Source organism: Drosophila montana, unplaced genomic scaffold (genome assembly GCF_035044405.1).
Source record: "Drosophila montana isolate Dmon_TW-CO22-7 unplaced genomic scaffold, ASM3504440v1 contig_1624_1, whole genome shotgun sequence".
NCBI classification, from domain to species: Eukaryota; Metazoa; Arthropoda; class Insecta; order Diptera; family Drosophilidae; genus Drosophila; species Drosophila montana.
This window is the reverse complement of record NW_026996559.1, coordinates 4,561,142-4,615,093: the sequence shown is the minus strand read 5'-3', so window position 1 is coordinate 4,615,093 and position 53,952 is coordinate 4,561,142. Positions and strand designations below refer to the sequence as shown.

The window sequence follows — 53,952 nt, the reverse complement described above, 5'->3', positions numbered from 1 at the left end:
CTCGAAATTGATTAATCGCTAATTGAACGGCCAGCTATACAACCTAAAACCTGCTTTTTATTCATGCTTGGTTGGCAAAAAATGTACCCAATTGAATTACATATATGTATTTGTTATATATTTTTGAATTAATTTTCAAGTGAAACGGAAAAAATGGAAAAAACTACTGTGCAAAATTATACATTTTCTTTGCTGTTGTTGATTAAAAGATTGAATTGTAGGATGCTCGTGCACAAGTGCACAAATGTATATAAGTATATATACTCACTTATGGACACATGTCACACAAGGTGTCACACGGCAAATATAACGCATACGCAATGTTGTTTAACGTAATTGCACAGTGCATCTCGTATTACCATAGTTTATTTGCCATTGAAGATTGGTAATAAGTCATCAATTTTCAGCAAAAATTACAGCACAGTCCCAAGCAGCCAATACACAAGGAGTTGCTCAGTACGAGCGAGATATATGGAGGGGGCATAGCTTTAGCCAACTAGTAGATGTCCACTTGCAAAGCAGCTGGGTGTGTATGTGTGCGTGTGTGCGTGCGTGTGTGCGTGCGTGTGTGTGTGTTTGTGTGCGCACCTTATTGACAGTTGATTTGGACTCTAATTGCACAAAGGGAAATCTGAAATCTGAACACTAATTAAAATAGCTCAATGGGATTATGTCGGTATCTTTGTGTCCTCAGCTTAGAAACCACCAGCTGTACTCAAGCTGATTTGCCTGCATATTTTGTCGTCGTTATCCTTGTCTGTTATCCTTTTTGTTTCGATTTTCCACTTTTTACAAAGCTGCTGCAACTTTTCATTTTCCGATATCTGCATCTGTTTTAATGCCAACTATAAATATCGATTTTGATTCGTTGGTTTATAAGCGTAACTCTAGTTACTCCAAATTCGGTATGTAGGTTCTGATGTGGTATAAGCAGATTAGAAAGATTTTACTTTTTGGATAACTTCCCCAATCCCCTCAAAGTGAAGAAGAACCCTATGTGCTATGGTGCCGTTTATGTCATAAGGATTGGACACAAAAGCACTGAAGCTATTCAAAAATGCATTTTCCAGTGTGGAGTAAAGGGAAGAATAAGCAAGCCGCAGCTAGTCACTTGGTACAAGGTATCTCCTAGTCCCGTTTAGAGTCTGTCTTTGGTACGTGCGCACATTTGGTTGGCATATTTTGGAGCTGTTTATTTCATAAGAATCGGATACAATACGGATAAAGGGGAGAAAAGCACAGCCGCAGCTTCCGTGTGTGTGATTTTTTGTTCGAATGCTTTTAAAGATGGTCAGTCGCTCAGTACAGACTATCTCCTAGTCCTATTTAGAGTCTTTCCCTATGACTGCAAGCAAATATGTGTATAGTGTACATCGTGTAACGGCCATGTCTTCCTTTACCTTATTGTTAATTTAAAACTTATTTAAATATATTCACATTTGGTATAGGTACAGGTTAAATGGCTGTGCCTTTCAAATTGGCCAATTACACACGCCTCTTGGCACAAAGGCTCAATTTTCGAGTATGCGTGTAATGGGTTTCAGGATTTAACCCCAATATTTGCTGCAGACATTTTGCGCCAACATTTTCTCACCCATTTCCATTGGATGCAGGGTATAAATACATTTTCCCGAAAATTGTAATTGAATTTTGGCCCTTATTAATTTGCTGTGTGGCTGAATAAAGACGCAACGTGCAAATTGTGTGAGTCTTTAATTTGTGCCTGGGGCGACGACCTCGGCTTAGCATCTATCAAATGTGGCTGGACGGGTGTCGTTAATTATATATTTCTATATATGCACGGACACGCAAACACACACACACACTCACACACGTTTATATATAATTTAATGTATGTTTATTAGCGGCACTCGGGTCACTCGATTTATGTTTATTATTATAATTTATTGCGCGCATTATAATTCATTTGGACAGGCGTTGCTCGACTTGTTTATCCTTTAGTTTTGGCCATTAATTAAGTGCCGCTCGTTGGTTACTAATTAAAATTAAAAGTGCTGCTTAATTGGCAACAACAGCAGCTGTTGAAGCCAATACCGACTTCTACACGCCGCCCGCCCCTCCCAGGCGACCGCCTCTTGGCCACAGGTTGTGCATAGACTGCTGGCACGCCCCTCGTCTCGTACTAATTTGCTTGGTTGCCCATTAAGTTCTCAAATTGCAGGCAATCCAAAAACGTTTTATGCCGCACAAATTAAGCATTTAACTGCAGCATATTCTCTCTCTATGTCCCTCTAAATGCCCCCGGCTGGTCAGGAGCGGGGCGGAGCGCATCCCTTTTTCAGGGCTAACATTGCATTGTGCGAGTGCAACCAATCAAAATTCCTGTAATAAAATCAAATTTTCATTGCTTTTGTGAGCATTTCCCTCGCCGCCTTTTCTCACCGCCCCTGCATTTGCTTTTGGGTTTTATTTTTGGAAGGGCGGGCGGGTCGGGTCGTTTCGGTTCGTGGTGCAGTTAGCTGTTTGCCTGTGCTCTAGACCCGGTCTGGTGGCTCTGCATTTTGTTGGTGCTAAATATAACACAAAGGCTGCTGTTTCATCTTTCGTTTGCTTTAACACACACACACACAAACACGCCGTTATTTTGTACGCCTCTACTCAAAGAGTTTTTAGCCTTGTGTATAGAGTTTTCGTTTTTCTTTTCTACATTTATACCCTGTACCTATTTAAATTTAGTGAGAGGGGCATATTGAAGTTTTGATGTTAGGCAACTTTTTGTTGCAGGCGGAAAGATTTATTTCCGTGCCCCTATGGTATATTTATTCTTGAATGGCCTTCTTTTTCTCTAGCTATTAAAGTACGTCGATGTCCACTTTGTAGGCTTAGACTTTTTAAACTTGAACAAAGCAAAGCTATTTATTTGTATTTTAAATGTCAGTTATAGTTTGTCCTTTTTATTGAATCCTCATGTTTACACATGTTATACATATGCATAAGATGGCTATGAACAGTTTTTGATCTGAAAACGGACTATTAACCGATCCCAATCTTGAACCAATCCATTTTGTTGTTTCGATAAATAAGAATCTGTAAAAATGTATAGTAAATTTATTTTCTAATTAATGGAATATATATACATTTATGAACTGAAACGTGGTTCTCAAGCTGAACTTCAAGGTAAAACGGAAAATTTCTGCTACTGCGGAATTTGAACCGGTTAGTACGCCAAGGGCTCCTAATTTGTTATTGAACTTAAAGCTTGGTTATGTAAAGCGATTCGGTATTGAGCATGGGGTATATTCCAGTCGGCGACTGTAAAATACTTAAGCTTGTTGTTACTTTTGCAAAACAATCGTTTTATTCCATTTTTTGAGGGGTGGTTTTTTTAACCTTTAAATGAAATTGCTTGTTATCTTTGATTGCCAACGTTTTGACAGCTATTTTGGTAAAGTGGTTCATGTAAAAGTTGTTGATATTCTATTTCAGAGTTGAGTGAAAACAATTTATGTGTATATGAACTTCTTAATAATTAAGTGTTATTTGCTGTATGTATACACATTGGTGGTTCCACTTTTCCTTAAACATTTTTAAGTGAGCGGAATTTAAGGCATTTGCTAAGTCAGCTATGCCCCAATTGCTTAGCTTTTTGTGATTGAAATTCGGGTCGTTTTTTTTAAACTTTTAGAATATATGTATATACACATATGTATACATATAAAGTTATGTCTGCATGTCCATACATGCCTATGTAAAAGGCAGCCTTCGACGTGTGGCTGGCCAACGGCCCGGCAGACTAGACCCAATTCCAATAGAAAGTGCAAAATTTGAAACAATAACTTTTACGCATGTCAGTGTAAGCTCACATAGAAAATTTGCATGCGCTGCACAGCACAAAAGGGAAACACGCACACAGGCTCACGCACATATACAGACACACAACCAACAACAACAACAAGGATATCAAATTGGTTTGAGAAAAAAGTCGAGTTAAGTTTTTCACAGCAAAAAAGCAGCCGCTCAAAGTGGAAATTTGTTTGAGTTTGTTGTAACGAAGCTTTAGCCGAATATATATATATACAAAAATTCATACACACAGTTTTCTTTTTTGTTCCCAGATTATTGTTTTTATTTTTTTTGTTTCGTGGAATTTTTGTTTTTTTTTTGGTCGTTTTTTTGCGCAGCTTTCTGGTTGTAGCAAAATGGCTTTGTGTAATTTGCACTTCATTAGACTACGCGAGCGGAAGAGTTTAAATTGCTGAAATGAAATTAAAGTTTTCAATAATCATAAAAGATGCAAAGCGTCCGGAATACGTTTCGTATAACAATTATTTTGATATTCAATCAACACAGCTGCAAAAGTCAATTACCTACATTTTTTTTGATAATAAATCATTTTGATGCTGGTTTTGGCGACCTTTCATTTTCTGGGACCTCCGGACCTCGAGCCAGCTAACAAATATTTATAATATTTATATATATATATATACATATTTATTAGGTATTTTATTTTGAAAAAAAAATTCAGGAATATATATATTCCTGAATTAAATTTCAATTCAACATTCTATCAACATTTAATTTAAAACGGTTTTTGTAGTTTAAAATAACATTTGGTTGTACGTATACTTAATATGCCTGGCATCACCTACATTTACCGAGGTGAATTTGTAATCATTTTTAAAAAGAAATATGAAAAGACTGTGTTATTCTTGTGTGAAAAAACTCCACATTTGCTATATGTTTGCATTGGTATTTTATTTTCCGATATTCGATAAGTAGCTGTGCTTTCTTGTCTTGATCTAGCTGTAAAATATGTCTTAAAATGCGTTGAATTGTTTTATTTAATATTCCAAGTTGTCTCCTTAATGGAATTTTTTCTTGGAAGGTTTTCTGTAAATATAAAAAAATATGTCTTAAAATGCGAGAAAAATGTTTAGTTTCAATGTAATTTTTGTTCAACTAACTATGCCAACAGTTCCGGGTTCTCTGTGATGATTACAAAGAGCATTACAGGGTATTCTGCACGGAGTCTTCTCTTCTTCGTATAAAGTAATCTATTCTAAACTATTTAGCAAGTAGGTAGACTTAGCCTTTAGGCTAAATTTTAAATATTATTAATTTCTTCAATATGAAACAGAAAAAAGCAAGTGAGGAAAATGTTTCGAGTTGATCTACAAAACTAAGTTGTTGCACGCTGCGTATGGCTAATGAGTTTTTATTCTTGAAATAAATGTGTCCGGAAATACGTAAAAATGTTTTATTTTAATATAATTTAAAAATAATTACTTAAAAATTGTACTAATTGAACAATATATTATTTTAATCTGATCTATCACTGAAGCTGTTGCTCGCTGCGTATGCTTAATAAGTTTTTTTTATTGTTAAGTTATTAAAATGCAATTGTACAATACATAAGCAAGTGGTGTACTAAACGTCGATTTCACCAACAATTTTAACAGTTGCACATTGCGTATGCTTAATGAGGATTTATTCTTGGAAGGGCGCAGCATATTTTTCTCATTACGCGGATCACATGATCGTCCTTGCTGAACTTGTGTGTGTGGCATGCACTTAGCATGACTTTTGCGGTCTCATTTGTGAGCTATTGCGGCCAATACGCACACACACACCCACACACACATACACCCAGTCACCCACAGATTTTGTGCTTGGCATCTACGTTTATGGGGGCACATAACCACATGCAGTGACCATGCAAAGTCAGTTGGCTGCTGCTGGTAACTTATATAGCTTGGCCAAGTGAACTGCAGTCTATTAGAAGCGCGTTAGCTAAACAGGTGAGTTACTTCGGTAGACAAAGGTGGGGTGCGCTGGTTTCAGGGCCGTACTCAATAAAAGTCAGTGGAAGTCAGTGGTCCAAACAAGTTGATGATTAATGCAAGTTGAAATGCAGAGTTACTCGCTACGATACCCAAATGAAACTTGCGCTTCAACCCTGAGTTAACCAAACAAAGTTCGTGTCTTAGTCGAAGCAAAAAGTTTTTGCAATGCTTCACGTTCCATGCCGACCGCAGAGCCCACTACGGCATCCAGCTCGGCCAGCAGGGCCAGCAGGGCCAGAAGGGGCAGCAGAGAACCACTCAACAGTTGCACTTGTCTTTGGACTGTAGCTTTATAATCAAATCCGTTGTCGGTTGCCTGCTACCGGTTGCCGGGCTTGCTCCGACGCCCAACACGACTCCGAACTCTGTGGGAAACGGGAAAGTTGTCTCCAAGTGTCTTGTCTCTGGTCTTTGGGCCTGAGTTTATGTGGCTCTGCTGCCTAGTATGCTTACTTAGCAATCTTCCCACATGCACACACATTAAGCAGACTGCTGAAGTGTACAAGCGGGGCTGACTCGACTTGGGCACCCTTTTCACAGTTTGCGAAAAATGATTAATGCGATTTGAACTTTAAATTTACATTGTGTTCATGATATTCAGTTGAATTTATGAGCGCTGTTTGAGTTTGTAAATGAGTTGCTCATTTAATGCCCTAACAAGCGCTTTTCCCGCACCCCCCCAGACGACATAAGTAACTGGGCCCGGCCGCACAGCGGGCAACTTTGCCACTTCAAGTTCTAAGAAGGGCAGGGCGGGGCTCCCTTTGAATTTCGGCCACCGGCAAAGCGGAATTAATGATTGTATTTCATTTCACTTTGATATTTTGGACCATTCACTGTTTATATCATAGATTAAATGAGTTATCTGTTTTGCTTCCCAACACCCCAACTCACGCGTCTGCCTCTTGGCCAATTCAGCCAAATAAGTGGCTTCTTGGGCAGTATAATCCTGTTACCAAAAAGTGGCAAGCATTTAAGGCTGAACAAAGCAGTGTAATTAAAAGGAATTGTTCTTACGTTCTTCATCATTTATTCTGCTTGGAGATACTCTGTAGTTAGACATTATAATTACTTGAATGAATAGTCCTGAGCAAAACAATTGCCTTTAAAATCAAAATCTTTGATCGTGTCTTGTTATTAAATTGATGTTGCATCTAATATGTATACAAACTTATTTATACCAATTCATTCAAATAATTTTGTTTGGTTTTAATTTAATTTTAAAATGCTTACATTTTTGATCCGCAAAGATCAGTTGTAGGCCACTGTGCAGACGATCAAATATAAAAGCTTTGACTTAATACTTTTAAAATGCTGTTGACATTTTTCTTGTTGAGAATTGTTTATAAATGATGTACGGAGTACCAAATGCGAATCGGCCAACGTTTGGTTAAGATTTGTGCAGTTATGTTTACCCGTCTGACATTAAAAAAAGCTTGAAAACGCTGCTTAATTTTAACAAGTTTTAAAAAAAGGTTACCGTAGGTCCAGCGTCAACGGTTTATTGGCTGTGACAAAGTCTTATAGCTTAGGACAGGCTGCTCGGCTAATCGATAAAGAAATATCGATTTTGCCGATTGTCTCTAAAAGTTTTTTATTCGATATTAAGAGAATATCGCAGGCAGTCTGCATTTCATGACTGGCAGATATATAAGTTCTTGATTTGTTCACTATGGTTGTTAAGTTGTTAAGCTTTTTGGTTTAGCAACATGTCAAGAATTAGATCTGAATTAGAACTTATCGATAGTTAAGCAGATCCGCCAGTTCGCTTGAGACAACTGAAAAGGTCCGCCCGAATTTCTGTGCTGTACTGGTTTTTAGTCTGGCTTCATTTTTGCATAACTTTAACGGCAGGACATCGATAATTATCGCACAAAATGTGTTCCGAGAGTCCTGTGGGGCTTGTCGGTTGCCAGTGTCACATGCTTGCTTAATTTTCTTTTTTTTTTGGCTCTCTGCTACCAATTTGTGACTCTTGTGTGAAAAACAAGAAAATTCACAAAAAGCTCACAAACACATAAATACACACACACACACACACGCATACTTTGCTAGAGACGCATGTGCATAAATTCATTGTCACGACGACAATGACGACGACGTCGACATGAAATGAATGAATGAATGTGGGCAGGCCCAGTGTCCTGTATCCTGCGTCTTGTGTCCTTTGCACTACGTTTTGTGTGTGCGGCTGCCGCGTTCCATGGCCAACATGTGTACTCGTTCCTGCCTTTTAGTCTAAAAGCACACACACACACACCGAGAAAGAGAGGTCGCATAAATCTTTCGACTTTTGTTTGATCGAACGCAAAAATAATGGCGCTTTGTTATACTCCTCCGCCTTGTACGTTGTGTGGTAGCTTTCCTGCTCGCCCCTTCATTTTCCTCCATAAATTCTGCGTGCACTGTAAGAGAAATCAGCAGGAAAATTGACATTTTAGCCGTGCTCTGTGCTGCACCTCTCCCACCCTGGACATCAACCGTTGGCCAGCTGCTAATGATACAAGGCGAGCTCTATTTTTACACTCTTTGGAAGCGGCTAAGAAGGGTAGATTAAGGCAACGCAAATAGATGGAGCTCTGAAAAGACTTATCGGACATTAAGAAGTGTATATTAGAATCAATTTTCAAATTTTCTATGGATAAACTTAACAGATTTTGAAAATACCTTTAATGTAAGTAGACTAGCAAGTTTTTGTAGATTCGATAAGTATCGATTTTAAGGCCTATAAACTTAACAGAGGCAGGAGATTTTAAGAGTTGAGACATTCTTATTATCTGGTATAAGCAGCTACTTAATCTTGCACATTTTCTATAGTAAGGCATATAACACTTTAAACATATAACATTTTAAAACCCACAACCCGAATATAATAGGAATACTATTGGCAGATCAAGATAATATCATATTTTGTATCTTTTCCCTTAACTCTCCCATGAATTGATATATATCGAGTCTCAGCCAAATACTGTTTAAGGCAAAACCTTGTGATACATACTCAGAATTAGCTGCAGGGTATTTGCGGTGTCTGGCACTGCCGAATAAAGTATTTTTGTTTTTTTTGTGTTTTTTTTTTTTTTTTGCTGGTTTGTTTGTGGAGTTCAGTGCAAATTCATCAGCTGCTCAAATAAGTACATGAAATGGCAAATGTGCAAATGGCCTGCCAAGCAGTTGACCAACTGTCCAGAGTTGACCAGTTGACTAAACTGAGCTGACTAAAGTGAGGCGAGTGAGTAAAACTGCTGCCTGATTGCTCAGTGTATGAGAGGCACCTGGTAAGTGCGGTAGATGCTGATGATGATGATGATGATGATGCTGCTGGTGCTGATGATAAAGATGCCTTTGGCAGCCTTCATTTTAATTGCCAAAGTTTCGCCAAAGGTAGGCAGCTGTCTCAGCTGCTAGGCATTCGGCCATTTAAGTTTTTTGATGGGCGACACAGACGCGTTTTAATGGCCGCGCATTAAGTATACCACATGTGGGCGCAGCATTTAAATTATATAAACGCGCATACTGCATAATGCACAACAATTAGGCAGCAAAGTGAATATATCATTTTTAAGCATATATTTACGAGCAACTGTCAGGGTCCAGTGAGACGAAACCCTCCCCCCTCTCCCCATCGGCCGTCTCTATGTCAAGCCATTTGTTGATGGCCGCCTGCAGCTGCAGCCATTTTCATGCCAAACTCAACTCAGCTAAACTGCAAAAATCAAAGAATTTTATGCATGACTGTTTTATGTGTATGTAGTAGTGAGTGAGTGTGTGTGCGTGTGTGTGCGTGTCTAACTGACTGATGGAGCGTGTGCAGCTGTCCCGGTATGCAGTGTCGGGTGTCCATTTTGTGTGCGTGTGCACTTTGTGCAAATTAAAATTGCAAAATCCTCTTGAAATACAATTTGGTTGGCAGCCGGAAAAAGGGGCAGAGGGGGGGGGGAGGGGGGCGAGCGGGCATGCAAAACTGTATAGCAAAGATCTGGCACGTAAAGCATAAGCCGAGTCTCATAACCGTAAACAATCGAGTAGCCTGGCCTGAACTGGCCTGTTCTGGCCCATTCTGGTCTGGCATCAGCATTGTGTTATATCTTATTTGTAGCATTTTTTTGGCTAAGACTTAGCTGCCAAAATGCAGACACTATTAATATCCATATATGTATTTCTGGCCATTTTTATTTGATTTTATTATACTTACGGCTATCATCGTCGTCTGACATGCATGTCTGAATTTTCTGAAATGTCGGGCCAAATTAATTGGCCAAGTTGCTGCAAATTGAAAGGCAAACAAACGTTTAAGTCAACTTTTATTTTATGGCCATAAATTCGAGATTTCTTCATCTCAATATACTAGGAATACATACACACAGAACATTTTTAAATTGGGTATAATGTTTTAGTGCAATTTATTACTCTTGATCAGGACGACGAGCTGTGTCAATCTAACTGCCAGTCTGTCAGTCAGTCCACATACGGTGCGATTTAGAGGACAAAAAAAGCTAGAGTTTTGAGTTTTGAAAAACATGAACTTTTCATATTACCATACGCAGAACGAGCTTATAATCGTTTTCTCTCGATATCGCCTTCTCCTATTTTAATAATAACAATAATTATCGATTTTGAGATATGGGATTATAGGCATAACTCCTCAATTAAAACATTTGGATACATTAAGCTTGATATGTAGGTTCTTGTAAAGGTTGCACAGATTTTAAATTCCCCATTCTCATTCTCTGAAAATTAACAGATATTATCGCTAAGATAGATATTAAAGCCTTACGCTTTGGTATATAAAGACTTTTGTATGCCATATTTAAGCGCATTTAAATCGGACTTTAAACAATGAACTAAATAAAGAATGCAAGAGTGTTGGTTAAAAGGAGGATGATGCACCCCCGCAGCTAGTATTTATAGATGAAAACCTGCTTGGCGCTCGGTATAGGGTATTCACTAGCCAGTCACTCAACTTAAGCACTCATACTTGCTTTTATTCCTATTTATCTATTTGTTTTGCTTCTGTTGTTGGCCATCTAGTTGAGAATCTAGAGCTCGTGACAATTGGTTCCATATAAATGCGTTAAGTGTACATAAATCAGTGAGAGTAGAAAAGATTTAAAAATATAGATTATAAATAAGAGAACAAAAATAAATCAAATTAATATTCTCCAATTTAAATTGATTGAGCAGCACAGATATGTTATTCCAATAAAAGTCAAATTAAAACAATCAAAACTCGGGGCTTGCATCGGATTAGCTTGCAAATATAAGTATTACTTTTCTAAATAACCTGTATACATATATATTTTTGTGTTCAGACTGAGGGACTGATATAAAATGAATGCCAATTTTTTGCAGTTGCAGAATAATCGAACTCCTAGCCGAAAAAGTGAGGGAGAGCTGATTCAATAAATACGCGAGCCCCTAGGTTTTTGATTTAAGACTTTTCTTTTGACTACAGTCGAGTGTTTCAGGAAGGGCTGTCAAAAAAGTGCTGGGGGTTCGGCTTAATGCTTCGAGCCCTGCCTAACACATCTCCTATATATAAAACCCATGTATATCAAACCTTTGTTTGAAATACTTACATTTTAAATTTATAAGTGCCTCCTCTTTACGGATAGAGATGCAGCAAATATGGTCACCTGTTTAATATGGTAAGATAAATGCAAGCTCACTTTTAAAAAGAAGAAAAGGTTCGTTTGTTTACGGTTCGGCTCGTACTAAAAAATAAACTGGAATTCCGGGTTCGATTTCCGGGTTGCAGAGCCTGGATCAGCCGTACGCTTAAGGCGCTCGCTACAAATCTATGTACTATGTATTAACTTAGAGCTAATGACTTACTATAAATAAACTAATATATAATGCTAAATAATTAATTACTTGATTAATTATTGTGCTCGTTGGATTGGCTGACAAATTGATTCGATTTATGATTCTACACTTTTTTTTTAATTATTCTTTTCTTTAATAAACTCTTTAATTAATTTCGGCTGTAAAGAAAATGTTGTGGCCGCTTTTGATAAATTTAAATGACCAACCAATTGACAGACAATTTGTGGATGTGCTTCTTGATTGTTAGTCCTTTGTCCCTATTTATTTTGCTACTCGTTCAGTTGGATGTGCCGCTGTCCTGTCATGTCCTGTGCTGTTCCCGTTCCCCTGCTGCTGTCCTGTCAGTCAATGTTGCGTGCCTTGCGTTGGTCGCTTTGTTTTGGTTTGTTTGTTGTGTGTTTGTTTGTTGCTTCTGCGGCTTGATTAACACAATTAATTAGTTAATGCCATGCTTTGGCGTGAAATTTATTGCTATTTGCGCTTTTCTATTTGATGAGCTTTGTCAGTTGCCGATTGCCGCTGTTGTTGTTGTTGTTGCTGTTGCTATTGTTTTTGTTGTAATTGCCACTAATTACTAGCACTGCGATTGCTATTGTGGCATGCCTCGCGTGGCACGTTGTCCATGGCAACTTATGCAAATGCGGCCCAGCACTCATCATCTGCCTGCTGCCTGATTTTGGCAGCGTCTCTCACTCCTTTCATTGTCCTCGCTTGTTTCGTGTATATAATTTACATAAACATCTAATTGTTGGCTGGCATTGTTGTTGCTATTGTTGCTGCTGCTGCTGCTGCTGTTGTTGCTGTTGCTATTACACTTGCTGTAATCATGCTTAATTGTTTTCGTTGGCGTTCCATGTTCCGATGCTCATGATTGACAGTTTGTGCTTTGGTGGTTTTATGCCAACAACATGCCAGCAAAGCCGCAGTAACCGCCGAAACCCGCCAAACCGCTGTTACTTCACAATCCGCCCACCAGTTTTACCAACCCACTACCATCTCCCCACCGCATCCCCCCTATCGCATTTTACATTTTAAGTGCCTAATGGCACGCTTTGCATACCGCCATTTTACTGGCCATTTTCACTCGCCGTCTTCACTTGGCAGAGGCGTGAGCATTGTGAATATATATATTTCATATATTCAATTAGGCAAATTGCTTCCAGTTATGACCCGAAATGTACATGGCCATAGTTCAGAAGACAAAAGCCAATATATCATGATTGTTGTACATCTGCAAACTGTGATAAGGGCAACATTCTTTAAATAATAAGCTAGATTAATTTCCAATTGCTTGTATAACAAGGCAAAACAACAACAACAATTCGAATTGACTTCAACAGTGGCTGCAACAGATAATTGGCAATTAGAAGCGATTTGTACATAATAAAACGCCAACTCACTACCTGCTCCAGATAAATAGCTTGCGCGCAGAAAACAATTTGCATAGATTTGAGTGGCAACGAGTATTGCGACAAGTGCAACTTGGTAAGAGGAATAGTAAAATCCTTTGCAGTTAGCGTCGTTAACAAGCTTAACTTAATTGGTTGCAAACGCTTCTTTAGATAATTAGCTTAAGCATTAAAGTTTTATATCAAATTATATTAAATGTCAAAAATTTGTGTGGTCTACAAATAACAACTGACTTAGGTTAGTAAAGTTATTAAGCAGGTAGAAAGTAGATTTTGACAACAAATTGAAGCGCCCTGAATTGCACTTATATAAAATAGTTCTTTGGCTGAGGGCCTGAAGCTGAAATTCCTATATAGGTTTTCTTTTTGGTCAAAAATGAGCACGCTAAAGGGGGGAAAATGTGGGTTGTATGAAAAGTCTATGGGTCTGAGCGTTGGCCTAGCAAGCGGCCGGTCGCCGGTTCAAACTCAGCAGCAATTGTCTTTTGTTTTTTATTTATATTTGTTTATTTAATATGTTATTGTTCACCAAGAACAAAGCAATAATAATAAATCAAAACAAACAAAGAAGTAGATATTGCATAGTTAATTAATTAAATTATAATTAACTTTATTTATGCTGTCATATACTTATATTCTTTGGCTTCTTCATGGCAAGCATTAAGTTTTGGGATTAAATGTATGGACTCATAGTGGCCATTCGAGCAGCTTTGTATCAGTCTGAAGTTGGCGCATATATATTTGTTTTATAAACTTCTTTTAAGAACTTTGCACTCTTGGTGTTAAATTAATTGGCTTTAACACAAGCTATTATTAACAAAGGCTTAAAAGTAAGCCAATCAATTCAAGCAGAAAGATTTGAAACATATAAACGAAAGTACAAACAGCTTAATGATTAATACAGCTTAATTTAAAGGATCGAGAATAACATCGAAATTGAATGTATCGCTGTGAACATTTGGCTTAAATATTATTTAATTGAATCAAGTTAAGCAAATCAAACACGCTTGAAGCTTTAAGCACTTACAGCTTGCTCTTTTCCATGAGTTTTATCTATGCTTATTAGATGCAGGGAATAAAAATCCATTTGGCTTATTGTCGATAAACTTCGGTTCCATATGCTGCATTGAAAGCCTCTCGAGCAGCAGCAGCTATTTGCCATGCGTACATAAGCCCAACTATTTGCCATAATCAAATTAAACTTGAGATTCTAATGCAAGCACATAATGATGATAAAGAGATCTCATAAGGTAAAACGGAGAAAGAGGATTCGCTGGGAATTTGCTTTGTGATGTGCTTGAAGAAATGCGAATCTCTCAAATGTGTATTTGCGCCAGGGATGCAATTGTTTTCCACACAGCTCACATGATTGTCATGGCCACCATGACAACTGGCAGTAGTGCTTTGTGTTCTATGTGTGGCTGCAAGTGTGTCGGTGTGTGTGTTTTTGTGCGGCATGTAGATATCCTTGCCATAGATCAATGCCAGCTGCACTGACAGTTGATATTTACCTTTTAATATTATTAATATTATTAAAATGAGAAGCAGCGAGCTCCAGCCTCATATGCATACATAGGGCATCCTTTCCAAATGTGCTGTCAGCTTTGTGTGTGCCTGTGTATGTGTGTGTGTGTGTGTGTGTCTCAGTCTGTCCTGACTGATATTCATGCTGTGACGCTTCTTGGTGCCACTCGCAAATGAAGTTCTTGTGGCCTGGCAAAATGAAGTCCAGGCTTGTGTCTGCTATTTTGCCTTTGACAGCAACTACACACACACAAGCACAAACACGCGCACATACTCATGGCGTTGTTGTTGTTTCTGCCGTAGGTGTTGCTGTTGCTGCCACCTTCTGTTGGCTGCTGTCCGCTTGCTGTCTACATTCAATGAAGCTTGGCTGGTGGCAATAAAATCAGCAAATATTTTCGAGGAAAAACATGTTGAAATTAAGCAAAATGAACTGAAACATTTTTTCTGCATTGTTTTTGGCTTTTCAATATAGAGGGTATTATTAGTGCGACGGGTATTATGAGTTTGTCATAAATAGCGAAGCGGACAGATGGATTCATCGTGAACAAAACAAAGTCTTTCTTTTTAAAGGTTCTCAGGTTTTAATCTTATCAGTATTAGAGCGCTTTATCATATAAATATATATATATATATAAGTCCCAAATTCAGTCACGATATTATGCAGCTTTGACCATAGCTTTCTATATCGTGCAAGGGTATTTGATAATCGATTCGTCAAACAAGAATTGTTTGTTGTTTTCAATTTTAATATCTCAAACCCAATGAAAATACTTAGAATTCGTTTGTTTAAAAGTAAGAGCTATCACGACGATGATGTGAGTCGATTGAACCATGTCGATCGGACTGTCCTGTCTAATTGTCTATCAGTTCTTTTTTAGAGATATGAAAATTGGTTTTTATTCCAATTTACTCCTCTATTCCCTGTAAAATTTATAACTCCGCATTTTTTGAGGTATTGCGTTAGGTTTTGGCATTTCCACACATTTCTATGTCATAGTCCTGAATATTTCAAGAAGCTCGGACATTAGGAAGGTATAGGAAGAAGTAGCACAGCCACAGCATATGATGCCTGATTGGATGTGTGTATTTGTGTATGGGTATAAGCGAAGCTAGAATATTTGTCAGGCATCTCTGCGCTGGCTAGAGGGCATCGCCTGGTCGGGCACTCCCAACTCGAGCAAGCATTTTGTTTTCTCTCTTTGAATTTTTGCACTGTTGTTGGCCGGAAATCACAATCGCCACGTGTAACCATGTAATATGGTTTTACACACTTATTATGCTCCGCGCCCATAGGTATGCAATATTATTCTCAAGTCCTCAGTGCGCATACGACGCGTGCGTGTGTGCTTGTATTTTTGTTATGTGTGCGGGTGACTACGAGAAACAACAATGGCGCCGAGCACAATGTTCGCATAGTTCAACAACTTGTTGTTGTTAATGTTGATGCCCAAAGGCCGCAGACGCGTGGGTTTCGCTTCCAAAAGGCTGCCAATGACAGAAAATGTTGTGGTGTAGGTTGGTTAAAGCCGGGCTACTTACTGTGTTGCGCAGTTGCCAAAACTAAAGGCAATATCAGCATGCGAATACCAGCGCATATTCACATTCTCTATCACACACACACAGACACACACACTCACACACACAGTTTGCATATTGTTGCCGCTTTTGGTATTTCGCGTGGCATTTAAAAGCAAAAGAATGCCAACGGCAACGGCAACAATACGAAAAGTTCTCCACGTGCCGCATGTTGTTGTTGCTAGACTGTGATCTAGTTAAATTTTAAAATGTTTATGTCACTTCACTAATGCAATGTCAATTACGTTGTCAACGGCTTTAAATAAATGCCACTGAAAAACGGACTCCCGTCCATTCAACTGTCAATGTCAACCTTTAAATAACTAATTAGAACTAAAACTAATGCTTATGAGTTATTGAATCAGCATTGAACTGTCAAATAGCTTGGCTGATTTTACTCTCATTCAGATTTAAAATAGACTGACGGGCTAATTGGTAAGATGGCCTTTTTAAAAATGTTGCGCCAAAACGAATGTGTTTTCATTTGATCATCATCAAAAATCTTTGTTAATGTGCATGAGTATGCGTGTATGTATGTGTATGTGTCTGCATTTAAGTTGACTTAAGAAAAGAATACTTAGTTTTCTTTACTTTTTTGAAACCTCTTACCTCTTAAAACAAATATTGTTGTCTCATAAATTCAAGTATTAGTTGTATTTAAGCAAAGAGACTTTATATGTGCTCATACTCTCACTCTAATTTTCTATAGCGTTCTATCTCACAATCCATCCCCCTTTCATTTAAATTCCACTTTCTGTCTCCACAAGCTCTAATCCGCTTTCCATTTCTTTTGTTCTTTTAGAGATTTTAATATGTAAAAGACCTTTCCCTCCTGCAAAGAGATGGTAATCAAATAATCGCTCGTATGCATGTGAGCTTTCAGGTAAGTACATATTTAAATAAATATTTATATGTACATTAAAATATATATTCATGTTACGTAGACCTGAGCCCGGGCTTTCTCCTGGTGTACTTATATCTTATATTATATTTTTCATGAATTAACTGTACCCATTATCGTGTCATGGTAGTGCGTATGAAATGAAATTAATAAGCTTTTAAATATGTTTAACTATTTTTTATATCAAAACTGTGGACTTTAAGCCCCACCTACTCCTGCCCACGCACACAACAGTGTCTGCAGCTGAGTTTTTCTTAAATTAAGACAAAAGCAACGTCTGGCAGAACTGTTGCGAGGGCAGCTTTTTGCAGATGATTACCTATATAAAGGACACCTGCAACATTCTGTCTGACCCAAGATGCCAAAGTGTGTACTCATTATAACGAATGACCCTTGTTGTTTCCACACACACACATTAACAGCCACACACGTAGACGCGTGCACAACTCGCGGCTGACAAATGGCATTATTTTTGTTTGACAAGTCAAAGCGGCCTCTGCAGTGGTAGCTGCAACAGCCATTGCAAGTGCACTTCAAAGTTGTCAGAGCATGCTTCAAGGCTTGCCCAAGTGCGTGTGTCGGTCGCAGCAAGTGCTTATGCGTATGTGTTTCTGTGTGTATGTGTATTTGTGTTTGTGTTTGTGTTAGTGTCAGTCAGTCAGTCAGTCATTTAGTGCTCGCTGGACTCACTGTCTCTAAAGCATCTGCTTTGGCTAACGAATGCTCAGAGTTATGCCAAGCGTTAAAAAACAGTAAACGCTTTTAGACGGCTTGTATTTGTTTTTGCTGCTGCTGCTGCCCATTTCGGTGGATCAGCATTTGCATAACAGTTGCCAACACTTGACTCTCTTCGTTGGCATCCAGTGACTCTCTTAAATGCCGCAGAGAAAGCTTGCCACAACAGTGCCAGCGGCGCACACTCACCACGTGTTGAATTGAGAACTTCTCCCACTTTCAACCTGTCGCAAATTTGCCCCTTTTGCAAATGCATGCAGTCGCTGGCATGCAATGCTCCTTTCGCCTTCCCCACAATTCCATGCACCAATTCCTGCTACGTGTGGTCCAAGTTTTGTGTTGTGATCGCAAATAAGCTTTGTGCTATTGAGTCAAACATTGTCGAAGCCCTTCACCCTCACACGTAAATCAATGGACCAATCAGCATAGGTAAATTAAAAGTTGGTTGAGCACAGGAACAGAAATAGATGAATCTATCAAAGTCAGCAAATAGTTTAGAGATACAAATATGCATACGTTTACCTCTTGAGATCTATTGATAGTTGTCAGCAGTAAGTTCGAGGTAGATATTTGATTGTTCCTTATCACCAGCTTTTAGTATGTTTCACTTATCATCAGCTTAAGTATGTCCACAACAGTTTAAAAAACTGGTTTGGACAGATGTGTGTAATAAGCAATAGGTGGCTCCACTGAACATTTTAAGGATATCTGTTCTTAATGAACATCAATAGCCGGGTCCGCTTATCTGTCTGACCGTACGTCCGTCTGTCTGTCTGTCTGTCTGACAACTCGACAGGTCGTCTTGAAATCGGTATAAATCGATTTTCAGCTAAGGAAATTTGGGCAAATATGTGAAAATATTTGGATTGCCGTATAAAAAATCTCTCAATCCACTCCAATAAATTAGAGAAAACGCATTTTGAGAGGGTTTTGATTCACGTACAGATCTAGATGCCATATTTAAACCCCGAAATTTAAAATTACATTTGAAATTCTCGTGTCCAGTATAATCTTAATTGTTGTTAAATGTCGACATCTTAAAACTAAAATAGAATCAAAAAATATGCACCCATAATTTTAAAAATTATAAGCAAATGATGTTATGTGCATAAATTTAAAAAGAGAATTCGATATGTTTTGAATATCTATCATGTTCCAGAAAAATATTGACATCTATCAATAGTATGTGTCATTTAGAAAATGTGCCGAAAATATCATGCGAGAGTTTTGCAACACTTGAAAATACACACATAAATTGGATGGTACTGACATAAGAGATGTAGAGTCGACATTAAAGGACTCTGTTGCTTTCCTTACAATTTAAAAAGTCAACCAGCTGATGGCCAAACATAAAAGCCAACTAACTGGCATTCATTTTGGCCATGCTGTTAGCTGTTATCGTTGCACGCTCTCCTTTTGGCTGTTGCTTGGCCAATGGGCCCACATGGACAGAACGTCGGGAAGCGGGCGACAGGGCGTATGCGTAATGCGCATATGTGTTTATAACAGCGGCAACGTCAACGTCATCATTGACGCTTGGAACGTGCCAATGAGCTGTGCGACCATTCCGTTTTATATATCTGCTAATGACTCAATTTGGCGACAAACAGCAGTGCGAGCAGAGCAGGAAGAGAGCGGAGATAGTGGAAGCGTGCTATGCGCGCATTATGAGACAGACGACCTAAACAATTAACTGTTAACACACGCACGCTTCCACAACAAATGACAATTGATGAACGCGTACACTTGCTTTTTATATTTCCATCATACGCTCGGCTAGTTTGCTTGAAGGTGTGCGTAGTTCATGTATCTGTGGTCAGTGTTGGAAAAGTATCGAATATCTACATATCGCGGGAAAAATATTTTAGAAATGTTTTGTAGTATTTTTTTTCAATGAAAATAACAAATCTTTAAACATTTTTAAAATTGAGATTTGCAAAGTGTTCGATAAACCTTTAACTGATATTATTGCAATTCCTTGAATCTAATGACGGTGTTTTTTCTATCTGTGTAGAAACCTATTTGAATAAGATGGAGATATTTTTCTCTAAGTAAGTTTCTCACATGGGTAAATCTTTGGGTACTCTGGTTACCCCGGTACATGTTGCTCGGGGCAAATAATTTGATATTGGTTTTTTTAGTATGGATACTTCGGTATCGGAATAAATATTGATTGTTTAGTATTTGGCATTTAAATACAGGTACTCTGCGGCTGGGTTGTATTCTGACAGCAGCTACTTGACTGGACGTTGAATACCTTCAGATACAGTAAAAAGAAACAAACAGCGTTGGTCGCGCATACTTAGCGCAAATTGCTCTTTTGCACTACAAACAAGTGCTCCCAGCTACTTCTCCTCCTCCCTCTACAGCTGCATGCACCCTTGAACCAAAGCGTCTTCTAAGTAAGTATGTCGCTTCCGTTTCCGTTGCCGTTGCCGTTGCCATTATTGGTGGGCCAGAAACGTTAGGTTAGCCACCCACACGCGCATTGTTGTCGCAAAGTGCTGACACAGAGCACCAGATAGTGGGGTAGGGGCAATGATACAGTTTCAAATATACACACACTGACACACATACATATATATACACATGCATCATTGGCTATTATCGTGTGAGCCTTAAAAGCACAGAGCGACAGACACTGAAAAAGTTGTCTCAGAGTAACGGCAGGACAATGAAATGTCTTGCTCAATAAATAGTCAAAAGCAGTAGCAACAACAACAACAACAACAATCAGTGGCAACAACGCGCGGCCACTTTGCGTGGCACAGCTTCGCTTTGACTATGTGGCTGCTGCTGCTTTATCGCAACCAATTCGCAATTCGATTTGCTTTTGTGTGCGCCGCACGCGGCGTATGCGTAATGTGTTTGCGTATTGTGTGCGTGTGTGTGTGTGTGTTTGTGTGTGTGTGTGCGTGTGCGTATTCGTATCGGTGTCTTACAGTCGCGACAATCGCAATTTAGTGCCGCTTTTATAGCCCCTAGGTGCGAGTGCCAGCAAGTTCTCGCATAATGGAAATTACTTGATTATCGTTTGCACGTCGCCAATCGCTCAGTGCGGAGCTCAGGAACAGGATAGAACTGAGCCGTACAGGATAGCTAGTTAATAGACTCCCTCTGACCACATTCATCGTCCATTGGCTTGCTCCAACGCGTTCAGCGTGAATATTATTAAAATTATTGTATTCGATTTGGCCCAACAGATACAAGAACCTGCCCAGCAGTCCGTACGATTGTTAGCCCTTCCCCTAACATCTATCCACCTGCTTGGCAATTTTATTTGCCTCGAGGGCAGCTCCAGACAGGGTCATTAACGGCTGCTCGTTAATTTCAATCTCATTCTGCCCGCTGACCAATTTGTGTGCCAACAAATACATGTAATTAAATAAACTGGCTAACGCTTAGCAGCTTTCGTAACGCCATTTCGATTAGTCGAAACGGGTTAAGTTTTGTGGGTACTAACAATATATAGTATATATACTTATATATAAGAACATGTGATTGATACTTTTACTATATTTCAACTAGTCTCGCCTGCTTAATTACAATTACTGAGCATAGTCGCGCGCATCTAGACAAGGGCAGACGTCAAATAAGCGGGCAAATAAAACTACATTTGTTTGTGCATTTTTATTCTAATTGAGCAAATACTTTTAGAAGGAATTAAATACATTTAAAAATGTTTGCACAACGATTCTAAGAGCTAGAGCATAAAATAGTTAAGAATAAAAAAAACATGTTACTGCTACAAAAACATAAGTACCGATCGATGCCAACTGTTTTCACATAGGCCCTTGGTTGGATCTTTGTCAATTGCAAAAACTGTTTGAATTATTGTTATAATTTTTTTTTATTGAAAATGTAAGTATAAAGAAACTTAAATGTAATGTGATATTATTATAATGATATGCAGAACGATTTTTAAATATCGATTTTGAGGTTTGGTTTTTTAAGCATAGCTGAAAAATTTTAAAAATAGCCCGATTACGAATATTTCACTTCTTGCATAACCCTCCCTCAACAATTGGATAAAAGCACATTAAAGAGATACTTTTTCAAAGAAGCACAGTAATTTAGTTATACAAAGTAATATAGTTATTTAGATGATATTTATATAATGTTTGATGCAAGTATTTTAGCTATTAACCGAAAAAAATGGTACGATTTCCCAATACCATCTTTAGCTCCAAAAAATATGTATAACTTTCAAGAGTAGAATGCATTCTAGATCGAAGCAGCAACAATAATTGCACAGCAGTTTTTTTGATCCTTCCACAATGCTATTAATTGGACCGTTTATAAGACTGAGTATAATGAATTCCATTATGTTAAATAAGAAATTTTGTTTAAGAATTTTTCAAGTTGTAACAGGGAAAAAAATGCAAAGGACGGGCGACTTTAAGTGTGTGCGAAAAGAAAGTGTGTGTCTGTGTGTATGGCTGCTTAAATTTTCCGGCTTTTGACGTGCCAATTTTACGCAGTTTTCAGCAAGTTGGAAAACTTTCAGCACGCTAACAAAACTATATAAATAAATGCGCCCTTACACACACACACACACACGCACACATGCTCTGTGGAAAAAAGTAAAGCAATATGAGTAAAGATATATACATATACATGGATATGTTGCTGAAAGCGGCATAAAAAATGCGCTGCAAATAAATACAAGCTGCGTGCTTGCGTGTGTGTGTATGTGTGTATGTGTGTGCTAGTGTAAGCCCCGCTGTTATGCATGGAAATAAAACTTTTCCATAATTTTGTATAAGAAAAGTTTTGCGTTGTGCCACATAGTTGCAAGTGCTTCCTGCTGATTTTTCTTGAGCCGAGTTGTTTTTTCTTCGCTACTATTTTACTATTTTTTTTTCACTTCTTGCCGGCATTTTCATTTGTGTGGGACTAGGCCCAAGTGGATGCCGCCTGCAGTTGCGGCGCAAAAGTTTCCACAGCCTGTGAATTAATTAAAAGATGAACTGGGCAAAAGAAAACGAGTCAACGGGCAACTTCATAGTCCAGCTTCAAGACCAAGTCCGACACCCAAGCCCGATCCCGAGCCCAGGCCCAAGCACAACCCGTTAACAAACTCCACTAGATATATTGAACGCAAACTTTTAATCTAAATGATTAGAGCTTTCGAGTGCGAGGTGTGTGTGTGTGTGTGTGTGTGTGTGTGTGTGTATAAGTATGGGAGTATGAGAAGTTTGCTTTATAATAGACACTCCGCATAATGCTGCCGGACAAACTGACGCAGCCTGTTCTCTAACGATAGGAGCTTGAGCAGTCAGGTTACAAAAAAGAGGAAAAATAAATATAAATCTATGATTGGTAGTTCTAAGTACACAGACTCTCACTAAAATTTAAAAAAAGAAATTCAGGCCGAGAAATAAGTTGATTCAAAACGGATATACACCAAATGCACTAAAGCATATTGTTGAAAGCGGCTGCAGTATGTGTTGCAAAATAAATTGTGTGAGTTTGTTTTGTTCATATAGACTTCACATATTTTACATTTACTCACTTTACAATCAAATGAATAAGATACAACATTCATTTGGGGTTTCGTGGAATCAAGCTGCATTTTGCCTTTGGGATTTTAAAATAAAATTAAACTTTAAAAAGTTGAAAGATGTGTCTTGTCTATAGGGCATCTGTTTGTATCACGCTCCACCTATTTGTTAATAGTAGCAAATAATAAGGGCCAGAAATGACTATGAATCTGAAATATGAACCGTGAGCTATGTGTAGGATTGTGTGCCAATCAAATCATGTCAAAGCACCGCAGGGGTGTTAGGCGGAGAGAGGGGGCTTAAGCATATAATAGTAACAGGAATAGTCGCTGGTTTAGCGCGCCCTTTACATGTGCGCTCCATTGGCTTTCAATTAAGATTCAGCTTCGTTGTGTTTCAATCATCATTTGCGAGCAAAACAAATTTTCGCACATCTAGTAGCACATGTCACACACTCACACTCACACGCACACGCACGCACACAGTCACATAGAATCAGTCAGAGTAAAATGTAGATTTGTACGCGCTGCGTGACTAGCGGGCAACTTTGCATTGGGTCATAGTTTGTTCATGGGCCGACCGGAAATGGCGGCTAACATGTTGCCAAATGCCAATACAGAATGTCCTATGCCTGTCTGCCTGCGTATGTGTATTTTCTTGTTCCTCTGTGTGTGTTTGTGTGTTCGTGCAACACAAATGCAATTTGTATAATTGACTGTGACTGTTGCCTCCGCTTGGCTCGGCTTAGCCCAACTCTGCTCGGCTGCTCCTAGGGGCGCCTATTCGAATTTGAATATATGAATCTATATGTACATGTGTGTGGGTGCGTGTGTGTGTGTGTGTGTTGGTATATGTTTAAACAATTTGTACATATAAATGGGATGGGTGTTGCTTTTGCCGCTGCTGCTGTTGCATTTTAGTTTTGGTGCGGTTTTCGGTTCTGAGCTCTTTGGGCCTTCTGCCGTGGTCCGTGGCTCGGCCCTGTCGTTGTCGAGTTTTAGAATTTGTTTGTGGTAAAATGCAATTAAAAAGAGATTTACAAGCTTAGCAATGACTGAGAGATGGCTATACAGTGCGAGTGCGACGGCATTTCGCCAAAATACAATACAAATAAATGCATAAAAATGCGAGAATACCAAAAATACTGCAAATACACTCTGTCATTGAGTTGAAATGAATGGCCATAAAGTATGCGTATTCATATGATTCACTTTTGGCCCAGTCGCATTCACAAGTTACTTATTCAATTTGAATGCCAATTACTCACAGCGCCCAATGGAATTGTCGCACATTTGCTATATCCAGCTTACACAAAATATGCGGAAGAAATTGATATTATTAAGTTGCGTAAGTGTATCACGGGAAATGGGGGCTTCTCTGACTAGGTCGATATCAATTGATTAGATAAGATACTTAATTTTGTGTACCTTACGGCAATCAAGTTATTGATACTCTTTTGCTCCCTTTTCTTGCCTCTATCATTATCCCTCTTACGCTTTCTAAGTCGAACTCTCTTTCTTTTTTGCTTTCTCGCTTCTTTTCTCTTAGTCTCTTTGTCTTTCTTTCTCTCTCTCTTATTCTAAGTGACTCACTTTCTCTCTTATCCTTACTAGCTTTAAGCAGTAAATGAGTGAGTTAGAGTCACTCATTGACTGCTTAAAGTCGCTTTTTAATCTTCTTAATTCCGCCTTTCTATGCAATTCTCAAATCATCAAAAAACGAATTCGGGTTTTAATGGTTTTTAATAAGCTGGAATCATCTTGGCGCGATTGGAGTACTTTTGTTGCTTTCTGTTGCTTTAAGTATCAACAAAAATGAATTTAGTAAATAGCCGAATAAATCTCAGCAGCATTCAATTCAAGGAAGAGAGAGTGAGGGGGGCTGTGGAAATTTGCGAGATATTACCGTTCAAGAAATAATCCCTATTGGCTCATTTGGTGAGCGCCTGAGTTGGCGGTTTGAATTCTAATTCGCATTAAAACCGACTTTGAGATATTTACATAGCAATTAATAAATGCCATAATGGCCAGCAGTAACAATAACAATTACAACAGCAACAATAACAATGACAGCCGGCAGCCTTGGTAGAAGGACAAGCGCCCAGGACAATGACACAGCAGGAGTCGGAGGAGTTGAGCAAAAAAAAGGTACATGTAAATATTTGACAAAAGCATAAAAGCACCAAAAAGGACAACAATGAAATGTAATGAAACGAAAAGACAAGCGCCGCAGGAACAGGCAAATTGTGAAGAAGGCGGCGGCTAAGGGATCAGTCAAATATATGTATATACATATACACGCATACATATGCATGCATATTTACATACATAAGTTCACTTACAGTACAAAAATGTCAACAAAAAAGTCTCGAATGTCAAATTAAAAATAATAATAATTCAGCACAGCCAAAAGGGAACAACAGAAAAAAAGAAAAAATTAAAATTATATGTAAAGTATATTATTATGTGCAAAATATGCTTGGGCAGTCTTAACAGCATCAACTATAACAGTACAAAACAGAAGCACACACGCACACACAAATATCGCATATCCTTGCGAATTGCATTTGTGTGCGGCTGCTGCAGAATTTACTTTTGCGAGAAATGCCAATAATTGTGACTGTGTGTGTGTGCGCCTCTAGAGACCGTGAATTAAATCACACATAGACAGACAATGGTCATATCCATGTCCCAGTTCCTTCCTACTCCTCGTATCCCCATCTTGGGCGCCACTCCCCAGTCATTGGTTCACTTGCAATTCGTAATTTTCTAAATTACTTTTAGAATTTTGCAATTCCGTTGCCCTTTCTCTATATTTGTACATATTCTGATTCTTTTTCTTTAACTACCCTAACTAGAGGTATAACAGCTTGTGTATGCGTCTTAAATTAATAATAACAAAATGAAGAAGAGAAAAAATAAAATAATAATAATAGTAATAACAGCAATAATAAAAATAACAATAAATATATTTTACCCCTTGCTATTGACGAAATCTTAATATTAACAACAAATATATGCTTACATTATAAGTATTACAAGAAATAAAGCGTAAACAAATTTCGTATATAAAACTTTAAGCTATTTGTAAATAAATATTTGGTACATTTTGTTCGTAGGAACAGATAGTTTTATTGTTGTTGTTGTCTTTGTCTGGTGCTTCTTAAATATATTTTCATGTTTGCCTTGGCTGATTGTAATGCAATTTGTATGCATTGTGCATGACAAACAAAAAGGCGAACCCATTCAACCAGCCCCAGAGCGGCCCCAGCTCTAGACTCGGCCACGGTCTTGGCCCCGGATCTGGCCCCGAGCTGCGGCAGGCAGCCAATCATTGGGCTTGGCGCTCCTGAAATACTTTTAAGAAGATGCAGCGACAGCAACAGCAACAGCAACTGCGACAGCTGCAGCAACAACGGCAACAACAACTGCTCGGAAATTATGTTGTGCAAAACTTGAAAGTCATTGCAGCGCACACGTACACATACACACACACGCATAGTACACACGCATACACACGTATGCACACACGCAAGCAAGCAAATAAACAACAAATGATTTCCAGAATGAAAATTAGTTCAGCTTTTACATTCTTTGTTGCATTCCAACGATGACATCCAATTGAAGCATTTGCCAACACTGAGCCGAGCGAATGCCATCAGTTGATGCAACAGGAACCCAAATGATTCCTCAAGGAATGGCAGCAGCACAAATTTATGAGTTGATATAGAAAGTGATGTAATCGGATCCAGCTATCGTCAATATAGTACTGGGTGCTTACCTTTGTTGCTCTGTTGATTTAAGCAATTTGCATAAATCCAAAATGAGATATGCAAATTAACCCTATGCAGTCACCCAAACTCCTTTTTGGGGCTGACTATATAAAATCTGGCTTATAACAAAAAAGGATTACAAACATGGCTATAAATCCCTTTAACTTTTTCTTTGTTTGTGAATATCCGTAAGATATCAGTAAGATATGATCAGTTACATCCGTCTTTAAGTCACTCGTCTTAAAGCAATCTTTTTTGCTGTAACAATCTCAAATTGCTGTTACTGACAGTACTTAGATAGCTACCACAGGAATAATTGGTCAAAAATGCAGTTCTCTGTTTAGATTTTTCTGTTTCTCAAGTTTTCTTTACATACGAGGTAAGCTCTAAGGTAACATAGGAATATTATATCATATGGCACTCTAGGAAAAGTCGATTAAGAAAATTGGTCTTCTATAATGTATGGGACCCACAGGAATAATGAGTCGGAAATAAATCTTTTGATTGTGAAGCTATAAGTTAACAAGAGTATTTGATTTTCAGAGCCAAAAATAGCCGTATTTTTTATTGCTTTATAAACGCTTTGATACCCGTTTTTAATGGCTATGATACCCGAAAATAATCGTTTCTTGTGTGCAGGGTACACCTGATATGAGAAGTAGAGAAATTAAATGCAATCGCTTCTTATTCACATGGTAACTTTATTGCAAGTTTTGTGTGCTTTTCATATTCGGTCGGCATTAAAACTGCAACTCCGGTTGCCGAGTCGTATGTGGAATTTGGTAGGTCAACGGTACTTAGGTAAAGCCCGAGGCTTTTACTCTCCATAAAAATATTTGCCTCAGGCGTTGCCACAAAACTCGCATGTTCTCAACCGTGTTCGTGTCGGTGTCACGCAAACAGCGCCGGCTTACAAAAAATAGTTGTTGTTGTTGTTGTTGTTGCAGCAGTAGCTGCAGCTGTTGCTTTTTGCCAACTTACAACTCACATGCGGCAGCAATCGGCGGGATCAGCCCTCACAGCTGGTGGTCGCCGCTGCTTAGTGCCATCTCTGTCGCTTTTGGGGTATATTCCAGTGGGATTGGCTCCTCGCTTAACCCGCTAACTTTTTTGCCATTGCTGCAAAGAAAGAACTTTACACAAAGATTGTTTAGTTGGACTTCGTGGTGGCGAGCCGTAAACAAGCTCAGCGCTGGCCAAAACAAAAAATACAATGCCACAAGCCAGCAGTAAGTAAAACTATATCTACCCAATATACACGTAGTAAGAAGTAAAACTCCACAAATTAACTACATTTCAATCTGAATTTTATTTGCATTGTGTAACTATTAACTTGGTCACGAATTATAAATATGCCTTAAAGTATTATTGGGCTATGTAGAGAAGTTTTGGATAATACAAAAAATTAACTATATTGTAACAGATATATTTTAACAATAACTAAATCCAATCTAACGAATCGCGATTAAAGTTGATTAAAGCTTAACACACGCAAAGTTCGGCATCAAGACAAGCAAATAAATGATAATATTATGCAATTTTACAACACTGCATTTGGAAAAGCAACATTAAAGGCATATTAATGTTATTGGCATGATAAAATACTTGAACTAAATCATATTGAAGGCTAGAACACATACAATCTGACAACAGCACAACTATTCAGCTAATGTCATTGCACATATTTGTGTAAATCGTATCGATTAGCTGCCACTTACATATATATGTATGATGTAGCCCAAGACAATAATATCGGAATTATAAGCGAGCGATTAAGAGCATGCCTTAGTCCAGCATAGACTTGTACTCCATTTGAAATATTCCTTGGTTTGTTATTTATGTCAGAGAGCAACTCCCACTTTTAGTGCCCATTTTGCCATTTATGCGAGTGCATACTATAGCAAAAGGGAGGAGGGAAACTGCAATTTGTATGACATTCACAGTGACATTCTACGTTGAGAAAGGCAGGCATGGATGAGAGAGACAGGCAGATAGAGAGAGAAAGAGAGAGACAAAGTGTTTATAAAGAATGGCAAGGCACAGGCCGCAGTCTAGGCGGCTGACCCTACAGTTGCAGTTAAAGCTGAAGCTAAAAAAGAAGCTGAAACAGAAGCTGAAGCTGACTCTGAAGCAGAGGCTGAATCAAGACGATATAAGAGATATAACGAGAGTGATAGCCCCATAGCCCGTAGCCTTGGTAAGCGGGTCATATTGCACATGGCGAGCCGCTTGAAGCAGTATAATAGTCGTTCGCTTGCAATTTAGATGAAATTTTGTTTGGCCTGCGCTGGGCATAAGGCACAGGCAGCCAGGAGCTGCTGTAGCCGAGCCACTAGCAAAACCATTGTGCTGACGTCTACTCTATATTAAATGTGTGTGCGTATGTGTGTGTGTGTGTGTGTGTGAATATGAAATAAATCCAACATGTGTTGGGGTTGCATGTATTGGGCCCGTGTCCCTATTCGTAGCCGTAGCCGTAGCCGTGTCCGTGCCCTGGCGCTGGCCTTAAAACAACAACTGCTAAAAAGCGTTTACTTTCAGCTAAAATGCAGTTGCCAAGCGAGGGGCCAGACGCAGCAATAAACTATTTGCTACCACTGACGCTGACGCTGACGCTGGCGTTGGCGCTGCTTAAGGCAATTGGAGCTTTTGTTAACGGAGACGTTAACCCATACCATGTTTCAGCGCCCCAGTTGGTATCTTGCATTATTTATCCCCACAGGCTAGCCAAGTGATGTCATTGTTAAAGCAAACAACAACTAAAAACAACTAAGTATGCTCAACTTGAGAGTGTCCGACTGAGAGATACCCCACACTTAACCCAACACATGGACCTTCACTTGCTTTCTCTGCTACAAACTATGGGAAATCTAATTGAGAACAACTTCTGTTTAATGCTGTGCAATCTTTAGAAGCCACATTTTCTGTAATAAGCTTTAAATTTCTCAAATCGATATATATCGATATTGGAGAAACGGGTAGAGTTATCGATAGTTCGAAATAACTTGATCTGTGTATGCTATACGAGAACTTACTTTCTGAAGTTGGCGTATGTATAGCTCCCATAGTCCTTAAGATCAATTTGGCTCTTGATACTGATCAAGGTGCCCTTTACCCTTCAATGGACGGTGCACAAAATAAATATACCCTTCTTTGCTTTGGGAACAGAGTATAACACCAGCGTTGGCAGACCTGTGTGTGTGATTTCAGGCCGCAGTGCCGTCCGGCAGTAATAGGAATCTCTGTGTTATGTTTGCGAGCCTGCGACTCGAATGATGGCAAAATGTTGGTAATGACATCGAAAAACACATTTGCCTTTGCTTTCGATCCTGCTCTTAATTCATTCGCCTTTTTTCATTGCATGCCCTTGCTTAGGCTTTTTAATTATGTCATGAAATGTATATCGCATTGTAGCATATGCCTTGATCAGAAGGATGAACTGGTTTCATATAGCCTAGTTCGTTAGCTCGCCCATTTTTTCTGTTGCTTTTCGTAGCTATCTTGTTGAAACTTTATAATTTATACGCCGGAAATGGCTTAATCAGGACCAATGTTAAGCATTCTAAAAATTTTACCAAATTCTGTGCAAGTGTTGGTAGAGCGGGGAATGGGGGACGTGGGGACGTATGTGTGTCAACTAAAGTTTATATTATTTTCAGTTTTATAATAAAATTCATTAAATATTTGTCATTCCCAATTTGTTTTATAAAAATTGAAAATAGGAACTATTTAAAGATTTTTCAATAAATCCTGATCATAATTTTATGTACATTTTTTTTTTTATTTATATATTTCAATTTCCCTGCAATCGATAAAACTCAATGTCTATCAATATCTCAATATCTTGTAGACTCTGATAGATGCAGAATATTTTACTTTTCTGATACCTCCTCTCCTTCCATGTGCTTGATTATTTTATAAAGATCGGACAATAAGCTCCGAAGCTAATCGCGAAAGTATTTCCAATTGTGTGGCGCTAAGGGAAATAGAAGCACAGCCATTGGAATAGCAGCTAAGCTTGCATCGTGTGTGTGTATTTGTGCGCGTGTGTGCATGTATGTATGGAATGAAGCTTCAAGTTTGCAAAATATGTGTATCTGGCATATGTGTGCAAGGGTATTCAGTCTTCGGCATAGCTGGAGCTTATTGTGCCCTCTGCTATTGCTTTTACTGCTTTCGCACGATTTGTTTTGTGCTGCTTGACGCTTTGTGCGCTCAATTGAGTGCAAGTGCAATATTTTGATTTGCAATTGTTTGGCGAGTTGCTTCCTGCTGACCAGCCATTGCGTCCAGTCCAGGTCCGGGCCAACCAGCCCCAACCTGCGGGGGCAGTTCTTTTGTTGAGCTTTTTTAATTGCTGCCATCGCAGATTTTCAGCACGCTGCTGTATTTGTCATTCTTTATGGCTGCAGGCTGGTTGAATGAATGAAGAAATAAGCGAACTGAATGAAAGAATGAATGCTCATACTATTAGAATAAGTTCTGGTCAACTTTGCTTTGGTCAATTGTTATTCAATGCAGCATCTAGAAGACTGATGCAAATATAAAGCAAGGCCTATATAAGTGATATCCATTTCATGATCTGCATTGACTTGGTTAACATGTATAAATTCAAAAATATGTCCTCAGAATCTTTTATTAGTTAGTAAGGCTCTATTGGACAGTTCTCCATTGTCTGAACCGACATATTCATGTAGTTTTCAAATGCAAGCGAATAAACATTTCGTTTAACAGCAGAATCAACATAACAAAATGCAATTAGATGAAAACTTTAATTGCGTTAATTATCGTTTTAATTGCTCATATACTTTTGTCCATTTTGTTGTAGCAAATTAATTAATATTATCGTCTAGTATTTTTTAGACACTCGCACACGCCACAGTTTATGCCCTAACAGAGAGTATTTCGCTTTTCTCGCAAAACCTTTAATCCAATAATAAAGCCATTTTTGAGTAGGCATTTTTGGCTATACGGCGAGTATAAGCTAAAAAGCAGACTTGTATTTCACATCAAATACAGCTGCTACAAGCCGTCAAAAAATTGATTGGCAAACAGTCAACTACAGAAAATTCAATTTGAATTTATTTCTCTATTTTATATGACATTGATTTTGCTTAAGTATGCCTGTCAGAGTATTAAGTCAGCAGCTAAGTGTTTCCTCTTGTTTTCGAATATTTCAACAAATTTTTGCCGCTGCACGAGGCGTTGGCAGTCAAGCGCAAAACAAGCTGCATGCCACAGCCACACCTACACCCACACTCACAGCCACAGCCACACCTAGACCCGACCTAGTCGCAGACTAGCCGTATTGTATGGCTGTGTGATGCGATAACTATCGTTGGATATACATACATTTGCGAACTTATATGAACATATATTGTTATGCACATATATGGGAGTAATCGCACAACATGAAATTCTATGAAAATTAAAACAGCCACAACAAACATAAATTAAGTGCGCTGCTTCATCTACTACGTGGCATGTCGAGCTAGGTAAACAGACAGGGCACTGCAAGTGGGCGTGGCGGTGGCAGTGGCAATGAGGGCGTGCTGATGCCTCCTGGCCCAAAAAATGATTTGTTGCAGTTGCTGGCACACAAAGTTGCATGCCATGCTGCTGCTGCTGCGGCTGCCGCTGCTGTTGTTCTTGCTGCTCTGCCTGTGCTGCCGCTTTGTTCCATTTTAGTTGGAACGCCAGCTACTTGTGCTAATGTTGTTGCATTTTTATCGTACTTTAATAATATCGAGCAACATATGTTAGCAATAACGTGCACAACGGGATGCCCATTGCCACTGGCCGGGCCGGGCCAAGCGACCCACCCGATTCGCCCAGTCTCAGGTTATCTGGTTTTCTGCTTCTGGTTCTGCTTCTTCTATTATTGCATAAAGTTTTACTTTTATCATGGCCTTCGTCTTAGAAAAGCGACTGATGCCAAACTTCTTAACCGAAAGTTGTAAAAAAGCGAACCGGGTAACGGAACAACAAACTTGCCCCACTTGCGCAGCGTGTGGCATGTTTCACTGGCCACGGGCACCGACACCGCACCGCATTTCTCCGCATTTCCGCAACACATTCTGAGCAGCGGGTCGCTTTTTAACTCATTTAGCCAACATTATAAAACAAATCCCAGACCCCGACTAGACGCCGTACTTGTGGTCCATAATTAGCCGCCGTTCGCTGTTCGAAAGTTAACCTTGCAGCACATTTTTTTTTCGGAAGAGGTTAGAGCTTTAATGTGCCGAGTGGCTTAAGCCCAAAATATCAGTTTTCTATTTGACATGAATCGAATCGTTATTACAATTAGCTAACTTAAGAACAGCCGAATCTAAGCCTGAAAAAATGGTTTGCTTGTCCAAAATACGATATACGTATTTCTTTAAAAGAATATATTATTGCACAATTTGGAAGTTTTTAAAATTGTTTCTATAATGTGAATATGAAAATTTAACTAATTTCTATAAATAATAATATGAAGACATAGGAAATTTAGTTATAATAGATTGAAGTTTTCTTAGGGTCCTTAGACGTGAATAACTGGGTTCACGAACCGAACCTTAAGGCATGAAAGTGTTTCGAAAAATATAGTTAAACAGCAGTTTCAAAGAAAAGCTTCAGTTTCTCTAACAAGTTTGCAAATATCTATATATGTATATGCGACTATATTCTATTTGGTATCGATTATAATTGTAAGCCTGAAGGGAAAACTTGGTAAAATTTGATTTTGCATACAAGCACCAAACTTTAATAAAAGTTTAGTTTTAATACCAAGTTGGGGGCCTCGTTCATACACATCGTAGGCTCTCGGCAATCGAATAGTGTTTGGCTGTGTCCACATATTGAATGTCAAAGTCGAGTTGGCAGTGCTGATGTGGATATGTATGTATGCATGCATATATGTATGTGGCATGCAACATTTTGTTAACTAATGCCAGCTGATACAAGTAGATGCTATTTGTCCAAGTTTTCCGTAAATTAAAAACGCCTGTCAATTTGTGGAACATGTCACGACATCTGACTGCCTTCCGCCGCAGAGCTGAAGAGACGCGTTCTTAGACGCTGTTCCGGCTGCCAGCACATGTTGCGCCCATGAATTTTTCCTGTCATCGTGTTGTTCTTGCTCTCGTTTTGCCAATTGGCGGTGCCACGCCTCGATGCCACCCCCATCCGTGCAATGTCTTGCACAGTGCTGGATTGTTGTTTTCGTTTCTTTTGCTTTTTTTTTATGTTTTTTACAACTTCTAATAACAGAAAAGTGCTGCTGATTTGGTTCATCACTTGAGCGTCATTTCCGCAATGGCATTGTCTGTTGATTCAGCTACCCAGCGACCCAACACCCACAACACTCCGCGTTACAGCTTCGGCTGTGTCACTGTCTGTCGTTTGTCGTTTTGCATTTGCGTTTCATTTTATTAAAAGAAATGCCGTCAAACACGCCGCAGAACAGACGCCGCGACCGTTGAGCGCGACCCAAACGAGCTGTTTGCAAATGGCCGAGGGTTGCCACCCCAGTTGACCAAAAAAATAAACAAAAATAAACAAAAAAAAACGCAAAAAATAAAATTAGCAGGCAGCTCATTTTCTTGTCAAAATAGAAATAACTAGTCACCGTACTATAACATTCAGTGGCTGTGCGTTGAAGCATATTCAAGCAGAGAACTTGAAGTTTTCTTAGTCGTTTGACTAACTGGAAGATATCTTAAAAAGTGTCACAATTGCAAGAAATGGGCGAAGCAGCGCGAAAAGTTGATAAAGACGCGCTTAAACGGAGTACCCGTAAGTGAAACTGAAAAGAGTTGCGACTGAAACTCCAAGCACAATAATAATAATAGTAATAATAAAAAAATAAATGAAAATAAAGCAATGCCTAGTACATATCATCCAATTGCTCTATTAGAATCCGCGTCCCTGGGAGCCAGAACGCATACCACGTACTGAGCTCAAGTACAAGCTGCTGCTAGCCTCGTTTTACGAGCGCTATTGGCGTCTGCCCGAGCTGGCCTATGTGGTAATTCAGCCCATCCGCCATGTGCGTAAGGTTCTGCTCCGGATAGCCGTCTATCGGCGAGAGGAGCCTTATCGCGGCTATTGGGCGTTCAAGCAAAAGTTCCATATGATGGTGTACTAACCCACGCAATAAAGGCGCCGCAATAAAAAACAAATCTCGAATGGAATGTTCTGAACATAATTTAACCAAATAGCAATAACCAAAAGCAACGGCAAAACCAGCTGCAACAACCACGACAACAACAACAGCAGCGGCAGCAACAACCACAACTACGAGGGTAACACACCGGCAACAACAACAACCACTACAATAACAATATCAAGTACAACAACATTGGAGCTCATAAAACATCAAGAGACGAGGCCAATAAATGCAAACTAAGTGTCTTGGCAACGCCAAGCCAAGCCAGGCCAAGCCAAGCCACGCCCACCCATAGCAGCCGTCCCCCAGCACAGCGTGAGCGCTTAATAAATGCAAATGTGTCCAAGTATGAACAATTATAGAATGGAAATTTGCATTAAAATTTTATGTACTCTCTGAAGACGCTGCCCATACACGGCTCCTCCCCCCCTCCCCCCACACACACACACAAACACATACTCTTCAATTGCGAGTGAGATAATGCGAAGCAAGTGGAACATAAATTCTTTTTGTTCCGGTTCTTGTTACTCTATTCTGCAAGCAATAGAGAGTATATGGCTTGAAAGTTTAACCATTAAAGAGGGCGTTGTGTTTGTTCCTATGTAGCTAAGTTTTTGTATCAAGACTTTGCTGCCACGCCCACTGCTATAAGCACAAATCAAGGTAGGCTGCTAATAAGGAGTCCAAGATGCAACAAACGTTTTAAGTGGTTCGGTTCACGGTTCAAACCAAAGCCTCGCTTTGAGGTTCGATTCGTTAGCCTAGTTTTTCCCAACTATGAAGCTGTAAAGGTTCGAGTCCTCGTTCAACACATTTCTTAAAAATTTCGCAAACAATAAAACATATCAAGCAAAACCAATGAATGGAATAAGAAATAAACGGATTATTATTTTTATGAATATAATTTAGTTGATAAAATTGAGTTTTACAAAATTTCTGGATAATTATTGGTTATCAAAACCTGCCCAAAACCATCCGAGCATAAAGATGCGAACTGGTTAACAAAATATTTAAAATTTTTCGGAATTCGTGTCTCAAATTGAATTGTTTTATGGTGGATCTTTTAGAGTTTTACAAACCAACTGGCCGCAATATCTTTAGAGATTTCTGCAACATTCGATAGATTTACTTATTCATATTTATTTATTTATTTTTATGTTAACGTTGACATCTGGATCGTTGGATCTTTCGGAAACATTGAAAATGAGTCCGAAAAATGGAATTTCCTAAGTTTTAAGTCAGTGATGGATTTTTGGGGAGTTTTACAAACCGTACCTTTCGCAAAATCCATACAGATTTCTGTGCCACATTCTATTGATTAACTTTCTGTCCCAAAATTGTATTGGCCACGCCCACTAGGGCTAGAGTCGCCAAACTCCGTAGGTAAACTAATAATGACGTACTCTCAAGATTGATAATTTTCAGGACACGACCACTAGGGGGCGGACACAGCACAAATAGCTATAGCTTGCACAGTTTTAGAGCTAGAGTCGCCAAGTTTGGCCTGGCTACTCATGACCTTCGCTTAAGTTTGAGTCGTTAATAATGCGGCCACGCCCACACACATAAATTGCGAAACTGCATAATTTCTAAGCTCAATCTGAAAGTTGGCAGCAATAAATATTTATTATATATATTTAATAGCTTGATTACTTTTCGACAGATTTGATCGGTAAATACAACGTGAATAGAGTATTGTGCAGTCAGTTGCAAACGCACGCAACTTTCTCACTTGTTTTTTTTTTTATTATTTTTATTTATTTATTTTTTTTGGTGGCGCCAACATCCTTGGGCATTCTTGGTGTTCGGATAATGGCGCCTGTGGTCGTTTTGTGCGGCCGTCGACCAAAGGAAACACTCATTCGTACAGCTGTGTTATTGTTGTTGCTTCTGTTGACACATTCGACTGTGTGTGTGTGTGTGTGTGTGTGTGTGTGTGTGTGTGTGTGTAGACATTGTAAGCGAGTATAAGAGTGACTGTGTCCAGTGCCTAACTAGCAGGAAGTCATTAAGCTGTTTAGCGCCTTTAATGCGTCCCACATCTTTTACAATGGCAATGTCTGTCCAACAGCAGCGACAACAACACATGGAGCTGAATGCCGTCCGATGTCAGTGGCAGCGCTTTGATGCAGCTGACTGGGCCAATTAGCAATAACTGAAGCAGAGCTGACAACCTACACCAAAGTTGTCGGCCGTATCAAAGTGGAGTCATTAGGATGTCCACTCAGACCTAATGAAAAGTTTGCCGCAAAGAGAGTAAAGTTGGCTGGGCTCCATTAGCATGGAAATCTGTTGCACGATGACAAGCTCATTGGCTACGTCTTTGACTCACCTTGTGACATTTTATCGATTGGGTCTTGCTGATTAACTGGGCACAAAAACGAGTGATCGAAGACAACGTTCCTGACATGGCATGCAAGCGGTCCTGCAACGCGAATGGCGGGACAGCTCGCCAGAAGAGTTGGGTTTAACCCTTGTGATCTTGGTATAAGAATGCTTTTCACAACAAAGAGATAATGTCTGAAGGATATCTTCTTATGTTTTAAAAATTATTTTATATATTTGCATTATCAGACATATACCTATTATGAGCTCGAACTGGAATACTCTTTGTTCAATGACAATGTCACTATGTCACCAGGACTGCAAAATAGTTTTTAATTTGTATACCCCGTATAAATATTGCCACTTCATTATGTTCAAGTTTTACCTTGGAAAATACAATCAAGACCCAACTCTCTGTATCACATTGTCCTTATTTTATGCTCAAGAAACACTAATGGCTAAGTAAACTCCATTGGAGAGCACTTCATGCATATCGAACTCGTAGTTGTGATATAAAATGCATATAAATATAAATGTAAGGCAAATATTTGTTGATTTGTTTTTAACCGAGGCAGCGAAAAAGCCGTTCAAAACTTTTTATTGCTCATCCGCAGTGTTACCCCCCTGCCCACAGCCACCAATCGCCGTTAAGGCAATCGCGGCAACCCCTTCGAATCCTCAAATACTCAGCTCGCTTATGAACGTGGGTTGCGAGGCTTCGAAGGCTCAACTTCATCATTTTTATACCCTATAACCGTGAATAAGTGGTTAAAGGATATACATAGATATCACCATGTAATCGATAGCTAGAAGAAGATGGATCTACATAAATACGAGTACTCATTTGGAGCTCCACTGAGTACCGTTAATTGTTTACCACATCTCATTTAAAGCTATTCGTACTCATTTCAAGAGAATACTCACTTTAGGATAGTACAGCATTAAAGATCCCTGGTCTATGATGCATTCGAAGTTTTTAGAAAGCAAGTCCTTCCCTGCAGTAGAAGAGTTTGCGGCACAGGGTATCTGCTGGCTGAGCATTCGCACCTACTGATTTGCTATTTGTTTTATTTTTATTTCAAGTATTGGTCGATATTTGTCAGTCAGTAAAACTTTCGAGCGTTATTTAGCCATAAGAAATCAAACTTTCTTAATTAACTTTCTTTAGCGTCGTCGAAGTCGGCAGACGCAGGCAGATAGACAAAGTAAATTGGGTTATGCCAGTAGATAAAAAAGAGCAAAAAAAAAATAATAATAAAATGAAGAATATAACAAAAAATGTAGATACGTATATAAAATTAAAGGGTGGCACTTAATATTGGTTGCATGCCGCAGTTGACTTCCTCAACTTGGTTGTCTTCTACTTGTGCTGCTTCTTCTTGTTGCCGCTGTTGAGCAACAGTAAAAAAGAGTTCAAAAAATTGTCATAAGCAAATAATATCACGTGTGTCTATACTTAACAGAGAGGTGCGAAAGGGCCTTGGGGCATGTGGCATGTGGCAAGTGGCATGTGGCATAGGGCACCGGGCAAGGGGCGTGCTTGGGTTCGCCAAAGTTGGCAAAGCGGCGGGCTGGGAATTTTTATATTTGCAGCCTGTTGTTGTATCAAAAGTTTTATTGATTTTCAAGTTTGAATGATAACTTTGGCAAGAATTTCGCTTTTATGTGTCTGTAAAGCAAATTGTTAAATTGCTTGTTATTGACAAATACACGCGCAATTTGTGTATGTGTCGGTATGTGTGTGTGTGTGTGCTGGGGCACTCGTTACAGTTGGCGCTGGGTGTGTGTGTGCTCCGCGCTGAAGCGCCTCGTGCAGCGTTGTGCTCAAAGTTATCAATTCCAATTATATAACCAAAAATAATTTGAAAACTTTGCGGCACTTTTGCAAAAGACCAACAACATACTCACACACACACATACACATATACGCACACACATACACAAACACACTTATGACTTTATAAGTTCAGACTTGTTACCTGTGACTTGTCAAGTATTTGACTTTATCTCTGCGCACTCAGTTCAGTGGCGCATTTAAGTTTTCACTCAACTTTCAAGCTCCAATTCTTTGCAGTGACACTCTGGCACATACACTACAGAGACAGAGCCAGCGAGAAAGAGACAGAGAGTAAGAAAGAGAGAGCGAGAGAAAGAGAGAGAGTACACTGCTGTTATATGACATCGCTTAATGCCAAATTATGCAATGTTTTTTTTTCAGCATCCAATTCTTTTAGTACAAAAGCTCTTCACTCTTTTTTCAGATTTCGGTTTTTTTTTTCATTTTTTCATACCACTTCAATGCTTCACGCATTGTCCCTTAAAGTAGCGCATTTACCATGAATATCGCGATCTGAGTACAGCTTTCAGCCTTCAGGGCTGCAAAACGAACAAAACTTTTCAGTTTTCCGTTTTATAGTTTGAACCAATACCCTGCCTTAAGTTCCGGCTCGTGAGTCTGGTTTATATCATCTTGGAGCCCAAGTTTCGATCTTCGTCTCGTTTTTCCAATCCTGCTATGCATGTCCACATGCTAATCTGGACGTAGTCGTCAGCATGCATGACGTGCCGAACGACATGTCATCGGCTGTGTCTTGGGTACACGCTCTGGCAGATTTTTTTTTTTTATCGTAGCTAACATTTATAGTATTTATAGCCTAGTATATTTTACTTTTTTGTTTTGTAAAGTGTCATGCTAAGGCTTTAAAAGAGAGCGCTCGAAGACAACGTTGCTGACATGTCATGTAGAGCGTGCTGCAAGAAGAGTAGAAAGACAGCTGCAATTTTTCAACTGGCGTGTGAGAGCTTGTTTAATATTAAGGCACACAAAATCACGATCTATTCTTTGATTCACTGCTCCAGATTGGACTTTTGCTTTCAAGATCCTTTACTGCACCCCATTGGCCGGCGCTCTGTCTTGGCTGTCAAAGGGCAAGCTCTTAGTTTATCCGTGTCTTAGTTGCCAGCTTATTCTCGCAGCTCGCAGCTACATTTGACAGTGGCATCTTTGGGGCCATAACTCAAGTGACGTGACTTTGAATACCTCGCAGAGTTTTGAAGTCGTGCCGTTTAGCGCTTATGTCATTGAATCAGTCCAAATTGAGCGTTGAACAAGATTGGTAATCGACTGGCTGCTGTATGAGTAGTTAGAAACCCCGCAGCCGTCGCCCACCTGTTTCACCTTGAGAGTAAACCAGGAAAAAAGTTTAATGAAACTTTGTTGTAGTTGGCAACAGGAGTTGGCTACACGGTTTACCCGCATGCAACCAGGCAAAGTTTGACTGCAACTTTTGTTGCGTGCAGCTGCCATTAAATAGCTATCTATCCATTAACTTAAGCAGGTTTGTGCGTGTGAGGAGTGCGCAGCATGAGGTGAGCTCAGGTGTGCACCTGATGACATCACGTTTGCTTTCTCTACTTTTCTTTTTTTTTTTTTTGGTTTTTTTTTTTTTGTGTTTCTTGAGGGTAGGCATTGTCAAATAACTGGGGAAATTGAATTTGCACAGAGTTGAAAATTAAAATGGAAAATGAAAAATAAAGAAAAACAAGACGGAAGTGAAAGGAAAAACTGTGGCTGGCCGATCAAGTGGTGCGAAAAACCACTCGACAGCTTGTTGACAGTGTAAATAATGCGGCCAAAGGCGACGGTCGGCCAACGTTGTGGCCTGGGTGTGTAAGTGGGTGTGGGGAAAGGGTAGGGGTGTAGGGATTGGCGCAAGTGCATGTGTTTGCCCTGACGTTGATAAGCCACAAAAGTGTCATAAAAAATATGCAACTACCACAGCGACAGCAACAACGACGACGACTGCGGCGAAGCCAACGACAAAAAGCTCTGCCGCTGTCGCCATAGCAGTCGCCGTCGGAGTTGGCGTCAGCGTTTTGTGTTGGCCATGCTAAGCAACTTTTTGGAGCTATGCTGCACGCTGCCTGCTGCCTGCTGCTTGCCGCCGCTTGCTGCCGCTTGCAGCAACGCGCAGCGGGCGTTAAAGTTACGAGAATTTATAAAATTCACATTGACGCTGCAAATGTCATTTATCAACGTGTCACTGCCACACACCAATGTATACAGAGGCATAGAGTAAAATGGAATTAAGGAGTGAAAGAGTGAAAGAGGGAGAAAGGCAAAGAAAGATGGCACGAAGAAAGCCAGAGAGGGTTGCTCAAGAGATATATGAATGCGATTGCTTGCAAATTCACTTGAAAGTTCGAATCATTTGGTTTCGGAATTCTCGCTAAAGAATTGATTTTTCAAATCAAATGATCCTCAAGCACTGCCACGGGCAGTCCTGTGGCAAGTAAATAAACATGTCCTTCTGCAATGCTCAATAGACTGGTTTATCTTGACCAAGTACTTGGTATTTCAAAGTATTTGATATTCTAGTAGTTGGTATTTAAAAGAACTCCATACTCCATACCATCAAATACTCGGAACTTTAGTTGAACAATTGATTCTGTTTGATTTGGTCTAGGCAGTATTTGTTATATGTGTTTAAGTATACGCAATTCGATTAGTAAAATTTATGATTTCAGTAAAAGTTATATTTAAAATAATGCCAATAAAATAAATAATTATTAATAATCTTCATAATAAGTATAAAACTAACTAAGAGTTTAGCTCTTTTTTCCATTTGTTGCTAGATATATAAGACTGTTAATATATAATAGATAACATTAATAATTATTATAATAATTAAATTAAATTAATTCTTATAAAAGAAAATTCGCTAGTTAACAATTCTTCAAACTAGCCTCGAATTGGTGTTGCGGCCAAGCTAAATGCCCGCCCACGTGAAACTTTTCGCACTTGGCACTAAATTTTCAGCTGCTTTTGTGTTATGACAATTATAATTGTGCTTTTGCATATGTGTGTGTGTATGTGTGTGTGTGCGAGTGAGTGTGCCTCTGTGTGTTTGTGTGTCTGTGTGTTAGCATTTCTTGGCAGGAAGTATTTACGTGTGGAAATTGTAACAAATGTTTTGTGTGAGCATATGTAGATGGACGGAGAGTAGTGGACGGGGCTGTTTGGGTAGCCTTGTTGCACTTTTCCCCCAACAACAAAGTAACTGAAAACTGCGCCAACTAAAATAGTTAAATTAAATGTGTGAGTGTGTTTTGCGAGTGTGTGTGTGTGTGAGGGCTTGTCTTAAATAGTCATAGACTGTTAGACAACAAACAATGCGTCGTTGCTGCTCCTGCTGCCGCCTTCAAGAGCTTGGCAAAGTTTTTTGGCCCGAACAGCAGCGCCGTTGGGCGGAAAGTGTTGGGCGGTGGGCGGTACTGTGTGATGTGGGCGTGAGTGAAAGTTGCAGTCCAAATGAAATATGTTCTGTGGCACGGCGAATATCACAGCCAAAATACAGAGGGAGCAAAAAAGAGAACGAGAGAGTTGTGGCGACAAAGAGAAAGAGAGAGAGAAGATGTGGAGCAAAAGCCCTCAGTGGAAGTTTTGGCTACGGAAATTTATAAGATTTATATTTAATTGTTGTTTTTGGCTTTTGCGGCAGCTGGCGCGCGTCTGCCCCGCTGCTCTCTGCTCTGTGCCCTGTGCCTGGCTTTGGCAAACAAATTAATTAATGAAATTAAATGGCAGTTGGCAAATGACAAGCGCGCGGAAAAAGTGTTGCCTACAAGCGCCGCCCGCCTCGCCATTCTACTCACACACACAGGCAGGCACAGGCACACGCACACGCACACGCACACACATAGAGACACACACGCCTTGTTGCAACTCACAACCCACTGAACCGTAGAACCCCAAAACGGTTTGCCAAAATGCGAAAAACTAGCAACAAAATCCCAATGAAAATCTAAATGCGATTCAGAATGCAACCAATCAAATGCTGATTAAAATAATTGCTCTCAATTTGTTCAGCTCGTTGATAACTTTTGTGTGTTCAAAACCCCAAAATTGAGCAAAGCATCTGAAAGCCAACAACAAGAACAACACAATCGTAGATTTTCCTTTGGTTGACGAAGTCTATATACCCTTGCAGACTTATGGCACTTGATGTCCTCCCATTCGACCTAACATCTAGATTAGCTTAGTCCCATATTGTTGAGACTTTGCTAGCTTAAGGGAATTCGTAATTGGTGATTGTTACTTGTGTTACTTGCAGTGGGAAATGTGCCCTGCAGTGCGTTGCACAAGTCGCAATGAAATTAAAGGGACCGTCCGTAAGGGTATTTAACCTCAACCGACCCAAACTGCACGGTGATTTGTCATTAACTACCAATTACAAACTGATTGGTAATGCTGCATATTGTGGGAAAATCCCACAGTCGCAGTTGCTCATACTGCTAATGGTAATCGTTGTCATCATCATCATCATCAACATCATCATCATGTGCTGATGACAACGAAGACAAAATGATTTTATCTGCCGCATGCAATTATAAATGCATTTGTCAAATGGTCAAGATGAATTATGAGGTGTGAGTGCATGTGTGTGCGATTTTGCTATGTGTGTGTGTGTGTGTATAAAGTCTTAAGTATATTGTTCAATTATTCGGTCATGCAATAAATGCTTTAAATTATTGATAAAATCCATTCAGCGTAAAACAAACTATGCAATGCTATTGGTGTTTGCTTACACTGAGCAAAAAAATGTGTATGTGCATGAAAAAACTACAATGACAACATTGTGGAAAAGGATTAAATAATAATAAAGTAGCTGTGAGTAATACATTTCGAGAAGTTGAGAACCTAGAAGCCTCACTTATAAATCGATATGCTAACTTATTATATTGAAATATTATAAGAATTCATACTCTAGTCTGTTGCTTTAGCTTAGTCAGTTAGCAGTCCTGTATTTCGCTAAGTGCAGCTCTGTGCTCGGCATTCATGTTTGGTAATAGAGTTGCCCAACAAATCGACGCCACAAAAGCCACGACCACACTTTTAATTAAAGTGAAAACTATGAAAATTTATAAAATAATTCACAAAAAACAGAGGTATGTACAGTCCGAGATAAGTAAGAAAAACAAAATCTGAGGCTGGCCAAAATACGTAAAGGCAAAACCCCAAATGTTGTACACGAAGCTGATGTTGCAGGCAGTTAAAAGGAAGGTGCATGATTCTTTCCAGAGTATAAGGGCATGTTTGCGTATGTGTGTGGTGTGTTGTGATGTTGTGTGGTGTGTGTGTGTTTTGTGCTCCTTGTCCCCAACTGTGTGCGCGCGTGTGTTAGTGTGTGTGTGTGGTGATGGGGGTATTTGCATGATATATGCAGTTATAATAAACCGCAAGAGCTGCTAAAGAAACAGAAGCTGCAACAGGGCAGGCACACAACTAAGCCCAGACTATATATAAACACCCCTACACCCACACACACATACATGACAAACAAATGCCAATGTGCAACGGTGCGTATGATAGCAAATGGCAAACTTGCAACCACAAGAGGCAATGGGCTAAGCCAGGAATTTTCCATGGCAAGAGAGTAGCTGGCCAGTGTTATTCAATACCCAAATAGTTAAGAAAATGATTTGCTTAATTGAATTGGCATTTACGTAAGGTATCGGGTATGGTTATTATCGTTGTCGGCAACCCCAATTCAATTGCTCCACATGCCAATGCCAAATCACTAACAAGATAAATCAATTGAAATTGGGTAATAACAATTCATATTTTAGACAATCGTGCAAACATTGAAGCTTCACAAACGTTGTGAATCTTATGAAAAGTATTCTTTTTTTCCAAGTTTTAATTTGTTTTATTTCATCAGTACCTTATGATCTCTACCAAGCGAAAGAATGAGGATAGAAGGTATAGTTACAAGTATGTACTTATATGATATGAACATTGATAGATATTTACAATGAAGGGGAAGGAGGTATTTAGGTCACCGGGGTGTAGTCTTTGGAGGCGCCCCTGTCTGATTGGTTCAGCTAGGACCCTGGCTGCAGCATCTTGTCGGCGTATCGGCTGCTGAACTACTTTTATGCGACGCGGCTGGTGTGCTGAGGCCGTGCCCCAGACTTGGATAACGTATGACTAGATGGGCGATAACCATCGTTTTAATAGGCAGCGCCACCGTGGAGACATGCAGCCTGGAGCGGCTTGCGTCTCTTTGTACTGCAGGTACTTCTTGCAGCCTTTGAATTTGCCGCATGTGTTCGCCACGTTATCCTTGCCAAGTGTGCACTCACTTATTAGATGATTATTAATCGAAAATTATACTTTTAAATCCATTTAATTGATGTATCAAAAAAAAAGTTACATTCATCAATATCGCATGAAGCTTCAGCCAGCTGCACAGACAGATAAGAGTTTTATTAGCCCAAAGTGATGAGTAATATTATTAATACTATTAAACTTCTAACTAACTAAAATGATTTAAAATGTGCACTTTTCTACAATTGCAATCTAGACATCAAAGAAATTGTATTCTTTATTGTAAAAGGCAACATTTTAATTGGACTGCAAAGAAGAATTTAACAAAAAAACTACGGGCATTACTACTCAAAGGCATTATTTGCAAAGCGCGTAAAAGAATGTAAATTTATCAATTGTTTAATTTTTTAGTTCTATTTGTATTTTTTTGTTGGCAATTTGTTGACGCCCGCAGTGTTGCGCCCCTATTTTAGAGGCCAGCTGCGCTATTTGGATAGTTTCTGGGTTGTGTAGTGTGTTTTAGGTATTTACTTTATGGCTTTCATCAATTGCATAGCTGGTAGGGTTCCTCTTCTTTTTTTTAAAGAGTATACAACAATAACAAAACAACGAATGCTATTTTATAATCGGTGCACAATCAGAACAAGGGTGTATTGGTTTTTGGGCTGTATATCCACGCTAGCCAAGGTGTGTTTATTATTTGGCCACGCCCACTATGGGGTGGGCAAAACGTGAAAGCTTAAAATCCCCTATAGGCTTAAAGTAAGAGTCATGAAGTTTGGCAAGTGCACTAATAATTACCTATTTTAAAAATTTACTATTTACTATTTTATTAAACTGTGAACAGCGTATTGGGCAGTCGGTTACCCGACTGTTGCGAGTATTTGTAACATTTGGAGTTGTTGTTGACGTGGATTGTTGTTTTTGGGAATCGATGTGATGCTATGCGCTGGCAATTAATTGCTTTCAAATCCTTTTATCCAGCAGATTTGGTCAATTTATTTTGCACAGTTTTTTGCTCAACGAATACACGTCAGCTAAACTATATACCACATAAGCCGATACACATGTATATATGTATATACTATATGTATATAAAGCACATTTTTATATCTATTTCGTTCTCTTTTTGTGGGCCGCTCAATTTTTGGCCTCAATTTATTACATACATGTTTTGTTTATTGTTTTTTAATGGCGCTTAGTTTCAATTTGAGCAGCGTAATAAATTTCACATTACTGATGGGGTTCGGGTCTCGCGTTTGGGACCCTTTTCTGACAAACCGACATGGCAAGAGGGATTGGGACAGTCCGCAGCGTTAAAAGTTATCTAAAAGTTGGCTATTGACAAATTTTGGCTTGAATCAGATGATGTCGAAGGAATGGTCTAGGGCGTGTTCAAATGGATTATATTTTAGCAAAACAATTAAGTATGTTATTTTTATTATTATCATAATTTTGTTTACACTTCTACAGTATATAATGCTTTGTAAGTGTCACAAATGAGTAGAAATACGAATGGCACTGAAATTTCGAACCAAAAGCTGTAGAAGCACATAAAAGCTCCAAGCGTGCTTCAAGGCATCGCGTGATACAATAAATCCGACTTAAAGCTTTATGTTGAACCAGCTGAGAATGTACTAACTGGTTCTCTAAGCCTCTGAGAGCCCATTAAGTGGTTCTCAGCTGGTTCAACATAAAGCTTTAAATCGGATTGAATTGCTTAAAGTTTCTTCTGGATTAAATTTAACTTAAATTTAAGTTAATATACGCATTAGTCAGACTAGAAATTACTGCAAATTTAAAGTAAAAACCTTTGATAATACGAAAACTTAACTCAGTTTTTGTTTTTTTTTTTCACATTAAACGGACTTGAAAATGTACGGTAAATTAAATATTGTGCAAAAAAAAAATAGGGGACGCGAAAGTAAATAGCGTAACATGAAAATAAAAAACAGAGAATGTGAAACAAATATTGCATAATATTATAGCGTTTGAGGACAAAAAGGGGGCGCGACGGCGTTTAAAGAGCCCTAAACGCGTTGGCAATTCGCTTTTTGGCTTTTATGTTCTTTCTTTTTTTCTTTGCTGAGCCAACTGCTCATTTTTATTCGCCTTCTTTTCTGTTTTTATTTTTGACCGTCACTTTGGTCGGGGGGTCTGCGGTCTATGTTTTAATATTTATATCATCGCCGTTGTCTCCCTGCTCCCCTGCCTACCCTGCCACCCCAGCTGCTTTGTTGTCAACGTCACAATCGGGATGATGCTGCTGCTGCCGCTTGGCTCCTGCTGGAGCTGGAGTTCTGCTCAGGCTCAGGCTCAGGCCGGCCAGTGCAGTGCGGCGGCACTTTGGACTTTGGACTTTGCACTTTGGACGACGTGTCTCGGGTCGTTTAGTTTTCTTTGGCGCTTTGGTTTTGCGTGCTAATTACCATAATTAAGCAAAGGTCAGGCTTTAGCCGCCTTTTGTGGCCAGGCCAGCAAAATAATAATGAGCGCAGCCCCAGCCACGGCTCACACGCAAAAATAGCTGACCATCGTGCAATATTCTGCAATTTTTTCTATATGAATTTCATTTTGTTTCATTTTACATTTATTTTTCTGGATTTTCGTTCCTCTCTTCTTCTTCTGATTATGTTGATTATGACGTTTTAATGGGCTTTTACAGAGCCGAAGAATACAACGCGGCAGTCCAGGGCAAGGCAGCAGCTTAAGCTGACAACAAAAGAGCACAAAAAATTGAAGAGGATCAAAAAAAGAAAGGATCCCAGAAAAAAAGAAGAGCAGAAGCTTGACAAGCTGTTAAGGCACATTACCAAAGTAATTTATTTTATTGCTCCATTTGTAGAAGACATTTTGCCAATAAACAGAATAAATAATCCAAATGGAATGCTCACGCTCGAAACTGTAATCTAATTTTTTTAAAAGATGGTGTTATTATTATAATAATGTGGCTGCAATGTCGAATAAAAGTTTTCGGTGGTTCGGTTCAAGCCAATGTCTCGCCTTGAGGTTCGGTTCCGTAACTATGCTTTCCATAATGCTTATGGCCCCAAACTTGCTTGCTTTCAATCTTCAATACAACTACCTAATGTATCATAAATTTATTAGCATTTTCTTATTATTATTAATTCATTGATACTGGAACTATCGTAAGACCAATGTCAACAGCTGAAACGCTTTAGATTAATATTTTCTTTTGAGAAATATGTACTATATAATCATCCATGCTCAATAGTCAAAATAAATATAGTATAAATATTATAAATAAATAGGAAATATTTTAATTGTATTCTGCCCCTTCCGTAGGTTCGTTTTTTATTCATACCTCTCATCGACTTCAAGTTATTATTGAATTTGAAAATCTACGAATTATTTAATTATGCACTTAAATTATTGTATCCCATGTTCTGTATAAAAATTTTTTTTTATTTAATTCTTAGCAATTTCCACCTTACATGTCTCTTTTTCCAACGCCTTTTGCTGTTTTAATTGAAAGAAGGAAGGCTCAAGAAAAATTAAATAAAATATTTGAATGGCAACAATAAAAAATATAAGAAAAAAGCACACTCACACACAAAAATAAAAAATTTAAACAAAATGTTGCTCGTTTTTTTCGCATTCTGCATTGTATTTGCAACTCTTAAGTATTTCATTCCGCGCGCTTGAGTGACAACTGTTGACAGAGAATGTTGCGCATACGCAGCGTATGACAGCGTGCGGGAAAAATAAATGAAAATTCCGTAAGGCAGGCAGTCGGGCAAAGAAGGTGGGCTGGCGGTCGGGCGAGCGGCAAACTGTGTCGACTCATTGCGACAAAGTCAAGACAAAATACCGGAAGCAGCATCACTTGGAAAATCCACCTCCATGGCTGAGTTGCAAGCGAGCCAAGCGAGCAATGTTGATTAACGATCGCTGTGGCATGCAACGCACCAGCAACAGCAGCAGGAGCAGCAGCAGGAGCACACGAAGCAGCTGAAAGTCAAAGGGCAAACTACTTACATACTGACTTATTATTATAACTGCGAGTTGTCGACGTCCTATTTGTGTTTGTTGCTGTTGTTGTTGTTGCCAGCACACATGCATTAAGTGGCGTAAATTCTTTGGCCCAGAAGAAAAACATTTTCATTCCAAGGCGTGTGTGAGAGGGAGGCAGGATGATGGAAGGGCTGTAGGGGGCTGTGCGGGGTAGTAGGGGAGATGGGTTGAGTTAGGAAACGGCAGTTGTTTGAACTTATCTATATTGTTTTGCCATATTGTTTTCTTATGCCATGTGTGTCGCAACGCTTGCTACCTCCACGCATCCATGTGTTTCTCTCACTCGTTTTGCCTCTCATTTGCTCTCACTCTTGCTCTCACTCGCACTCTCTCAGGCTGTGCTCTAGTGACTTGAAAGTCGCATTGTCTTTAGCAAATTTGCTTTACTTACGCTGGCATTCATTGACTTTTTGTCTTGCTGTTGTTGTTGTTGCTGTTATTGCTGTGCTATTTTCAAATGCCTGTGCCTTACGCTTTTTTTCTCCCTTTTTCGCTCTCGCTGTCTGTCTCTTTTGCGCAGCGTACGTGTCTATTATTGGTATTTGCTGAATGAATGGATTGTACGTGCCCAAAGGCATTCGCATATCTTTGCTCCATGCATTGCATAAAGGAGCTGCCGCCACGACTCCGCCTTTACGTTGTATGTGTGACGGCCTCCACTCTTTACCTCTGTATATGTTAGAGTAGAGACATACATACATATAAATATATAAATATATGTCTCCCTCTCTCTCTCTCTCCTATTCTTTCTCTCTGTCGCTCTCTTTCCGTACAGCTACAATTTGCGGTTGAAATCTAAGCGATTTTACATTGTTATTGTTATGACTGCCACACAGACACACACACATTTATGTATGCATTTATTTGTTGATGGCGTATTTTTGTTTATTTATGTATTCATATGCATTGTCGCAATAATCATTAATTTGCTGATAAAATACGCCCACATGTTGTGTGTATATGCGGTGGGTGTATGAATGTGTGTGTGTGTGTGTGCTTCCCCCATTTGCTGTGCTATGTCATCGCTTGGCATCATTTTTCATTGCATTTGGATTGGTAAACACACAAAAATACGCTAAATAAATGCCTAATAAATAGCTGCGCCCGAAAGTATGCAACACTATTTGCAGCTGTAGTTGCAGCAGCTGCGTATGAAAGTGTTGGACAACGCCCGAATGCCATGTGCAGGTCGAAGATTCTTTAGCGTGCCGGCTTAAAGAAATAATATAAAATGAAATGCAGATTGAATTTGAAGGCGACAACGTTGCTGACGTTGCCAACGACAACGCAGCAAGATTAGTACCAGTCACACACACGCACCCTTACAGACACAAAAGGGTATTGCAAAGGAGTTGGTGGTAGGGGGTTGTGGGCAAAAAAAATATATAAGCAAGTAATGCGCAAAATACGAGTACAAACCCCAACATGCTGGGCTGCAGCAGTTAGTAGAAGCCAAGTGAGCCCCGGATACCGAACCAATCCCTGGCTCAGCTCAATGGCAAGCCGTTACTACGTATATGCATGTATATATTCTTTACTATACATATATGATGTGCACATACATATATGCTGATGTGCATAAGTGCGATGTGTGTAGTTTGACGTTATTCAACACTGGCAACAACACCGTAACATTGGGCACAAGTGCGTTGGTCTTGCCCTGACGCCTTTCACACCCAAAACTGGCAGTGTCTGAACAGGGGAGCGGATTAGGCAGGGGAAGGGTTTGACGTGGCTCAAGCGACGTGATCGCATGCGAATGCGATTGTGCGGCTGCATTATATATTTGGTGCATTTTAAATCGGATTACTTAAAGCAGCAAGCAGCATGCCGCATAGAGCAAGAAGCATCAACAATGTTGCGGCGGCTTTGCCTTTAGCTCACTCGTTGCCTGCCACACGCAGCATGCAACTCTTTACCGATGCGTGCCTCGCTGGTCGACATTTACAACAGCAAATCGTTTATTATTATTTACAGCATTCAGCTTACAGCTTACAGCTTACCGTTTACAGTTTACAGTTAACAGTTAACAGTTTTCGCTGCTACTCTGCCAAATATTTGCCAAAACCCGATGCGTCACATTGATTGACACGTGCCGCACGTTGCCATCAGCTTGGTGGCAGCGCCACTGCACTGCAGCACGAATGTGTTGCCAACATGTTCAACCGTTGCCATTTACTCTGTATCTCTCAGCCAGTGCCATTTGGCGAATAAGGAAACTTTATGCCTCTTGTTCTGGGATCAATCAAACAACTTGACAGCCCTATAAAGTTGATTTCTGTGTAGTGGGAGGGAGCAGTTCAACTGATCCTAGCGAGGGCGTTAGAAATGTGTCAGACTATGTGTAACGCAATAATGGGAACAGTTTAAGTTTATATTTAAATATAATTCCTCTTTTCAGTGTCTACTGTTAAAAATGCAATTCTTTTCGTGAAACGTTACATGAATATGATCTATTGTTAAGTCATTCAATCAATTAAAAAGTAATATTCAAATACATAACTATGCAAACTGGTTATCAATTCAATTTCAATTTCACTTGTCATATGCCCTTCTGTATAAGAGGCTTAACAGACAGAAGACAATAAGTCCAGCCTTAATTCGAGCAATGAGTAAAACAAGAACTTATTTTTTCATCTGGACAGCAACTGCTGAAGCATTTGAATGCCTTCACATGTCATACTTTTAAAATCTTGAAGTAAACATGAAAAGAGGAATTCAGGACGGGCGAGCTGAACTAAAAGACTACAAATATGACAATGCACGCATTATCCATGGTATAAATACATTTAAAAAAATTCAATTAAATAAATTATTTCTAAATGTAATGAAAGAAAATTGCAAAGGAAACCAACTCCGATTGTAGTGTTGGTAAGCATCAAATGAGGTGTGTCAATATATTTTTAAAAAATTGTCACATACATATATACATCGTGAATGCTTTTGATAGGTATCTACTAGTTGAGAAATTGTTGCTTTAAAAAAAAATAAATAGAATGTGTCAAGCAATTATAGGACATAGAATGAGGAGCTATCGGCTGGTGCCATCAATCTAAATCTATGCATTGTGGCTGCAACAGCAAACTGAAAACTGCAGCGGAAATAGAAGTGCGGCATAAGTGCACTTCCGGTGCAGTTGCCGGTGCCGGTTGCAGTCGCCGTTGCCGACGCCATCGCCGTCGCGGCATGCAACGCATAAATTTTGCACAACATATTTATGTCTGCCCCTTACGCTTTGTATATGTATGTACATAAATAAATATATATTTATCTGTGTGTGTGTGTGTGTGTGTCATTTCACTAACGAGATTTGCACGTTGTTGTTGTCGCTGCTCGAGTGCGGCGTATACGCCCCGTATACCAATTTGAAAATCCGCAAACGTATTGCGAGCGCAAACCATTTGCCATTTTTCACTCCTGTATCTGTATAGCGCGTATCTATTGCCATTTGTAATAATATTTGAGCAGCCAGAGTGCAACAGTTGCATCTCTGTGCATGTATCTGTGCATGTAGCATGCACCTGTGACACACACACACACACACACACACACACACACACACACACACACACACACACACACACACACACATACACACACACACACACACACACACACACCGCAGAAACTGCACACATGACCACGCGCTACGCTTGTTTCCGTTTTAGACTGCAGCTGCGGTTGGCAGCTAAACCCACTGAGTCCGCGACTAAACCCCACCCAACTCTGATCATTAAGCGAATTGATGGGTGGTTAAGTTATTTCAACTGCAAACTGTTTGACTTTACCTCCACCGCTCCCCTCGCTCTCTCTCTCACGCTGCCTCACTCGCGCTTACTCTCTTTCTCTCTCGCCCAGGCTTCACAAAAGCTTGAACCAGGCACCCTGGCAGCTACTAGATTGTGGCAGTGCTAAGCGCATCAATGCTGATGCAGGGGCTAAAGGGTTTGCGGGCGCAGTGGTGGGCTTGCAATGGCCCGGTAATGGCATTGACGGGTATAGTGGCTCCTGGGCTGCGGTCGCTTCAAGGACACGCCTCAATGCATCCCATTGGGCGGGCAATGCAACACTAAGCCCATCGAGCCCTAATATGGACCATGTGCATTATTTGCCTTGGCTGGGCTACTGTTTGAGCACTGGCTCCAATCGCTGTGCGCATTTTTGGGCCACTCTCTTGTTCAGTTTTGTCTAACATCTAACGCAAACATGGGCAATGAATGTATCCGAATTGCCTGCACATTGATTACTTTTTCGTGCCGACGACTATCGGAAATTTTGTTGAG

At 39.5% G+C, this 53,952-nt stretch overlaps 1 long non-coding RNA gene across 1 annotated transcript; it reads left to right on the top strand.

Moving 5' to 3' along the window:
- The first annotated feature begins 34,652 nt into the window (after positions 1 to 34,652).
- Positions 34,653 to 35,599, top strand: LOC135440551 (uncharacterized). The gene is made up of 2 exons (XR_010438320.1): positions 34,653 to 34,826; positions 34,948 to 35,599. It is a non-coding gene; the product is annotated as an uncharacterized LOC135440551 (long non-coding RNA).
- Positions 35,600 to 53,952: the final 18,353 nt, after the last annotated feature.